The sequence below is a fragment of the Salvelinus fontinalis genome, chromosome 32 (assembly GCF_029448725.1).
Source record: "Salvelinus fontinalis isolate EN_2023a chromosome 32, ASM2944872v1, whole genome shotgun sequence".
NCBI classification, from domain to species: Eukaryota; Metazoa; Chordata; class Actinopteri; order Salmoniformes; family Salmonidae; genus Salvelinus; species Salvelinus fontinalis.
This window is the reverse complement of record NC_074696.1, coordinates 40,809,696-40,881,784: the sequence shown is the minus strand read 5'-3', so window position 1 is coordinate 40,881,784 and position 72,089 is coordinate 40,809,696. Positions and strand designations below refer to the sequence as shown.

The window sequence follows — 72,089 nt, the reverse complement described above, 5'->3', positions numbered from 1 at the left end:
CGCAAAAACCCATCAAGCGCCATGATGAAACTGGCTCTCATGAGGACCGCCACAGGAATGTAAGACCCAGAGTTACCTCTGATGCAGAGGATAAGTTCATTACTTACAGTACTAGCCTCAGAAATTGCATGATTCATTTAGAATTCAAGGCTCACTTAACCAGCATGGCTACCACAGCATTCTGCAGCAATACGCCATCCTTTCTGGTTTGCGCTTAGTGGGACTATCATTTGTTTTTCAACAGGGCAATGACCCAACACACCTCCAGGCTCTGTAAGGGCAATTTGACCAAGAAGGAGAGTGATGGTGCTGCATCAGATGACCTGTCCTCCACAATCACCCAACCTCAACCCAATTGAGATGGTTTGGGATGAGTTGAACCACAGAGTGAAGTTAAAGCAGCTAACTACTCAGCATATATGTGAGAATTCCTTCAAGACTGTTGCAAAAGCATTCCAGGTGAAGCTGGTTGAGAGAATGCCAAGAGCGTGCAAAGCTGTCATCAAGGAAAAGAGGTGGTTAATTTGAAGAATCTCAAACCGAAAATATATTTTGATTTGTTTAACACTTTGGGTTACTACATGATTCATGTGTTATTTCATAGTTGATGTTTTCACTATTATTCTACAATATAGAAAATTTGTATAAATAAAGAATGTAGAAATTATGAAACGTAGAAATGATAAAATAGTTTGATAACCCTGTTTGTAACCTTATAAATTATATCAATCTCAATATCAATCGTTTATCATATATCAATCGTTTATCTTTTCCAGTGATAAAGACATGGATGTCTCATGGGGTATGCAAAATAGGTCATCTTTGAGCATCTTGAATGTTTTGGCATTCAGGTCCAAAAAGTCACTTTCGGGGGAGCACTTCTACAATAGGCAAATATGTATGGAAGGTTTAGTTCAAATCAGAAGAGGTGCTGTCAAAAAGTAATTGAATTCAAATGGATTTACCCTCATAGATAGATGCCAGCTACTCTACTTCGGTCACGCCAGGTTGCTCTGTCCTAGTTCTTTGCCACAGGCTGTTTGTACAGGGCCTCAAGATTTATAGGTCAACTGTGCTGCTTGCATTGAGATGCATTTAGTCATCGCAGCTAACAGGGCCTTGGCATGCATGGCTTAGCTTTGTCACTACAGAATTGAGAAGTCAACTCAGCTGCTGCAAAGTTCAGGCATGAGTCAATATTGTTACCGTATAGGTAATTAGCGCATTAAGATTCATAGGTCAACTCTGTCCACATAGGTCATATACAACCTTGCAATACATGAGTTGGCTCCAACAACTCTTTGGCCTGAATGCCAAGCGTCACATCTGGAGGAAACCAGGCACTGCTCATCACTTGCTCAATACCATCCCTACAGTGAAGGATGGTGGGGGCAGTATCATGCTGTGGGGATGTTTTTCAGCGGCAGGGACTAGGAGATTAGTCAAGATCAAGGCAAAGATGAACAGAGGAAAGTAAAATAACCTTGATAAAAACCTGCTCCAGCGTTCAGGACCTCAGACTGGGGCGAAGGTTCACATTCCAAACAGGACAACGACCCTAACCACACAGCCAATAAAAATGCAGGAGTTGTTTCGGAACAAGTCTCCCCGAATTTTTCTTGAATGGCCCAGCCAGAGCCCGGACTTGAACCCGATCGAACATCTCTGGAGAGACCTGAAAATAGCTGTGCACTGAAGCCCCCCATCCAACCTGACAGCGCTTGAGAGGATCTGCAGTGAAGAATGAAACTCCCCAAATACAGGTGTCAAGCTCGTAGCGTCATACCGAAGACATGGCCGTAATCGCTGCCAAAGGTGCTTCAACAAAGTACTGAGAAAAGGGTCTGAATACTTATGTAAAATATGATCGTTTAATATATTTGCCCCAAAAAATCTAAAAACCTGTTTTTGCTTTGTCATTATGGGGTATTGTGTGTAGACTGAGGGGAAAAAACATTTAATCAATTTTACGATAAGGCTGTAACCTAACAAAATGTGGAAAAAGTCAAGGGGTCTGAATACTTTCTGAATGCACTGTATTAGAGTACTCACAAACAACCTTTGATGCTGTTAAGCATGTGCCTGACAGTACTGACAAGGTCTAGGATCTGATCTAGACAAAAATAGATGATAGGCTAAGGACAGTGTTTAATATTTCAGCAGAAGGCACAACACTCCCAATTCATCAACGGCAACAACAAAAAAAGTGCCAAAAACAATGACTGAAAAGTAAGCTTTGGGGTTTCTGTACTTTTTACAACTTGAGCAGGTATGAGAAGCCTAAATTAGGAGGTTGACCGATTAGGATTTTTACATTAAAATCAGTAGATTTTTATTTATTTCTATAAAATAGATATATAATAACGACAATTACAACAATACTGAATGAACACTTATTTTAACTTAATATAATACATAAATAAAATCAATTTAGTCTCAAATAAATAATGAAACATGTTCAATTTGGTTTAAATAATGAAAGAAAAAGTGTTAGAGAATAAAGTATAAGTGCAATATGTGCCATGTAAAAAAGCTAACGTTTAAGTTCCTTGCTCAGAACATGAGAACATATGAAAGCTGGTGGTTCCTTTTAACATGAGTCTTCAATATTCCCAGTTAAGAAGTTTTAGGATGTAGTTATTATAGGACTATTTCTCTCCATACCATTTGTATTTCATATACCTTTGACTATTGGATGTTCTTATAGGCACTATAGTATTGCCAGCCTAATCTCGGGAGTTGATAGGCTTGACGTCATAAACAGCGCTGTGCTTCAAGCATTGCTAAGAGCTGCTCGCAAATGCAGTAAAGTGCTGTTTGAATGAATGCTTACGAGCCTGCTGCTGCCTACCACCGCTCAGTCAGACTTCTATCAAATCATAGACTTAAATTATATAATAAAATAAACAGAAATACGAGCCCTAGGTCATTAATATGGTCAAATCCGGAAACTATAATTTTGAAAACAAAATGTTTATTCCTTCAGTGAAATACGGAACCATTCCGTATTTTATCTAACGGGTGACAAGTCTAAATATTGCTGTTACATTGCACAACCTTCAATGTTATGTCATAATTATGTAAAATTAACTACAGTCTTTGTCAGGAAGAAAACACAGTTCGCAACAAGCCAAGTGGCCCAAACTGCTGCATATACTCAGACTTTGCTTGCACTGGAACGCAAGAGAAGTGACAATTTCCCCTAGTTAAAATAAATTAATGTTAGCAGGCAATATTAACGAAATATGCAGGTTAAAAAATATATACTTGTGTATTGATTTTAAGAAAGGCAGTGACGTTTATGCTTAGGTACATTGGTGCAACGATAGTGTTTTTTTCGTGAATGCGCTTTTGTTAAAAATCACCCGTTTGGCGAAGTTGGCTGTGATTTGATGATAAATTAACTTCTTTGATATAGGGGGCAATAGTGAACTGCCTCCTACTCTGTCCCAGATGCTAATATATGCATATTATTATTACTATTGGATAGAAAACACTCTGACATTTCTAAAACTGTTTGATTGATGTCTGAGTATAACAGAACTCATATGGCAGGCAAAAACCTGAGAAAGAATCCAAACAGGAAGTGAGAATTCTGAGATTGACTTTAACATCGACCATCGCCTATTCAATTCCCTGTAATATATGGATCTGTTTGCACTTCCTACGCCTTCCACTAGATGTCAACAGTCTGTAGAACGCTGCATGAAGCCTCCAGTGTGATGTGGGGCCGGATGGCAGCTATTTGAGTCAGTGGTCTGGCAGAATGCTAGTTCTGGTTACGCGCATTACTCATGAAATCGCCTTGCGTTCCATACGCATCTACAGACATGAAGGAATGCTCCGGTTGGAACGTTATTGGATATATATGATAACATCCTGAAGATTGATTCTCTACTAAGTTTGACCAGTTTATTCGACTTGTAATATAACTTTTGAAGTTTTCGTCCGACGTTTGCCTGCATCTGCGCGAGCGTTTGAACACGTGTACTACACATGCTAGCAGAAGTAGCTAATTGGACATAAGTAATGGACATTATCGAACAAAACAATGATTTATTGTGGAACTAGGATTCCTGGCAGTGCATTCTGATGAACATAAAAAAGGTAAGGGAATATTTGTGTAATTTCGTATTTCTGTTAACATGTCCAACATGGCGGAGAAATGTTGTTAAATCTGAGCGCCGTCTCAGATTATTGCATGGTGTGCTTTTTACGTAAAGCTTTTTTTTTTATCTGACAGTGGTTGCATTAAGAACAAGTGTATCTTTAATTCTGTGTAAAAAATTTCTCTTTCAAAGTTTATGATGAGTATTTCTGTTATTTGACGTGGCTCTCTGCAATTACCCCGGATATTGGAGGCATTTCTGAACATGGCGCCAATGTAAACCGAGATTTGTGGATATAAATATGCACATTATCGAACAAAACATAAATGTATTGTGTAACATGATGTCCTATGAGTGTCATCTGATGAAGATCAAAGGTTAGTGATTAATTTTCTCTATTTCTGCTTTTTGTGACTACTATCTTTTGCTGGGAAAATGGCTGTGTTTTTCTGTGGCTATGGACTAACATAGCCACAGAGCTAACATAATTGTTTGGTGTGCTTTCCCCGTAAATCCTTTTTGAAATCAGACATGTTGGCTGGATTCACAACATGTGTAGCTTTAAATTTGGTGTCTCGTGTGATTTCATGAAAGATTGACTTTTATAGTAATATATTTGAATTTGGCGCGCTACTTTTTTCTGGATTTTGGCCAAGTGGGACACTACCGTCCCACCTATCCCAGAGAAGTTAACAGGCACCGCATTGATTATATTCAACACAGGACAAGTTAGTTAAACTAGCAATATTATCAACCATGTGTAGTTAACTAGTGATTATGTTAAGATTGATTGATTGTTTTTTATAAGATAAGTTTAATGCTAGCTAGCAACTTAACTTGGCTCCTTGCTGCACTCACGTAACAGGTGGTCAGCCTGCTCGTGGATTGCAATGTAAATCGTCAATAGTCGGCGTCCAAAAATGCTGATTGTTATGAAACCATGAAATCGGCCCTGCCGATTATATCGGTCTACCTCAAACCAGTTCCCCCTGTATATAGCCTCGTTATTGTTATTTTTTACTTTTATTTATTTGGTAAAAATATTTTCTTAACTCTTCTTGAACAGCACGGTTGGTTAAAAGGCTTGTAAGTAAGCATTTCACGGTAAGGTCTACACTTGTTGTATTTGGCGCATGTGACAGTTTGATTACATTTTTGGATTTTACAACATCACTAATCTCTTCAGCCATATTGCAGTCAATAAAATCAGTTAGGATGGATAAGATATCATGCCAGATTCATTATGGTTTAACAAAGATGGTCTTCATATTTCACAGAGCAGACTATATTTAGTCAGTCACTGATTAGAGAACCTCCTATTCCTCCCACTAAGCTTGTGTAACTCCCAATCACTGATGTGGATTCGATTTCAATTGGAAGGCATCCTTTTTTTTCCACTGACGCAGATTCACACACAGCGATACAAGGATGATGTAACGCTGTCTAATTTTAGACCTGATAAATATGCAATTGATGCAGGGCACTGAGAGCACGTAACTGCTATGGTGTCCCATGTGTACTGTAACATCAGCAAAACATTTTTTGTAGCCGTCTGTCACAATAATCAATTCACTCAGTGACCTCTAATGACCTCTAAGAGGGTGTGGTTTTTCCGAACTCTGGTGCATTTACCCCCTTAGTTCGTTTGGACTGGTGTGAATACTATCCACACCCGGGAGCTCACTCAAACAAAGCACCACGGTGGGCTCGGTTCAATTCGTACCGGGGAAGGTTCGCTGCAGGTGAAAACGCAGTCCCGACCAAACAGTCATGCATTATTATCGGTTGTTGGACTGCGAGCATTTGACATAATACAAAACGGTATCATAACTTGATCTCTGAAACTTTGTGAGTAGCAGCGCATCCGATGCAGATTAAGGGAGACGGGGGCTATAGGCTATTCACGTCACAGTCATAGTGGCTATTGCTCTCTTTTCTCCCACATGTTGTTGGAAGAACAAAGTGAAAGTAATATTTGGACACAAGTGACACTTCCTGATCATCACAAATGGATTTAACTTGAGCATGTTTTTCGAATAAAAAAAATGTAATGGGCACGTGGCTTTGTTAAAGACTTTGTCAACTCAACCAGACCAAATGGGGTGGGGGGGGGGGGGGGGGGGGGGGGAATACAATGTAACAAACAGTTTGAATATAGCGCAAAACTGTGTCAAAATACTAGGGGGTAAAGAAACGTATGTTACGCACGCCTCTAAGAAGAGGGAACGCAACACCCTGCTACAACTCAACTCCCCGTGAAGTGAAAAGAGGTATGGACTGTTGGTGCGAGTAAAGATGACAAAAGGCAGAGAATTGTACCGTTTACTAGGAATTTATTCCTTCACACGGTAATATGGGGAAAAGGGGCTGGACGGAACCAAAGCAAGGAAAGTAAATATCAAAGCCCCCTCTCCTACCTTACCTGCCTACCCACAACTTAACACCGCCTGGTGCGCTAACCAAAATACAGGGGGTGGTCCGCCCAGGTCTTAGCTAGTGTGGCTAGACAGTGATATACTACGGGTATATGTATGCCCGCGGGCCTCTTGCCTAAGCACTCCCTAGGTGCCTTCCCCTTCCCCCCTGAGAACAAATGAAACAGAATTATCCAAACAATTTCAATAATCAAAACACTGCGTCCTATTGACACACAAAAGACATAACCAATCAGCTCTCTCACTCAACCAATACAAGACACACTAATCATCTCCCTCTGAGAACAACCAACACAGTATATCACCCTCAGCCATCAGCCTCCTCTCTCAGCAAATCTCTTCTGAACAGAACACTGGCTTTTATATAGCTTCAGAAGGAGTCTAATCGGATACAGCTGCAACTTGACGAGGGGGCGGGGTCAGCTCCAATCATCAATGGGGCTGACCAATCAGCTGCTTGGGGAGAATTCAGGAAGCCATCTCCTGAAACACACTCAAATACAAACTACAACACAGAAACGTAACAACGTAAGAAAGTAGGACTTTCTTGGGTGCCATTTGCCAATTATAGATTTCTAAAGGTGGAAGACATAAGACCTATTTTTGTCATGAATATATGATTCCCATCTCATTTGAATAAAGAACATGTCCAAAATGGCACCCTATTCCCTTTATAGTGCACTAGTCTTGACCAGTCTCATGAGCCCTGGTCAAAGGTAGTGCACTATAATGAGATTAGGGTGTCATTTGGGACGAAGCCATCGAGTCAACCTACTGTGTACTTCTGCTTTGTCACAGCTCTGGATAACCATGTTCACTGAGCCCCATTCTGCGGAGTGATTGAAGCCGCGGAAGTGAGACTATTTCAAAGTCATTGATATAACTGTGGGCACAAATCGGGAACGGTCACAGGAAGTCAGACTTATTTGCAGAATTTTTGCATAAATATATATTTTTTGTGCCATGACATCTTTCGCGTGAGGTGAGGTACTTGAGGTACTGTCAGCAAAATGTATTGGTAAGGAATTAACTTTTATGCATGATGGAGCACCTGAGTTGGAATACAAACTATTCGTTTACTGGGTCACATACACAGCGTGTACAAAACATTAAGAAATCATTCTTTCCATGAGAGACTGACCAGGTGAATCGAGGGGAAAGCTATGATCCCTTATTGATTACACTTGTTAAATCCACTTCAAATCAGTGTAGATGAAGGGGAGGATACAGGTTTAAGAAGGATTTTGAAACCCTGAGACATGGATTATGTATGTGTCATTCAGAGGGTGAATTGGCAAGACCCCGTGCCTTTGAACGGGTTATGGTGGAAGGCAATGTTCCCTTGTCGGCACTGAGCAAATGTCAGGTGTGCTGAACGCAAACTTGAACGATTTGAAAAATGCGCTTTAACGTTGAACACTGATGCTGTACCTGCTTTAAGTGGCCAAATCGGCTACTGTGGCTGTTTGATCATAATGTGGGCCTGTCAGAGTGGCCAACCATCAAAAACAATGGTGAAAAATGCATCCCATAATATTTTAACATGGAAATAGAACAGCTATCATTCAGCCTACAGTAGCAGCAAATGTGTGTTGTTCAATGTAGGCCTACAATCCATGAGACTTTTGAAAAAACATGTCGGGCTTGACATTAACCCATTTATACACTTGTCCTTTGCAAAAAAAGAAACGTCACTTTTTAAGGAGCCTGTCTTTCAAAGATAATTAGTAAAAATCCAAATAACTTCACAGATCTTCATTGTAAAGGGTTTAAGGAGCCTTTTGGTCCTAGACTACGGTACCGCTTGCCGTGCGGTAGCAGAGAGGGAAAAAAAAAAAAAAAAAGTCTATGACTTGGGTGACTGGAGTCTGACAATTTTATGGGCTTTCCTCTGACACCGGTTATTATATAGGTCCTGGATGGCAGGAAGCTTGGCCCAGTGATGTACTGGGCCGTATGCAGTACCCTCTGTAATGCCTTACGGTCAGATGCCGAGCAGTTGCCATACCAGGCGGTGATGCAACCGGTCAGGATGCTCTCGCTGGTGCAGCTGTAGAACTTTGAGGATCTGGGGATCCATGCCAAATCTTTTCAGTCTCCCGAGGGGGAAAAGGTTTTGTCGTGCCCTCGTCACAACTGTCTTAGTGTGTTTGGACCATGATAGTGTTGGTGATGTGGACGCCAAGGAACTTGAGACTCTCGACCCGCTCCACTACTGCCTGTTGATGTTAAATGGGGGCCTTTTCCTGTAGTCCATGATCAGATCCTTCGTCTTGCTCACATTGAGGGAAGAGGTTGTTGTCCAGGTGGGAAAGGGCAGTGTGGAGTGCGATTGCATCATCTGTGGATCTGTTGGGGCGGTATGCGAATTGGAGTGGGTCTAGTGTATCCGGGAGGATGCTGTTGATGTGAGCCATGACCAGCCTTTCAAAGCACTTCATGGCTACCGACTTGAGTGCTACGGGGCGGTAATCATTCAGGCAGGTTACCTTCCCTTCCTTGGGCACAGGGACAATGGTGGTCTGTTTGAAACATGTAGGTATTACAGATTCGGTTAGGGAGCGGTTGAAAATGTCAGTGAATACATCCTGGTAATCCATCTGGCCCCGCGGCTTTGTGAATGTTGACCTGTTTAAAGGTCTTGCTCAGAACAGCTGGTGCTCTCGTGCAATGCGGATGTTGCCTGTAATCCATGGCTTCTGGTTGGGATATGTACGTACGGTCACGGACGACATCGTCAATGCACTAATTGATGAAGCAGATGACTGAGGTGGTATACTCCTCAATGCCATTGGATGAATCCCGCAACACATTCCAGTCTGTGCTAGCAAAACAGTCCTGTAGACTAGATTTGCCAAGTTGAGGGCAGGGGAGAGCTTTGTATGCGTCTCTGTGTGTGGAGTAAAGGTGGTCTAGATTTTTTTTCTCCTCTGGTTGCACATGTGACATGCTGGTAAAAATTTGGTAAAACTGATTTAAGTTCGCCTGCATTAAAGTCCCCGGCCACTAGGAGCGGCGCTTCTGGATGAGCATTTTCCTGTTTGCTTATGGTCTTATAGTGATGGTTGAGTGCGGTCTTAGTGCCAGCATCAGTCTGTGGTGGTAAATAGACAGCTACGACTGATATAGATGCGAACTCTTGGTAGATTGTGGGGTCTACAGCTTATCAAAAGGTAGCCAGGCGAGCAATACCTCGAGACTTATTTCATATTAGACATTGCGCACCAGCTATTATTGGCAAATAGACACCCCCAACCCTCGTCTTACCAGACGTAGCTTTTCTGTTCTGCCAGTGCATGGAAAATCCCACCAGCTCTATATTATCCGTGTCGTCGTTCAGCCACAACTCAGTTAAAGATTAGATATTACAGTTTTTAAAAATGTCCCGTTGGTAGGATAATCTTAATTTGTAGATCCATTGTATTTTCCAATGATTGCACGTTAGCCAGTAGAACAGATGGCAGTGTGAGTTTCCTCGCTCACCTACGGATTCTCAAAAGGCAGCCCAACCTGTGCCCCCTTTTCCTCAGTCTTTTCTTCACACAAATAACGGGGATTTGGGCCTGTCCCCGGGAAAGCAGTATATCCTTCTCGTCGGACTCGTTAAAGGAAAAAGTTTCCTCCAGTTCGAGGCGAGTAATCACTGTTCTGATGTCCAAAAGTTATTTTCGGTCATAAGAGACAGTTGCTGCAACAATATGTACAAAAGATAAACACAAAAAAAAATGAACGAAATAGCACAGTTGGTTAGGAGCATGTAAAACGTCAGCCTTTCTCTTCGGCGTCATCGTATCATGTACTACATATGGCTACTGAACGTCTACAAAACCAAATAAATTGTTTCTCAGCTACAAACTTTCATATTCTTTTGTAGCACTGACCACAGCTTTTTAGTTTAGGTTTTGTAAGATAACACTAACAGCACCTACGTGATTTCTCCCTATACTGTGGGTTTTTCCACTAAGTCCTTTGTAAACTAAGTGAAAGCGGCTAGTGTTGAAGCACATCAAATAGCCTGTTAGGTTTCTCGTTGAAGTGTAGCCAGCCTCTTTCCCTGGGCTGACAGGCCTCACTGTCGCCAGGGCTCCAGGCCGGTGGAACTGAGGGATTATATTTAGGGTTCTGAATGGCTGCACCAGGGTTCATACAGACAGTGGCAAGTCAAATTCAAGGACTTTCCAATATTTTTTCTAGCACTAATATTTATTTAAAGATCATCAAATGTAATAGTTCCTATTATGCAAGTGTTTCTAGACGCCACCGGATGGCAGTACATCGCCACAAGCTCGTGAAAATAACCAACAAATTTCTGTTCATCACTACCTTACAACTTCTACTCAATACGTGTTTCACTACTTATTTACTTAATACATGAGTCGTAAGTCAGTACTGATGATGTTGACTGATTTCCTTATATAACCTGTAACTCAGTAAAATCTTTTGCATGTTGCATTTATATTTTGTTCAGAGTACATGATAATATTAAATTGTGTTAATATGGTCTTTATATTTCACAAAATATTTGGTCCAACAGGCTGTCCCAACACATTACATGAAAGTGAATTCTGACAGTGTAAAAATGCCTTTAGAGGACTCTAAAATGTATTCCTTACCCATTTGAAGAGAAACAAGTTATTCATGTGTTTGACAAGGTTGAAGATTCTCTCAGGGGGACCTATTTACATTTTAGAGGACCCCACATTGGTCCCGGAACCCAAGTTTGGGAACCACTGTAATAGTCTCTCCGTGCTTGCGTCAACACTTCCTCTCTCTCCCCTTTGCATCCTTCATTGCAGCATGACTCACCACCGTCTGGCTCACTACTCTCTATAAAGAACATGTATTTTGTTATGAGAAATTATAGTAGGCCATCTTTTGATTATAGCTAGCTTAATTTCAGTCAACTGCTCCTGTTGAGGTCAGGCGCCGTCCAACGTTAGTGTCGAATGTCATCCATCTAGTTATCTAGCTAATAGCCAGACCCCTCGAGTTACCTAGCTAGCTAGACATTTGACTGAAATATCAGCAACAATATACCAGTTGTACACTCATTCTCCAAGAGTCAGGTTTTTTTTGGTTTGGGGGATGTCTGTTGACACGGCAGGAGTCGAGGGATGTTTAAAAATTCCCCCTGATACTTGCCACTGTAGATCTGGGCTGAGGTAGTTCGTTTCACCTCTCGGCCTATGGTCGTGTGCAGCGGTTCACCCATTCACAAACATCAATATCCTGTCAGGGAAGATTGAATCTACATTTGCCTAGTATTTTAGCGATCGGTGTGATGTTTGGCGGCGCATAATCAGTCAGTTCTGTACCTGCCTGGCTGAGTGGCAGTGTGGGTGGAATGAGCGAGTTCGCCTGGCAACCAGAGCACGAAACACATGAGGAAATAAGACTTGGTAGTCTGCCTGGAAATGAATTTGCAAGATCAAACGTTTCTAATATTTTTAATATTTGATCATTTTCTGTTCTCCTCTCCATTTAAATTCAAGTACCAACTTGAGAAACTGTCTGTTTTTCAAGGTATTCCAGTACTTGGATTTCAGGGTGCCAAATTCAAGTATTTTAAGCCTCTTGTGCGAACCCTGATGCACAGTGAGGAGGGTCGGTGTAGGGTGCATTAGAGAGGCTGAGCAGAGATAGAGGCCAGACTGAAGGGAATGGATTGGCTCGGCCAAAGTTTGAGAGCGTCGGTCAGATGGATAGGCCAGGGCATCCAATTGTAGGCTAAAGCAATGTTCTGTAACAGTTCACTGGAACCCTCAGCCACAAAGCTGTTCACAGTGTCCCAAGTATTATGCAACAGATGACATAAGCAGTCATAACAACTTATGTCAGTATGTGCAAGATAAGCATCCACTGTCATACAGTAGATCATGCAACGGGACATTATGCCATGACTGTGTACGTATCATGTCATGAAACGACACCAGTTATGATATCACAGACAACTTAACGAGAATTATGTCCTTTACATGTTTCTCAGTGCAATGATAAGTTGGGCTTCATCGCGTAGAGCCATCATCAAGCACAACAGTGGATCTCAGTGCAAATTTTTAATGGCACTGGTCTTTTATCAAGGATGTGTACGTGTGTGTTGATTGAGGGAGGTAGGGTGTCTGCCTGTAGGCTCTCTCACGAACAAGATGTAATTTGTCTTTCGAGTGTGTATGTGATTCATAACGGTCTCAGACGGTGATGATATACCTCATCTCCAAGCCAGTATATTCCTGCTTCACCACAGGATCGTCACTCACAGCAATAACATCACCTCACCATTCCTAGCATTTTAGACTGGGAGTCTGCTAGAATACATTTCATGCGACTAAATAACTAAGATCAAGGTGTCTCGACTGGAGATCAAGCAGTTGAAGTAATGCTGTGCTTTATCACTTGCGGGTTATGCACTACTGTGTGGAAAACACATCGCTATATTTTGTTTTGGATAAAATAGATGAATAAATTAAACAAAATATCAATTCATGACTTAACTTCTCTGCGATAGGTGGCAGTATTTTCACATCTGGATGAAAAGCGTGTCCAAAGTAAACTGCCTGCTACTCAGGCCCAGAAGGAAAAGACATGCATATTATTAGTAGATTTGGATAGGAAACATTGACTTTTCTAAAACTGTTTGAATCATGTCTGTGAGTATAACAGAACTTATTTGGCAGGCGAAACCCTGAGGACAAACCAGACTTTTTTTTCCTTTGAGGTCACTTTTCAATGGGGTTTCATTGGGAATCCATATTTAAGGTACCTTCTTGCAGTTCCTATCGCTTCCACTGGATGTCAACAGTCTTTTGAAATTGGTTGAGGAATGTTTGAGAAATGAAGAAGTAGCACTGTTCAGAATGAGGCTCGAGGGATGTGTACTCTTTGTTAGAGGCGCGTGACCTGAAAGCTAGCTCCACTTTGTTTTCCTCCGGTATTGAACACAGTTAATCCCATCTTATATTTGATCGATTATTTACGTTAAAATAATACCTAAAGTTGTATTACAAAAGTAGTTTGAAATGTTTGGACAAAGCTTACAGGTAACTTATGAGATATTTTGTAGTCACGTTGCGCAAGTTGAAACTGGTGTTTTTCTGGATCAAACAAATGGACATTTTGGATTATATATATATATATATATATATATATATAGACGGAATTAATCAAACAAAAGGACCATTTGTGATGTTTATTGGACATATTGGAGTGCCAACAGAAGAAGCTCGTCAAAGGTAAGGCATGATTTATATCTTAATTTCTGCGTTTTGTGTCGCGCCTGGAGGGTTGAAATAGGATTGTCTGTGTTTGTTTGCTGGGGTGCTGTCCTCAGATAACAGCATCGTTTGCTTTCGCAGTAAAGCCTTTTTGAAATCTGACATGTTGGCTGGATTCACAACAAGTGTAGCTTTAAATTTGATGTATTGCATGTGTGATTTAATGAAAGTTAAATTTTTATAGTAATTTATTTGAATTTGGCGCTCTGCATTGTCACTGGATGTTGGCCGGTGGGACGCTAGCCACATATCCCAGAGAGATTAAATATTTAAGTGATAAACCAAGGTCCTTCGAAAAACTGCATTTTCAAACAGCTAATAATTGTCTCACATGTTATACATGATTAATACGGTACCTGCCCATTCACCATCTAAGAGTTGGTAGCAGTTCGTACTGTAACATTGCAGAATCACCATTTTACTCAAAACTTATTCACATCAAACTTGACAATGAGTTTACATGACAGCACAAACATCTGGAACCAGGCTACATCACATTGGTACCAAGGTGTAACACCAACATAAGGATGCTACTGTTTTTTTAAAACCAGCCTAGTTTCATAGACACACACACATATCATAGTATATGTAAATCCAGGACACTCAATTTAGCATGATTTGTTACACCTGGTATTTTATTAGGATCCCCATTAGCTGTTGCAAAAGCAGCAGCTACTCTTCCTGGGGTCCACACAAAAAATAATACAGAACATCATTAGACAAGAACAGCTCAAGGCCAGAACTACATACATTTTTAAAAAGGCACATGTAGCCTACATATCAATGCATACACAAACTATCTAGGTCAAATAGGGGAGAGGCGTTATGCTGCGAGGTGTTGCTTTATCTGTATTTTGAAACCAGGTTTGCTGTTTATTTGAGCAATATGAGATGGAAGGAAGTTCCATGCAATAAGGCCTCTATATAATACTGTACATGTTTTGGAATTTGTTCTGGATTTGGGAACTATGAAAAGACCCCTGGTGGCATAAGTGTGTGTGTGTCAGAGGTGTGTAAGTGAACTATGCAAACAATTTGGGATTTTCCACACAATGTTTCTTATAAAAATAGTGATGCAGTCAGTCAACTCTTAGCCAAGAGAGACTGGCATGCATAGTATTTATATCAACCCTCTGATTACAATTGAGAGCAAAACATGCCGCTCTGTTCTGGTCCAGCTGCAGCTTAACTAGGTATTTCATTGCCGCAATGGACCACACAATAATCAAGATTAGACAAAACTAGAGCCTGCTGAACTTGCTTTTTGGAGTGTCCTCTCAAAAAATGCAGAGCATCTCTTTATTACGGACAGACCTCTCCCCATCTTTAAAACCATTGAATCTATACGTTTTGACCATGACAGTTTACAATCTAAGGTAACGCCAAGTAATTTAGTCTCCTCAACTTGTTCAACAGCCACACCATTCATTACCAGATTCAGCTGAGGTCTAGCACTTATGGAATGATTTGTACCAAATCCAATGCTCTTAGTTTTAGAAAATGTTCAGGACCAGTTTATTACTGGCCACCCATTCCAAAACAGACTGCAACTCTGTTAAGGGTTTCAGTGACTTCATTAGCTGTGGTTGCTGATGCATATATGGTTGAATCATCAGCATACATGGACACACATGCTTTGTTTAATGCCAGTGGCAGGTCATTGGTAAAAATAGAACAGAATAGAGGGCCTAGAAAGCTGCCCTGCGGTACACCACACTTTACATGTTTGACATTAGAGACACTTCCATTAAAGAAAACCGTTTGAGTTCAGTTAGATAGATTACCATATCATCGATTCAGAGCTGAGTTTGAAAAGCCACAACACATTTTTTTCAACAACAGGTTATGGTCAATAATATCAAAGGCTGCACTGATATCTAAAAGTACAGCTCCCACAATCTTCTTATTATCAATTTCTTTCAACCAATCATCAGTCATATGTGTCAGTGCAGTACATGTTGAGCGCCTTTCTCTATAAGCGTGCTGAAAGTCTGTTGTTAATTTGTTTACAGAGAAATAGCATTGTATTTGGTCAAACTATTTTTTCCAACAGTTTGCTAAGAGCTGGCAGCAAGCTTATAGGTCTGCTGTTAGAACCAGTAAAGGCCCCTTTACCGCTCTTGGGTAGCGGAATTACTTTGAATTCCCTCCAGGCCTGAGGACAAAGACTTTCCTCTAGGCTCAGAAAAAAAAATATGACAGATAGGAGTGGCTACAGAATCAGCTACCATCCTCAGTAGCTTTCCATCTAAGTTGTCAATGCCAGGAGGTTTGTCATTATTGATCGTTAACAATAATTTTTCCACCTAACTTTACAAAATTCAAACTTGCACTGCTTTTCTTATGCATGAATATAATAGCTCACCGTTTGTCGTGGGAATTTCCTGCCTAAGTATGCCAATTAAATAATCATTCAAATAAATTGGCAACATCAAATGTTGTGATGAATAAGCCATCTGATTCGATGAAAAATGGAGTTGAATTAAGTCTTTCTGTCCATAATTTCATTTAAAGTACTCCAATGTTTCCCCCCTCCCATTATATCATTGATCTTGGCTTCATAATAAAGTTGTTTCTTCTTTTTGTTGAGTTTAGTACCATAATTTCTCAATTTGCAGTAAGTAAGCCAGTCAAACGTACAGCCAGACTAATTAGCCACTCCTTTTCCCTCCCATCTCCAACCATACAGTTTTTCAATTCCTCATCAATCCATGGAGTTCTAACAGTCAGTTTCTTAACAGGTGCATGTTTACCAATAATTGGAAGAAGCAATTTCATAAATTCAGCAAGTGCAGCGTCTGGATGCTCCTCATTAATCACATCAGACCGACAAATATTTTTAACATCATCCACATAAGTCACAGCAAAATCTTTTATATGCTCTCTAATACACTATTTTATACCCAGCTGTTGGAACTTTGGCTTTCCTGGATATAGCCACTATATTGTGATCACTGCATCCAATGGGTACAGATACAGCTTTAGAACAAAGTTCTCCAGTATTAGCAAAAATGTGATCGATACATGTGGATGAACTTGTTCCTGTAGTGTTTGTAAACACCCTGGTAGGTTGATTAATAACCGGAACCAGATTGCAGGCACTGGTTACAGTGAGAAGCTTCCTCTTGAGCAGACAGCTCTGTACATAAAACAGAAGGTTACTTAAGGCTAAAAACGAAAGTAGTATGGTTGGTTGGGGTGGACGTATAACGCGAACGTCTAGCAACCTATTCGAAACTCATCACAGACAACTTACTAGTTTTTAGCTACGTTTTAGCTAACCCTTCCCCTTAACCCAACCCTTAACCCTAGCCTAGCTAACATTAGCCACAACAAATAGCAACTCGTAACCCATATCGTACGAATTGCAACTCGTAACATATCATACAAAACGAATGATGGACATCCACAAATTAATACATACCATATGAAATGTAAACATATCATACTAATTGGAGTGTCCCAGATTTACAATTAAGTCTACCCCAGAATCCAGGTTGTTTAAACTCATACTAACACAGTGAGGACTCATCACAGAACAGCCTACATGTAATTTCTATTCATTACAGGACATGTTTGCAGGTTAGAGAGTAGGACCAAGCTACATTTTGTCTCTATGTACGTAGGCCCTATATGGCATTGGTGATAATTACAATGTTTTCTAGATAGGGGCATCCTCACTAAAAGTGTGTAAAAGCTGAACATTCTGTGTAAGAAATATACAAAAGTAATCTCCAGTGCATTAAAAGGATGTTTGGGCAGCTTTAGCAGGATAAGACCTGACCTTGTGTGAAGATTAGAAATGCCTCCCATGTGCACTTCACATGTCTACACACAATATCTGCAAAGCAATTCATTATTGCAGTGTCAATCATTTCTGCAGACGAACGCATAATTTATCTGCAAATATAGCAAAACGTACCACAGTGAAGGTGGTCCGTGAGAGAATGTAAAATGGATTTACAAGATTTAAAAGCATAGGCATGTTGAATAGTCCTGAGTGTGCAGTCTGGTCATACCAGCCAAATAGGAGTTTGGACATCGTTCCTCACCTCTCCATAAAATATCCCAGGAGATGCGGAGGTGACCCAGGACAACACATGAATGATACACATGACACAGTCTGTGTGTAACGTTATCAGCTTAAATAGTAACAAACGTAGCATTTTAAAATTGTGATTAAATGGTCGGTGTTGATGACACTAAAACAAGTTACATTTTCACCGGAGAAGTGGAACAGGAGAGACTGGTTCGTATCGAAAATGATGGTAGCATTAGTGTATGGTAGAAATGGATGATCATGATGTCAGCAACCTGTCCACAATAATTCTCAACCCACCTGACACAGAGAACGGTTGCATTACCATACGATATGAGCCCACCAAACATACCTCTCATTGGATTCTGAATCCACAAGATGTCTCCAAGAACGTGAGGTGACTGGCCGAACATCGCAGTTGGAACTGCACACTACGACTTGGCTATAGCTTCGTGCCTTCTTCACCGAATATCACTGGTCTGAACAAAGCCGTTCACGGGTCTAGATGGCATAACACCTAGTAACTGCTAAACCAGCCTTCACTGTAAATATTCGGTAGAAATAACGCGCCATGTAGTTAATGCAAGTAAAAGGGTTTAAAATGTCAAAACAAAGTGATGTTTCGCTACGCATACAAAACACTCACCGCGGGCTTCAGTATCCTAGTGAACAGGTGCAGACCTCGAGCACAACAAGATAACAGCGCACGTCACACATTTAGACTAATTATGCCAATGGTTGCTCAAATTGTATCCACGCCTGCATAGCCTGTATATCATTATTGAAGACAGAAGACCTATTCTGTAGCATTTTCAGCACAGCTATTTCTAAGCAAAGCTGCATGGGGTTTCAAATACCGACTGACGCCTGCGCATTAATACTGCTCTATATAGCACGTGATGTGAATGGACTTTCCGTCTCCGCAAACACCATTGTGTTATCCATACCAATTGCACTGTAGGAATAGATGACCAGGCCAAAAATATGAGGAGCGCAGCAACTGCAATACACAGGCTTTCAGAGTTGACCGGTAACCGAATATTGTCTATTATATGGACAAGAAATTCGAGTGACTGCTCTAAAATTGGAAATACATGTCCTCAAAGATGGAAGGCAGGCGGGAGGAACCATTCTAGCTAATGAGAGGGCAGATACGTTTGTGAACAACATGCCATTGAGATAGAGGACTCATCTTGCTTCTGAAGCTACGCAGGGTTGGTCCTGGTCAGTCCCTGGATGGGAGACCAGATGCTGCTGGAAGTGGTGTTGGAGGGCCAGTAGGAAGCACTCTTTCCTCTGGTCTAAAGAATATCCCAATGCCCCAGGGCAGTGATTGGGGACACTGCCCTGTGTAGGGTGCCATCTTTCGGATGGGACGTTAAATGGGTGTCCTGACTCCCTGAGGTCATTAAAGATCTCATGGCACTTATTGTAAGAGTAGGGGTGTTAACCCTGGTGTCCTGGCTAAATTCCCCATCTGGCCCTCAAACCATCACGGTCACCTAATAATCCCAAGTTTACAATTGGCTCATTCATTTCTCACCTGTAACTATTCCCCAGGTCGTTGCTGTAAATGAGAATGTGTTCTCAGTCAACTTACCTGGTAAAATAACGGAAAAATAAAAAATCTTTGTCTCAGTGCCATTTTAGCGTCTGTGACAGCATGGGCAGCGCCATTGAGGCGATCTCCATTTTAAAGTAGTACATTTTCTCCTTCTTCATTGTCTGATTGCTCCCAACTCCTAGGAATCGCCACCCAGTTGACTACTTTAAAATGGCGATGAGTCATCTATCTATCTCTATGACAACAGGCACAACTCTGATTTCAAAGGGTTTTTGGGTAAGTTGCCGAAATGACACGTGCATCCACTTATATCAGTGCATTTGTATCAACCTAAACATTACAAAACATAAATTCGATCAAATAAGTCTCAAATACAAAATGAGCAATTATATCTTTTGTTGACCAAATTTAACACTCATTAAGCTCCAAACAAAAATGTCTTACTTCGTGGGGTTATGTTCGTGGAAAGATTTTGGGCGGAGTAAAATCTCTTGCTTCACCTCTTCCTCTCTGAAGTAACCTAAAGTAGCTATCAGGTAAGTAATAAACCCATTCTATTTATAAATCTTATTAAAATGTTATTTTAACCCTAACCACACTGCTTACCATATGCCTAACCCTAACCTTAAATAAAGATCAAAAAGCTCATTTTAGTTTTAATTAATTGTTACGATATAGACAATTTTTACTTTGTGGCTGTGGAAACCTATTTGGTTTTCAGTGGAAAATGAAGCTAGGTTGAATTAGCTGTATCCCTGAAAACCTGATGCATCCGGTTGTTGGCAACTCTACTAAGCCTACCTTTCAAAAAAGCAAGAAACACATCGCTGGGGGGGTTATATTAACCTGAGCCATGGTGCACCATCTATGGCCCATGACGTGAACAGGCAAAGACGGTGAGGGAGGAGCGACCTTCTCAAATCAAACAGTACTCTGTGCCACTCGGTCAATCTATTTTTAATTGAGATGGCATTTCAAGTTTTTTTTTTAAGCAATCCCTTTTGCATGTGAAAAGTAAACACAGAATCATACTCATTACTCCTCATGTGTCACGACTTCCACCGAAGGTGGCTCCTCTCCCTGTTCGGGTGGCGCTCGGCGGTCGTCGTCGCCGGTCTACTAGCTGCTACTGATCCTTTTTCCTTTGGTTATGTCTGTTTTGTGTTTCACCTGGTTACATTTTGGTTAATTAGGGGGGGGGGTATTTAATTCGACATTTCCTTTGGGGTTTTGTGCGGGATTGTTTTCGTTTGAAATGTCAGTGAGTTTGGGTTTCGTTTTTATTAGCTCATGTTTTACAGGTGTTTTTCCCCTAGACTGTGTCTGAGTGGGGTTTTCGTGGCTGTTGCTGTAGTCCAGTGTTCGTGTTGTTTTTTGAGCTAGTTAAATAAAACGCCCTTTTCTTTGGAACTTGTTTCTCCTGCGCCTGACTCCACACCTACATCTCCTTGGGGAGATCTGACATCATGCTTAATTTAGCCTACTTCACTTTTGTTTTGAGCTGACTTCGCAGTGGGCTTTGAAAGGGGCACCTGGCTCACGCCAGGGAGGCATCCAAGAAGGGTGCAATTTCGGCCCGTAATTTGGGGCGTTCCTGCGTGTGGACATTCCTGCATCTGCAGGAACCTCTCTTTATATTTATATTGGTACATTTTTTAAATTAGGACAAGCAGGAGGTGTGGGGCTCTAGTACAGTAGGTGGCTTTAATGCACAATAACTTTGGATGCCAGCCGCCAATAAACTCCACAGAAGAAAGGACGGGGGCGATAACGGTAGCTAGCTAGACAGTGTCCTTTGACCCGCCTGTCGGCAGGGTTGGGGAGTGACAGATTACAGGTAAGGGATTACAAAAAACGGTAACTGTAATCTGTTACCATCAAAAATATTGTAATCAGATTAGATACTTTTGAAAAAACATAATTACTTCGAGGATGACTTTTAAATTCAGAAAGGATGTTTGCGGATAAAAAATAATTGACATTTCTTTGTTTTCTCAATGACATTCAAATCAGCATTGAAAAAAGGCTCAAGTTTAAGTTTGTTCTACCTGAGCGAGTCTGACCACAAGTCAGAGACCACTATGATGACACATCAAATGTGTTTGATGGATCGTGGGAAAAGAGCAGGAATAGGCTTTTGTAGGCTACAGTCCAAGCTGTGTCTTCTGCTGTCGGCATCCAAAGATTATCCAACTTGAATAATCGCTTGGAGGTAAGGATGACAGCAGTGGTGTACAGTCGTGGCCAAAAGTTTTGAGAATGACACAAATATACATTTTCACAAAGTCTGCTACCTCAGTTTATATGATGGCAATTTGCATATACTCCAGAATGTTATGAAGATTGAACAGCTGCCACAAAAGGACCAGCTGACATCATGTCAGTGATTCTCTCGTTGACACAGGTGTGAGTGTTGACGAGGACAAGGCTGAAGGTCACTCTGTCATGCTAATTGAGTTCGAATAACAGACTGGAAGCTTCAAAAGGAGAGTGGTGCTTGGAATCATTGTTCTTCCTCTGTCAACTGTGGTTACCTGCAAGGAAACACGTGCCGTCATCATTGCTTTGCACAAAAAGGGCTTCACAGGCAAGGATATTGCTGCCAGTAAGATTGCACCTAAATCAACCATTTATCGGATCATCAAGAACTTCAAGGAGAGGGGTTCAATTGTTGTGAAGAAGGCTTCAGGCCGCCCAAGAAAGTCCAGCAAGCGCCTAAAGTTGATTCAGCTTTGGGATCGGGGCACCACCAGTTTAGAGCTTGCTCAGGAATGGCAGCTGGCAGGTGTGAGTGCATCTGCACGCACAGTGAGGCAAAGACTTTTGGAGGATGGCCTGGTGTCAAGAAGGGCAGCAAAGAAGCCACTTCTCTCCAGGAAAAACATCAGGGACAGACTGAATTTCTGCAAACGGTACAGGGATTGGACTGCTGAGGACTGGGGTAAAGTCATTTTCTCTGATGAATCCCCTTTCCGATTGTTTGGGGCATCCATAATAAAGATTGTCCGGAGAAGACAAGGTGAGCGCTACCATCAGTCCTGTGTCATGCCAACAGTAAAGCATCCTGAGACCATTCATGTGTGGGGTTGCTTCTCAGCCAAGGGAGTGGGTTCACTCACAATTTTGTCTAAGAACACAGCCATGAATAAAGAATGCTACCAACACATCCTCCGAGAGCAACTTCTCCCAAACATCCAGGAACAGTTTGGTGACGAACAATGCCTTTTCCAGCATGATTGGGCACCTTGCCATAAGGCAAAAGTGATAACTAAGTGGGTCGGGGAACAAAACATCGATATTTTGGGTCCATGGCCAGGAAACTCCCCAGACCTTAATCCCATTGAGAACTTGTGGTCACTCCTCAAGAGGCAGGTGGACAAACAAAAACCCACAAATTCTGACAAACTCCAAGCATTGTTTACGCAAGAATGGGCTGCCATCAGTCAGGATGTGGCCTAGAAGTTAATTGACAGCATGCCAGGGCAGATTGCAGAGGTCTTGAAAAAGAAGGGTCAACACTGCAAATATTGACTCTTTGCATTTGTCAATAAAAGCCTTTGATGCTTATGAAATGCTTGTAATTATACTTCAGTATTCCATAGTAACATCTGACAAAAATATCTAAAGACACTGAAGCAGCAAACTTTGTGGAAATTAATATTTGTCATTCTCAAAACTTTTGGCCATGACTGTAGTCTATGGCAATACGGATATCACTTATTATTAATATCTACATAGCGCATTGATGTGAATCAACACTGCTTCTCTCTCATTTAGCTATTTGCGCATTATTGATTGTGGTTGTTGTGGATGGCTGTTCACAAACCTAAATGTGTAGTTGACCCAATAATGGTTGAATTCAAGAAGTTTAAGCTGCCTATCAATCATTGTTTTTGAAACCATTGGACAGCCAGTGAAAAATACGCTCTTGCAAAAGCTGCATAATGCGGATCCCAGCCTATGGAATAAAAGTGGGGCTTTTATTGCTCAATCTAATTCATGCTGATAAAAAAATTCCATAGGCCTAATGGACACATGTTCAAACAACCAGGTTCAACAATCAATTTAAAGGAGCTAGATGCTACATCCATGTTTGGACTTACATTTGAAGTCGGAAGTTTACATTCACCTTAGCCAAATACTTTTAAAAACTCAGTTTTTCACAATTCCTGACATTTAATCCCAGTAAAAAATCCCTGTCTTAGGTCAGTTAGGATCACCACTTTATTTTAAGAATGTGAAATGTCAGAATAATAGTAGAGGGATTTATTTCAGCTTTTATTTCTTTCATCACATTCCCAGTGGGTCAGAAGTTTACATGCACTCAATTAGTATTTGGTAGCATTGCCTTTCAATTGATAAACTTGGGTCAAACAAGCTTCCCACAATAAGCTAGGTGGATTTTGGCCCATTCCTCCTGACAGAGCTGGTGTAACTTAGTCAGGTTTGTAGGCCTCCTTGCTCATACATGATTTTTCAGTTCTGTCCACAACTTTTCTGTAGGGTTGAGGTCAGGGTTTTGTGATGGCCACTTGAATACCTTGACTTTGTTGTCCTTAAGCCATTTTGCCACAACTTTGGAACTATGCTTGGGGTCATTGTCCATTTGGAAGACCCATTTGCGACCAAGCTTTAACTTCCTGACTGATGTCTTGAGATGTTGCTTCAATATCTCCACATAATTTTCCTTCCTCATGATGTCATATATTTTGTGAAGTGCACCAGTCCCTCCTGCAGCAAAGCACCTGCACAACATGATGCTGCCACCCCGTGCTTCACGGTTGGGATGGTTTTTGTCGGCTTGCAAGCCTCCCCCTTTTTCCTCCAAACATAACGATGGTCATTATGGCCAAACAGTTCTAGTTTTGTTTCATCAGACCAGAGGACATTTCTCTAAAAAATATGATTGTCATGTTCCTGACCTGTTTTCCTTTGTCATGTATTTGTTTTAGTTGGTCAGGGCGTGAGTTGGGTGGGTTGGTCTAGGTTTGATTTTCTATGTTGGGAGTTTGTGTTCGGCCTGGTATGATTCTCAATCAGAGACAGCTGTGAATCGTTGTCCCTGATTGAGAATCATACAAAGGCAGCCAGGGTTTCACTTGTGTTTTGTGGGTGTTTATTCCTGTGTCAGTGTTTGGGCCACACAGGACTGTTTCAGGTTAGTCACGGTTGTTGGTTGTTGTATTTTGTAGTGTTTGTTGTTTTCCCATTAAAACATGAATACTTACCAATCCGCATCTTGGTCCGATCCATGCTCCTCCTCGTCTGAGGAGGAGAACGACTACGACAGCCGTTACAACAATCTTTGTCCCCATGTGCAGTTGCAAACCGTAGTCTGGCTTTTTTGGCGGTTTTGGAGCAGTGGCTTCTTCCTTGCTGAGTGGCCTTTCAGGTTATGTCGATATAGGACTCGTTTTACTGTGGATATAGATACTTTTTTACCTGTTTTCTCCAGCATCTTCACAAGGTCCTTTGCTGTTGTTCTGGGATTGATTTGCACTTTTCGCACCAAAGTACGTTCATCTCTAGGAGACAGAACATGTCTTCTTCCTGAGCTGTATGATAGCTGTATGGTTCCATGGTGTTTATACTTGCAATACTATTGCTTGTACAGATGAATGTGCTACCTTCAGGCGTTTGGAAATTGCTCCCAAGGTTGAACCAGACTTGGGGGTCTTGGCTGATTTCCAGACTTGGAGGTCTTATCTGATTTCTTTTGATTTTCCCCACCGTATCAAGCAAAAAGGCACTGAGTTTAAAGGTAGGCCTTGAAATGCATCCACAGGTCCATCTCAAATTGACTCAAATGATGTCAATTAGCCTATCAGAAGCTTCTAAAGCCATGACATCATTTTCTGGAATTTTCCATGCTGTTTAAAGGCACAGTCAACTTAGTGTATGTAAACTAATGACCCACTGGAATTGTGATACAGTGAAATAATCTATCTGTAAACAATCGTTGTGAAAATTACTTGTGTCATGCACAAAGTAGATGTCCTAACCAACTTGCCAAAACTATAGTTTGTTAACAAGAAATGTGTGGAGTCGTTGAAAAACAAGTTTTAATGACTCCAACCTAAGTGTATGTAAACTTCCGACTTCAACTGTATGTGAAGCAATATTTTAAGGACTTTAGAACAAACTACTTCATTCCACTGCCTGTTTATTGATTAATTGGTGGCAAGAAAAATGCCCCTCCCATTTTCACTGCAAATCGACTATTAAGCTGGTTGGGTATCATTTGGTTGATGTACACATTTACAGGCGTGTTTAATTAGCTTAGTTAGCCAAGTTACTGCTTGACTAGGATTATTGTTATTCATGTTATTGCATTTCAGGTATAGAGGGAGTAGGAACACTAGAAAGCAGCATGCTGCCAGACCACCGAAGGACCCTCGATGTATTACAGTCAATGCTTATGAACTGGATATTGTATTTGAATTGCCCATTTATATAAATGACACTAACAAAATGGTTGGATTGTTCAGCAACGTGCGGTAAATGCTAAAATGGCTTTGGTGGTGTAGAGTACAGAATGTATTTATTGACATCGCCCTATCAGGCCACTGCATGCTGTGACAAGGGCCTGGACGGGGAAACACATCTGCTTCAAGCTGTCTTCCTGAATACTGGGACCTTTGATTACAGCAGAGTCTCCTTATCTCTGTCTCGTAGCCATTTAACATGTGATGTTTGTAACCACTCAAGCTCATAGAAACTGCTGTGAACACAAGAACTGACTTCTATTCACCTGTCCCCGGCTGCGTTTGGACAGGCAACCCAAATCAGATCATTTTCCCACTAATTGGTCTTTTGACCAATCACATCAGATCTTTTTCAGAGCTGATCTGATTGGTCAATTTGTGAAAAGAAAGATCATATTTGTGCTGCATATCTAAACGCAGCCTATTTGTCCTATTCTTCAGTCTTGTCTGGGATACATATTTTAGTTGGCACACCAGCGTGATGTCCTTTATACATTAGTAAACATTTATTCACCCTGGATATGAGACCTGCATTGATTTTAGACCTTTTTGAATCTTAAGCTCGATGTGTGGTCTTGATGGATAAAGTCTGCATGTTGTCAGACATTTAACATACTGTATTAGTTGGTAAAAATGAACAGGTTAAGAAACAGTTATTGTTTTGTAGCCTATTAAAAAATGAATGAGTAGTTTATTCAAAACTTTATTGCATTGGGTGGTCATCCCCCAAAATGTGATCATTTAAAGCCTTGATAGTTTCATCCTTCCCCAGGTAACTGTCGATGGCTGAAATGGTGGCAGTTTTAAAAAAAATGTTCTGCTCTCGTAACGATGTGCGAGGAGAGTCGGGAAGCAAGTTCAGGGAGTGAGTGTTAACGAAAACACACAACATAAACCAAACCAAGAAACACAAACAACGCACAGACACTGAAACCATGACGCCTGGGGGAGGGACATATATATAGGGCAGGTAATCAAGGAGGTGATTGAGTCCAGGTGAGTGTCATATTGTGCTAATGCACGCAACGAGCTCCATGGCCCAGCAGACTCACCTGGGAATCAAGTCTGACATTTTCAGTGGAAATAAACTTCAGAAGGCTTTTTAAACCTTGAAGACACTACAATTATGTATTTCTTGCAGGAAAATTCTCACCACACTGTGGTCCAACTCATCCCAAACCATCTCAATTGGGTTGAGGTCAGGTGATTGTGGAGGCCAGGTCATCTGATGCAGCACTCCATCACTCTCCTTCTTGGTCAAATAGCCCTTACACTGCCTGGAGGTGTGTTTTGTGTCATTGTTCTGTTGAAAAACAAATGATAGTCCCGAGTGGCGCAGCGGTCTAAGGCACTATCTCAGACCCTGGTTCGATTCCTGACTGTATCACAACCGGCCGTGATTGGGAGTCCCATAGGGAGGCGCACAATTGGCCCAACATCGTCCAGGTTAGGGTTTGGCCACGGTAGGCCATCATTGTAAATAAGAATTTGTAATTTACTGTCTTGCCTAGTTAGATAAAGGTTGGGAACCACACATGCGGAGATTATCCGTTCACCTACTCTACGTCTCACAAAGACATGGCGGATGAAACCAGAAATCTCATATTTGGTCTCATCAGACCAAAGGACAGATTTCCACCGGTCTAATGTCCATTGCTCGTGTTTCTTGGCCCAAGCAAGTCTATTCTTATTGATGTCTTTTAGTAGTGGTTTCTTTGCAGCAATTCAACCATGAAAGCCTGATTTCACGCATTCTCCTCTGAACAGTTGATGTTGAGATGTGTGTGTTACTTGAACTCTGAAGCATTTATTTGGGCTGCAATCCCAACTCTAATGAACTTATCCTCTGTAGCAGAGGTAACTCTGGGTCTTTCCTGTGGCGGTCCTCATAGCCAGTTTCAACATAGCGCTTCATGGTTTTTGCGACTGCACTTGAAGAAACTTGAAAAGTTCTTGAAATTTTCCGCATTGACTTCATGTCTTAAAGTAATGATGGACTGTCGTTTCTGTTTGCTTATTTGAGCTGTTTTTGCCATAATATGGACTTGTTCTTTTACCAAATAGGGCTATCTTCTGTATACCATCCCTACCTTGTCGCAACACAACTGATTGGCTCAAACGCATTAAGAAGGAAAGAAATTCCACAAATTAACTTTTAACAGGGCACAACTGTTAATTGAAATGCATTCCAGGTGACTACCTCATGAAGCTGATTGAGAGAATAGGCAAATATGTATGGAAGGATAGTTTAGTTCAAATCAAAAGCGGTGCTGTCAAAAAGTAATTGAATTCAAATGGATTTACCCTCATAGATAGATGCCAGGTACTCTACTTCGGTCACGCCAGGTTGCTCTGTCCTAGTTCTTTGCCACAGGCTGTTTGTACACGGCCTCAAGATTTATAGGTCAAATGTGCTCTGTTATTTCATAGTTTTGATGTCTTCACTATTAATCTACAATGTAGAAAATAGTAAAAATAAAGAAAAACCCTTGAATGAGTAGATGCGTCCAAACTTTTGACTGGTACTGTATGTAAATCAGATATGTCTATTTCATTTTCAATAAATATGCAAACATTTTTAAAAGCACTGCAAGATAAATACGTTTGAATGGGAAAGGACTGTTTTCTCTTTGTGCCCACAGATCCCCCAGAGCACGACTCCTATTCCACAGCAGTGGACAGTGGTACGTGCCACCTCTGGGTATATGGTGGTATATGCCACCTCTGGGTCGTATCACATCACTCAGAGTATGGGAGCTCCCCAACAGCTACATTACTGTGTAAGCTGGGAATACTGGGCACATTGAGTCCATATGAAATATTACTGTGTAGCCAATGCCATTATTTCTAATTATGACTTAGCAACCATGAATGGAGTACATGATATAGGCTGTGGCTTTGTATCAATAAAACACTGGACAGTTGAATTGACATGCAGTACCACATAAGTATAATTCCTGGTGAACGAATACAAAAACGACTGATTGCCTGACCAGTATACTCTTATTTGCATTCCTAAATGTAACATAACCTCTGTAATGGTGGGCCCAGTGTGACTCTTTACACTGTATTCAAGGGTTTCCTTTGTGTTGTTTTAGGAATGCTGCATTATCTCACCAACCCCCTCTTGTCACATCTCTGTGAAGCAAATGGTGCTGTTGTCTTTACATCCCTGTAGGTCTGATTGGAAGTTAACTCAACAGTAATGCCATTGGTCAACAAACAACTCCAAACAGTCAGATGTTATAAAAGGGCCTCAGATGAATTGTCTCTTTCTCTTTTTGTTCCTGTCCTGCTGTGTGACATGCTGGTAGAAATGAGGTAAAACAGATTTCAGTTTTCCTGCATTAAAATCACCGGACATTAGGAGCACTGCCTCTGGGTGAGCATTTTCTTGTTTGCTTATGGCCCCGTCCAGCTCCGTTGAGTGAAGTCTTAGTAACAGCATCGGTTTGTGGTGGTAAATAGACAACTACGAAAAATATAGATGAAAACTGTCTTGGTAAATAGTATGGTCTACAGCTTATTGTGAGGTATTCTAACTCAGGCGAGCAGAACCGTTGAGACTCCCTTAATATTAGAGATCGTGCACCAGCTGTTGTTAACAAAGAGACACCCCCCCCCCCCCCTTGAGTTTACCCGACACTGCCGTTATGTCCTGCCGATTTCTCGAAAAAACAGCTAGGTTTATATTTTCTGCGTCCTTGTTTAGCCACGACACGGAGACACATAGGATATCGCAGTTCTTCAGATCACGTTGATGGGGTAGTCCTATAAACGGAGCACGTCTAGTTTATTCTCCAGTGATGGCATGTTTGCCAATAGAACGGAGGATAGAGGTGGTTTATCCACTCGCCTCTGAGTCCAGGTTGCTCAAACAGAAACATGTTGGTGCTGTTACGGCCCACTCTGGAACTTCAGCTGGAACCTGGAACCGAGAGGAGCAATTGCTTTACAGTTGTTTATTATGGGAGGACATTGAACACATTGTTCAAGATGGCTCAATGTTTTAGGGACAGGCGTGTGATGGGGTAATATTTTATATATTATATATACCTCACATAACTCGTGATAAGACTATACAACTAATTAACAAAGTCTATGAACATGTTTATCTGACTGCATAAAGAGGATTTAGCAATATGTAAGGGCCATAGTTGTGTTAAAGGAATTAACTATCAAGCACTGGTAATGAGAAGTGAAAATCAAAGCAGGTATTATTTAATAACTTTGCTAAATGAATGAATTCGCATTATATAAGGCATAAAGCTTAAGTCACAAAGCAATACTAACGTTAATTAAACATTCATAATTTAGGCATGATCGGACATGGAGAGAGAAGTCCTAGCCTAAAAGGCCATGCCCCAAGAGTCCTTGGGGAGGAGAGAGAGAAACCATGTATCTCAAACAACTAGAGGCGAAAAAACTGGAGATCACTTTTACTCCACACACAGAGATGCATATAAAGCCTCCCTCGCCCTCCATTTGGCAAATCTGACCATAAATCTATCTTCCTTATTCCTGCTTACAAGCAAAAACTCAAAAGGCTAGAGCTGCCGAAGATCGAAACCTACTACACCGGCTCTAACGCTCGGTACTGGACTGCTAAGTCTGGGACCAAAAGGCTCCTGATTAGCTTCTACCCCCCAAGCCATAATACTCCTAAACAGTTAATCAAATGGCTACCCAGACTGTCTTGCACTGGCACCATGCACACTCACTGGACTCTACCCACACACTCACGTATATTACACTAACACTACAACACACACACACGTGCATATTGATGCCACACACTCACACAGACACACTTTCACACTCCACATATGCTGCTGCTAGTCCTACCTACATGTACATATTACATTAAGGAGAAAGTAATCTAAAAGTAACGGAATGTAATCAAATTTCGTTACTGAGTTTACTGAGTTTGGGTAATCCAAAACGTACGTTACTGATTACTTTTACAAAGTAACCTACCCAATCCTCCGAATACAACAGGTGTAGACATTACAGTGAAATGCTTACGACCCCTTTCAAATGCAGAGTTTAAAAAATAAGCTACATTTGCTAAATAAAAAAAGGAAATAGTAACACAATTAATAACAAGGCTATATACAAGGAGTTGGTACCGAGTCAATGTGCAGGGGTATAAATATACTAGCGTTCAAAAGTTTGGGGTCACTTAGAAATGTCCTTGTTTTCCATGAAAACATACATGAAATGAGTTGCAAAATGAATAGGAAATATTGACAAGGTTATAAATAATGATTTTTAATTGAAATAATAATTGTGTCCTTCAAACTTTGCTTTTGTCAAAGAATCTTCCATTCGCAGCAATTACAGCCCTGCAGACCTTTTGCATTCTAGTTGTCAATTTGTTGAGGTAATCTGAAGAGATTTCCCCCATGCTTTCTGTAGCACCTCCCACAAGTTGGATTGGCTTGATGGGCACTTCTTACGTACCATACGGTCAAGCTGCTCCCACAACAGCTCAGTAGGGTTGCGATCCGGTGACTGTGCTGGCCACTCCATTATATACAGTATACCAGCCTAAATAGTTCTTGCATAGTTTGGAGCTGTGCTTTGGGTCATTGTCCTGTTGTAGGAGGATATTGGCTCCAATTAAGCACTGTCCACAGAGTATGGCATGGCGTTGCAAAATGGAGTGATAGCCTTCCTTCTTCAAGATCCCTTTTGCCCTGTACAAATCTCCCACTTAACTACCACCACCAAAGCACCCTCAGACTATCACATTGACAATGTCTTCCATAGAATAGCCTTAATTTCTCAGAACAAGAATAGACTGAAGAGTTTCAGAAGAAAGTCTTTGTTTCTGGCCATTTTGAGCCTGTAATCGAACCCACAAATACTGATGCTCCAGATACCCAACTAGTCTAGAGAAGGCCAGTTTTATTGATTCTTTAATCAGAACATGTCACAATCGTCTTGACAAGAGAGAGAGGACCAAGGCGCAGCGTGTGCAAAATACATCTTCTTTTATTATAGAAGAGAGAAAAAACAAGAAACGAACAACTATACAAAAACTAACAAAATAACAAACTGACGACCGTGAAGCTGTACATATAAATAGTGCTGACACAAACACTACACATAGACAATTACCCACAACCAGCTAAAGCCTATGGCTGCCTTAAATATGGCTCCCAATCAGAGACAACAATAACCAGCTGTCTCTAATTGAGAACCAATTCAGGCAACCATAGACTTTCCTAGACACCTACACTGAACACTAAACCATCTACTCTACTTAACCCCCTAAACCAAACAACACCCTAGACCACATATGTCAGAGTCAAGGCCCGCGGGCCACATCCGGCCCGCGAGAAGGTTTTTTACGGCCCCTGGGATGATCTTGATTTATTATTAGAACCGGCCCGCAGACCGCAGCAAGCCGGCAGCCCGCAGATCTTTTACACGCACCAATACTACATTTCCCACAATGCAACGGTGACGCACCGAGCAGTAGGCTGCTTCATTTCAATATTTATTGGCACAGCAGTCGTCAGCATCACAGTAAAATTTACTTTCAGATACCCATCAAAAATGGCAAAACGGAAGGTGGACACTGAGAACCGGGGGTTTCAAACAAGGTGGGAGTCGGAGTATATGTTCACGGAGGTAGCTGGAAAACCTATGTGTCTTCTGTGTGGAGAAAGTGTGGCGGTACTGAAAGAGTATAATCTGAGACGACATTATGAAACGAAACACGCGGACAAAAACAAGAATATGGACATGGAACAAAGGCTACAAAAGGCAGAGGAATTAAAACGAGGCCTCAAATCTCAACAGGCTCTGTTCAAAAAAGCCAAATCACAAGGCCAGGCTGCTGTCAAGGCCAGTTTTATTTTGGCAGAAGAGATCGCTAAATCAGCCCGGCCATTTACGGAGGGGGATTTCATCAAAAACTGCATGATTAAAGTTTGTGACGAAGTTTGCCCAGAAAAAAGGCAACTCTTTTTAAATGTGAGTCTGAGCAGAAACACCATTGCCGAGAGAGTAGACCAGTTGTCCATCAATCTAAAAGAGCAGCTTGTGAAAAAGGGAAAAGATTTCATTGCATATTCCTTGGCTGTGGATGAGAGCACCGACATTTCTGACATTGCCCAGTTGTCAATTTTCATCCGCGGAGTGGACTCCAGCCTAAGCGTGACAGAGGAGTTTTTGGCTTTACGTCCTATGCATGGCACAACTACGGGGCATGATTTGTATGAAGAGGTGTCAAGATGTGTAAATGAGATGGAGCTGCCTTGGGAAAAACTCGTGGGTTTGACAACCGACGGAGCACCTGCGATGTGTGGACACAGGAGCGGACTGGTGGCGAAGATACGGGAAAAGATGCAAGAGGAAAACGCGACAGGTGAGCTGACAGCTTATCATTGTATCATACACCAGGAAGCGTTGTGCGGTAAAGCCTTGAAAATGGAGCATGTAATGAGCATCATCACGCGCACAGTTAACTTTATCAGAGCCAAAGGTTTGAATCACCGCCAGTTCAAGGCATTTCTGACGGAGTTAGAAACGGAGCATGGTGATTTGCCTTATCACACAGAGGTGCGATGGCTAAGCCAGGGAAAGGTGCTTCAAAGATGTTTCGAGCTTCGTGAGGAGATTTGTCTGTTCTTGGACAGCAAAGGGAAAGACACAACACAACTCCGAGACGAAATGTTTCTGTGTGAAATGGCTTTTCTGTGTGACATTACGAGTCATCTGAATGCAATGAACTTGCAGCTGCAGGGTCGGGATCATGTCATCTCTGATATGTACAGTACAGTGAAGGCATTTAAAACCAAACTGACTCTGTGGGAGACGCAGATGCGGAAAGAAAATTTGAGCCACTTTCCCAGCTGCCAGACCATGAAAGAGAAGCTCTCTACCAGTGCGTTCCCGAGCGCACAGTTGGCTGATAAAATAGGTATGCTTGCCGCTGACTTTCGACGCCGATTTGCTGACTTTGAAGCACAAAAAAGCAGGTTGGAACTGCTCGGTAACCCATTTGCTGTTGACGTGGAAAGCTCACCACCAAACCTCCAAATGGAGTTGATTGACCTCCAATGCAATGATGCACTGAGGGCAAAATATGCGGCAGTGGGTGCTGCGGAGTTCGCCCGTTTCCTCCCCGACACAATGCCCCAGCTGCGCATCCAGGCTGCTCAAACGTTGTCTATGTTTGGCAGCACATACCTGTGTGAACAACTGTTTTCTTTGATGAACCTGAACAAAACATCACACAGAAGTCGACTTACTGCTGAACACCTCCACTCAATTCTGAGGATTTCCTCAGCTCAGAGCCTTACCCCGAACATTGATGAACTTGTGGAAAAGATGGGACACCACCAAGTATCACCCTCAACCTCAAACAAGTGAACATTACTGTGCAATCACATATTTAGAGTTTTTACTCAGTTCAAGTTTAAAAGTTAAAGTTTAATATTTGTTTTCACTGCATGTTACTTCTCCTTAAACAAAGTGTTGTTTTTGATTAATAGATTTTTGCACTTTATTTTATTGTATTTCAATCCAATTATATTTTAAAAATATTTCAGTTGAGTGGATGATAGAAAATTGCTATTATTGTTTTTTTCTTTGAAGTAAATTTAGCCCACTTTTGCTAAAATAGAAAATATAGGCTACTGATGGTGCCTTGAATACCGGTTTCTTTCATTTAATGTTCATGTTAGGGGGATTTTTATATAAAGGAAATTTGTCTTTTGTGTCTGTTGAAAATTAAAGATTACTGACAGAGCCATAAGAAAATATTGCTTTATTTATCTGATCATATTGGAATATATTTGTTAGGTTTTCAGTAGGTTCAATTAGGTTCACTAGACTATATGCGTCATTTAAAAATTTTTCAATGAACATTCGAACAGTCCGGCCCTCGGCTTGTAGCTAAATTTTTTATTTGGCCCTCCGTCCATTTGACTTTGACACCCCTGCCCTAGACAATACAAAAACACATACTTCACCATGTCACACCCTGACCTAACTAAAATAATAATGAAAACAAAGATAACTAAGGCCAGGGTGTGACAGAACAACAGTTTTCAGATGTACTAACATGATTGCAAAAGGGTTTTCTAATGATCAATTAGCCTTTTAAAATGATAAACTTGGATTAGCTAACACAACGTGCCATTGGAACAAAGGAGTGATGGTTGCTGATAATGGGCCTCTGTACGCCTATGTAGATATTCCATAAAAAAATCTGCTGTTTCCAGCAACAATATTCATTAACAACATTAACAATGTCTTAACTGTATTTTAATGGACCAAAAATGAGCTTTTCTTTAAAAAACAAGGACATTTCTAAATGACTCCAAACTTTTGTGTATGTATATACAGTGGGCCAAAAAAGTATTTAGTCAGCCACCAATTGTGCAAGTTCTCCCACTTAAAAAGATGAGAGAGGCCTGTAATTTTCATCATAGGTACACTTCAACTATGACAGACAAAATGAGAAAACAAAATCCAGAAAATCACATTGTAGGATTTTTGGAAGACCCATCTGCGACCAAGCTTTAACTTCCTGACTGATGTCTTGAGATGTTGCTTCAATATATCCACATAATTTTCTCTCCTCATGATGCCATCTATTTTGTGAAGTTCACCAGTCCCTCCTGCAGCAAGCACCCCCACAAAATGATGCTGCCACCTCCGTGCTTCACGGTTGGGATGGTGTTCTTCGGCTTGCAAGCCTCCCCCTTTTTCCTCTAAACATAACAATGGTCATTTTGGGCAAACAGTTCTATTTTTGTCTCATCAGACCAGAAGACATTTCTCCAAAAAGTACGATCCTTGTTCCAATGTGCAGTTGTAAACCATAGTCTGGCTTTTTTATGCCGGTTTTGGAGCAGTAGCTTCTTCCTTGATGAGCGGCCTTTCAGGTTATGTCGATATAGGACTCGTTTAACAGTGGATATAGATACTTTTGTACCTGTTTCATCCAGCATCTTCACAAGGTCCTTTGCTGTTGTTCTTTGATTGATTTACACTTTTTGCACCAAAGTACGTTCATCTCTAGGAGACAGAATGCGTCTCCTGCCTGAGCGGTATGACGGCTGCGTGGTCCCATGGTGTTTATACTTGCGTACTATTGTTTGTACAGATGCACGTGGTACCTTCAGACGTTTGGACATTGCTCCGAAGGATGAACCAGACTTGTGGAGGTCTACAATTTATTTTCTGAGGTCTTGGCTGATTTCTGTTGTTTTTCCCATCATGTCAAGCAAAGAGTCACTGAATTTGAAGGTAGGCCTTGAAATACACCCACAGGTACACCTCCGATTGACTCAAATGAGGTCAATTAGCCTATCAGAAGCTTCTAAAGCCATGACATTATTTTCTGGAACTTTCCAAGCTGTTTGAAATAAATGTAGTGGAGTAAAAGTTGGCAAAATTAGAAAGTAAACTACAGATACACCCAAAAACTATTTCAGTAGTACATACTTAAAAGTATTTTTTACTTAAGTACACTTTACACCGACGCAAATGGCATTTATGCAAGCCTACTACACAATTCTAAAGGTCAAACTAATTCAGAACCGTTCAAATGGTATGACTGCAACTCGATTTGGATAAAGGTTTCTGCTGAATGGCATTTATTATTATTATTATTATTATACACTCACCGGACAGTTCATTAGGTACGCCTATCTAGTACTGGGTCGGAACCCCCTTAGCCTCCAGAACAGCCTGAATTCTTCGGGATATTCTACAAGGTGTCGGAAATGTTCCGCAGGGTTGTTGGGTCATGCTCCCGCGATGGCATCATGCAGTTACTGCAGATTGGACGGCGGTGCATTTATGCTGCGAACAGCCCTTTCCATCTCATCCCAAAGATGCTCTATAGGGTTGAGGTCTGGGGACTGCGCAGGCCGGTCAAGTAATCTGAACTCCTCAGTTGCCCTGTGTTGGTGATCACATGCCCACTGGAGCCACTTCTTCTTGTTTTTAGCTGAAAGGAGTGGAACCCGGTGTGGTCGTCCTCTGCAATAGCCCCATCCATGACAAGGGCCGATGAGTTGTGCATTCCGAGATGCCGTTCTGCACACCAGTGTTGTACTGAGCCGTTATTTGTCTGCTTGTGCCCGTCACAGGTCAGGTTTTCTCCTTTGAGTGTACTACCTGAGGTTGCCACTGGAGAGCACCCTTGGGTTACTTCTAGTATCCAGGTGACCCTGCTTGGGCTTGTTGGGATCACCTGCTGGATGACTATTTAGGTGATAGACACAATAACCTGTGTCTGACACAATAACCTGTGTCTATCACAATTCTACTTTCAATTTCAAAGCAAAAAGATAGGCAGATAAATAAATACAAGTCAACCAAAAACTGGATGGTGGTAGACTACCAGGAAAAAATAATAAATAATAATAATAATAAATTGTTTGCCACAAGATGCGTCAATTACGGTAAAATTAAGTTCCTGTCTGTAGATAGCCTTTTTTACATAATTTGCTCTGAACACAAAGGAGGAAAGTCAGATGGATTCTGCATTCATAAAGAACAAACCTCTACATTTAAATTATTACATTCCTTAATTATTTATTTGATTTGATTTATTTTACCATTTTAAACACTATATAACCACACATGTGGATACAGTACAATGACCTTAAAATAATCAAGGATGACACAAAAAAGTTAGTTATTTCTATTATGGTCCTCTTGAAAATACATGAAAACATAATACTTTACCGGTCAAATTTTTTAGAACACCTACTCATTCAAGGGTTTTTCTTTATTTCTACTATTTTCTATATTGTAGAATAATAGTGAAAACATCAAAACTATGAAATCATAGTAGTGTAGTAACCAAAAAAGTGTTAAACAAATCAAAATACATTTTAGATTTGAGATACTTCAAATAGTCACCCTTTGCTTTGATGACAGCTATGCACACTCTTGGCATTCTCTCAACCAGCTTCACCTGGAATGCTTTTCCAACAGTCTTGAAGGAGTTCCCACATATGCTGATCACTTGATGGCTGCTATTCCTTTACTCTGCGGGGCGACTCATCCCTAACCATCTCAATTTGCTTAATTTCGGGGGATTGTGGAGGCCAGGTCATCTGATGCAGCACTATCACTCTCCTTCTTGGTCAAATAGCCCTTCCACAGCCTGGAGGTGTGTTGGGTCATTGTCCTGTTGAAAAACAGGACAATGCCATAATATGGACTTAGCCCTATTTGGTAAAAGACCATCTTCTTATCCCCCCCCCCCCCCCCACCACCTTGTCACAACAAAACTGATTGGCTCAAACGCATTAAGACGGAAAGAAATTCCACAAATGAACTTTTAACAAGGCAAAGTTGTCATGAAGGCAAAGTATTTGTAGTATATTTTAATATTTTTTGGTTACTACATGATTCCATATGTGTTATTTCATAGTTTTGAGGTCTTCACTATTATTCTACAATGTAGAAAAAAGTACAAATGAAGAAAACCCTTGAATGAGTAAGCGTGTCCAAACTTTTGACCAGTAGTGCATACACAAGATTACAACATAAAAACTAAATACATCTCAAATAAATGCCATCAATAGGGAGAAACATACACAAACAGTACATAGCGTAACTAATGATACAGGTAGGCCATGCATTTTCTGTAAGCAGAACATTATTTAATGATGAAGATAGGATCATGTCTCCTCATCAGCTCAACAGATTTTAGATAATTTTATGAATTGTTCTTTCTCCCAAAAATACAAAAAGATGTCTCGATTAGGAAGAATGTTGTCCAACGTGATAAGGGCATTGGTGTGTTGTTAGTAAGCAGTTCACAGATTATGTCTTGTGTCATTTGCGAGGAAATTATGTAATGTTAGGTGAACTCTACTTGTTTTTTAGGTTTGGGCTACGGTTATTAAGAGTTTACTAATCAACAAAGTCCCAGGATTTAACTCCCTTCATAACAATTACATTCAAATTAATAGATTGACGAATAGAAAGTATGGTTATTCAAATAAAAGTGGACAATCCATATCAGAGACCGTAAACTGACACCAAGTTTTGTTGATTAATAAAGTATCAAGTGTATTTCAGACTTAGGGATCCGATTAGGTATCAGACCTGGAGGTCAAACATGTTCACAAGGGCTGCGTTCACACACACAATTCTGATATTTTTCCCACTAATTGGTCTTTTGACCAATCACATCAGATCTTTTCACATCAGATCTTTTTCAGAGCTGATCTGATTAGTGAAAATAACATCACAATTGGGCTGCCTGTCTAAACGCAGCCAATGTGCCCACGTCTGAGTTCAGCTCTGTCAGGCACATAATACATGGCATCAGAGGAGGCTGGTGGGAGGAGCTATAGGAGTACAGGCTAATTGTAATGGCTGGAATGGAATAAATGGAATGGAGTCCAACACGTAGTTTCCATGTGTTTGTTACCATTCCATTGATTCCATTCCAGCCATTACAATGACAAGTCCTCCTATAGCTCCTCCCACCAGCCTCCCCTACATGGTGTGCACTGTAGCCTTTGTATCTCAGATTTCATGTCTCCCAAATCTCATCAGAGTTGGCTTGTGCTGTGCATCATGAAACTCAATCCCTGTTTAAACTACACAATGTTCCTCAAGTCAAAGAAGCTATTAATTAGGCATATATTAATAGATGTTCTAACATGATTCATGAGTTCAGATATAATATAAAGACGCAGAAAACTGTACTTTAAAAGCTAGTAAAAAGCTTTAATCCAACACAAATCAATCAAGTTCAAGCATTACCTTTGGTGCCCACAGGAAATAAATACACTGCAGCTGTAGGCAACAAAATAACATACAATATTGAGTTAGATACTGATATCAAATCTTCAGTAAACCATAGCAGCAAATTGTTTAAGTTCCTATTGAGAAGAATATCCACATCTATCAGCGCATAATCATTCAATGTTAAAAATGACTTATGTCTCCTTAGTTCTGTATGGTTCCACCTCAGATGACGTCACACCAACAGGGTGATGATAACACCATCGTCCTGCCCTTGCCACAGCATCTCCCCCTTGAACGCCACCTTCCCATGCCTCCTGGCTCTCAGAAGAATCCCCACCACCTTGTCAGAGATGCGTACGTATCTATCAAACAGTTCTCTGAAAGTGACGCGGGTCTTCCCGTCGGGATCTGGATCGTTCATAGTCCTGATCACATAGCACATGTCGGCTATCTCACCGTGGATGTGTTGCTCGGCTCGCCTGGCCCGTTCGGCTGTTTTCGTGCCTTCTTTGGGACGTCCGTAACCCTCCTCGCCCTTGCGGAGGCGTAGGGACATGGAGTATTCATAGTCAAAGTCCTCACTGAAGGGGTTGAGCTTCTGGTTGACGGTGTGCGTCGAGGACCAGTTCTGCCAGCGGCTCTTCAGATCGCCCACGGCACTGTACTTCCTTGAGAGAGCGTTGATCCTGTTGGCGTCATCCAACTCCTTTCTGCCCCTGTGAAGGACAACCACAAAAATATTTACCAAAAAATGAAACAGTCATGAATCATGGCAGCATCTATTTCCACTGTAAAGCTCGGAACAGTTTTTGCGCTCTACCGTTTTATTTGCGCAGAAATGTGCTGTATAAAAATGATATAGGTGTATTAGCATGATCCTTGACATATTTGGGGGCAATGTTCAATGACGGGCCTTCATGCACCATCACTTGTACATGAAGAAAGAACATTGAACTCACACTGAGATGGAGGGTATTTTGACCCTCACCCATGACTCAATTTTCCCTTTCGGTGAGACACTGTCATTGTCCCTCTGCTTGGCCTCCCCGGATGACCCAGTGCTATCTGTCTTTACAGGTTTAGAGGTGTCTGTCTGTCCAGGTTTAGAGCTGTCTGTCTGTCCAGGTTCAGTGCTGTTTGTCTGTCCAGGTTCAGTGCGGTTTGTCTGTCCTGGTTTAGAGCTGTCTATCTGTCCAGGTTTACCTTGGCCGCTCTCCGCCTCAAGGGCCCTTTCCTCTGCCTCAGAGTACCGACTATCCTCTGTGTCCACGCTACAGGTGCGCCCATCTCCAAATTCTCCCTCTGTCGGTACATTCTGCTCCTTCTCCTTCCAGCTGCAGGTCAGCTCCAACACATCGGAGCACTTTCTGCGGAGTGTGGGCGACTCCCTCTTGCTCAGCATTCTGTCTATCTCCTCCCCTGGTGGTGGAGCCTCCTTACAAATCCGCTTGGTCAGAAATGTAATGCGCACACTCCTCTCCTGAATGCCGCTGGTCACAGTCTTCACCAGCTGCTTGGTCTTGATCCGGGACTCTCCTTGAAGCACTAACAGAGTCTTCCTTTTATCCACCGATTGGGAAGGAGGAGAACTGCCTTGGGACTCCTGCTGGTCAGCTGAAGGGTTGTTCTGATCAACAGGTAGGTTGTGAGATCCTGACTGAGACAAACCCTCTTCTCCCAAGTTGCTAATTTAGTGGTGCTTGGCGTCTTTGGTGGTTCGTCCCAAAGCGCTCTTAGGGCGTCAGGAGCCCAGCCGACAGGCTCCTTGGCCTACTTGTCCTTGACCTTGGACACCCAGTTCTGCCAGCTCCGGGTCAGGCTGGACACCATGCAGATGGTGCGCAGCTTCTTGATGTTCTTGTTGGTGGAAGGCTTCCTCTGGCCAGCCAGTGCAGTCAGTGTCAGGTTAGGCTTTTTTTTAAATGTTCTACTCTTGCCAGACTAGTTGCTCATGTTCATGAAGCTTCTCTCTCTTTCTCTGTGGGACTGTCTCTCTGACCCTAATTGCCTGCCCTGTTGCCTTCTACCCTAACTCTGACTTAAAAGGGGAGGTGTGAACTCTACGTGACGCTGTAAAGTATTTGAGACATCCCCGCCTCCCCGCTGATCGTCTTTCCCTGGCACTTGCCAACCTAGAGGGATTGGTGTGCTCACATTTCCTCACAGACCATGGGCCATATCTGGAGGTAAACAGGGCAACAGAGCAAAGGTGCACTAAGCTCTTAAAGGACCGGCGCAGACGTGTGGCTAACTGCCTAGACAAATGCAAAGACTAGCTGATCTATAAAGCTTGTTTGGATGTGACGCCTCAACGCGGTCCGTCTTTGTTTGGTGTGAGGAATACATGGGGATGCATCCTACTGCCTACTCTCACGACTTGCATTGTGTTCTCAGGGAAGCCGTGCTTGTGTACTGCCCCCAGACTGTAATCTACGCATTATTCATGATCATTTTCCAATTTGACATGACAACCACAAAGTCCATACAGTTAATGTATATGGAGGCCTAAGGGTATCCTTTTGTACATGATGTTGCAAAAATAACATACAATCAGTATATTACACAGCGAGAGCAAACATGTATGAGATGAATCCACATTTGCATGTTCAATGATGGTACTACTTGCCAATGTCACTACATGACACTGGTGGTGATTGCTGATCACAACTCCTAAGCCAAACTGCCTGTGCAGTATATCACATGTCAGACGACAATGCAGCAGCTGCTGTCTAGAAAAGAGCTATCAAAACACTGCCAGTAGTTCAGATGACCTTGTAGACGATAATGAGCAAATCCCATAGAAGCAATCCTGTTTAACGGTGTCAATCCAGTTGGGTGGCCTGTCTGGCCGCATGTGTCACCAGTATTTGTGTTGGCGAAAGGCGTGAAGTGTAATGTAAACTAGACGTTGAAATGACATCGGTGCCCAGTGGACAATCAATCAAGTCAAGTTCAGGCTCGAAACAGGTCAGTGACAGACAGAAAGACAGTGAGGGTTTGGTGCAATAGAGAAAGATACAATTGGATTCGACAGCATCTGTCAAAGAGATCACCTAGCAGAAACGCACAGGAGAACATTAGCCTACAGCACAGCTCAAATTCTGCTCTAGCTTGCACGTTTGCTGCCAGCGCCAGGTTCCATTTCCATAAACACAAACACTTACTGCATTGTCACCTGAACAGATCGATTGATGGTATATGTCCGCACCGTGCATGCCATGCAAATATACTGTATGGAGTGTGCTTAGGCAAGAAGCTGAGAGCAGCTACACCTGCACAGGCAGTTTTTGTGGGTCACGGGGACCAGAGGGTGGTATCAAAGACAGGACGAGACATTTGACCCAAAGGCCAAAGGCACACGGACTCTAACCAGGAAAGAACGTGATACCTGGAGAAGACGAGGAGCTCCTGCTTACGCATGTAGGGTTTAGTCTTGCAATGCAGCTGGTAGAGAGATCAACGTTTAGAAACAGGGAGGGCGGGGGAGCACTGACTCTGGCAATGCACCCAGTGCTTCAAGACTCTACATTTCATGTTAGAAAGTGGGCATGTGAGTTTTAGATGTATACATGTGTATGACAGCTCTCTAGACATAACCTAATGTGAAGGTGTACATGTGTGTGGATGTTTATGTTAATCTCTGTGTGTGTTAGTTTTGATATTTGTATGGGTCAATGAGAGGAAAGGGATATATTAATAGAATCTGTCCGAAGCATACACAAGCCAGCAAGTTGGTGAGAGGCAGCTGTTGGCAGTCAGTCACACGGTGTGGAAGTGTGTCAGTGAGCATGAACAGAGGACTCCTGTATACCTCTTCAGGTCATTCCTAATACCAGATAACCTCATAAGCAGGTTAGAGCGCCACCTTATGGACAAATATGTGGATTACCTCTCAATCACATTTATGGAGATGATAGGCCTACTCGGTCACATTGTTCATTTTTGAAGAGGATTTCTAAATATAATTCATATTCAAATCACATGAAATCATGATATAATGTTATTTTTATTATTTTAAAAATCTGTAAAATTATAAGAATTTAGCAGTGTGACATTTTTGGGAGGTTATTGATACTTTAGGCCTGGGCCTTATTTTAGGGAAATGCCTATAGAAAATATATCTGGGTACTCAGATTAAGTTGTATGTAGAAGTGTGTGAAAGTTTAACAAATGTCACTGTACAGTTTACACCTTAAAGAACCCATATCAAGACAGTTTAGAGTTTTTGAATTCAATTATATTTTTGGAAAAATGTATTGTCTAAAACGTACATCTCATTAAAGAAAATCATCCGACAGTATTTCTGCTGACATCTAGTGACAAAAGTAGGAACTTCACCTGGTCAAGGTATTGTTGCAAACACACATTCACCAACTATATTCATCACACCAGAACTCTAAAAAGCAGCAGTTGTTGAGAACTGTAAGCTCAGTAAAACACCAGCAGAGGTCAGTGTTGAGTCTGTAAAGCTCTGTAGTGCTAGAGAAAGATGCTGGGGAAAAATGTTCTGTCTCCAGTGGTCAAATAACCTGCAGGGGATTGAGTGGGTGAGTGAATCAGAGATGGACAAATTAGTTCTATGGTTTATGAGGAGTTAGAGAAACAGACAGAAAGACAGAGAAAGGCATGTTGAACTAGAGCTGTTGTTACCTAGCCTGATCCACCATCCTGATCTCGCAAGCTTACTTCAGGATGGTGGATCAGGCTAATGGTTACCATGTACTCAGACCGGACACAACCCTCCATGCTGCTTGTGCTGTATATCACAGACTAATAAATATCACCTCACCCACTGCTGCCCCAGCTTGCCATCCATCAGAGTGTGGTAGCCCATACCCAGAGTGGACCAGGCAAATCAGATGGTTTTCATTCTGGCTCCGTTCATAAACTGTATAATTACATTCGCTATTCAAAGAGATGGTTGCTTCATTTGGAATTCCAGGTGTAAATACTATACATTTCTTATTGAAAGTCCATTCCTGTCTGGTCTTTTAGGCCACCGGACTGGTGGTCCAGACACCGCATCCAGGCCAGAGGGAAGGGCCAGAAAACGATTGTCCTCTGTCTTATTTGCCTTTTATTCCTTAGAGTCGGCAGCTATTCGACGGGGTTGTTTTGGTTGGCCATCGAGATTCATTGTGCAGGATTAGGATCGAAGGTGGTGGAGAAGCGACCTCTCAGGCACTCTGTGACCCCTGCGGGTGATGCTGATTTGTGGGGTTCCCTTAGTGGGCTGCGTACGCAGAATAAAACGTTCTGTTGTTCTAATCTGCCTGTGGCTATCATGCCTTATTAACTCGGAGCACTGGTAAAAGATAGATGCTTTTAGCCATGTTATTCTGATTGAAATCTTGTATGCTGTCTTTAAGATTGGAACAAAGTGAGGGAGTCTTTTTTGGGGGACAAATACAGTATAACACTAAGGCGAGCACACAGGATCTGCCTAAGCCAAAATCAGAGGATATTAACAGTATTTTTGTCTCATGTCATTTCCAATGCAGACTGCAACACCAACAACGGTCAAAACATTTGCGTTGGACAAAGTGTCTTTGTAAGTAAACTTGACAAGTACAGGCATCCATTTCTCCTCTTTTCTCCGACAAAACCACTCAACATCTTCTCCTATCTCGACAGTGACTCCAAAGACAGAGCCAGTCAGCTCTACACATCTGCCTTAGCCCAGAGACGTGTCAGCCAGTCGCTTAAAAAAAAACACTGTAATCCACTAATTCTTCCCAAAGTCGAAAGCGAAGTGTGTTATTAATTTTGTTTGGCCGTCTCAAACAGCCCTCATACATAGACGGACGGGACGTTAAATTAGCTGTAGTGCAGGCCTGTGGTCAGCTTGTGCCATCCAGAAAGAGGAGGACATCACAACGTCTCCTGCTAAGGAGACTGACAGGATGAGTGACTGGGCTTGTGTAGCCATTTGATCTCATTAAGGGTCCGGAGCAGAGCTTCTTCATTTGAATTTATCGGACATGTTTTATAGAAGATGAATAAAGAAAAGGAGCAAGAAGAAATCAAGATTAAAGAAACATGAGGGTTCAGTGTTTTTGAGAGGCTAGATGATGTTAGGAGGGCCTTCCTTCTCAGTAAGTAGCTAGTGGCTATAAAAACATGATAGCATTTTGTAATAACTAGTCTTGTCTTAGTATCCTGTGCTATGCATTTTTATTTTATTTACCTTCATTTAGAAAGGTTTTTCTCATTGAGATAAAATCTACTTTTCAAGAGAGACCTGGTCCAGGCATCGGCTTCAGTTATTGCGAATTCTCTGATACACTTGATACTCTAGGGGCAGCAGGTAGCCTAGAGATTAAGAGCGTTGGGCCAGTAACCAAAAGGTTCCTGATTCAAATTCCTGAACCGGCAAGGTAGAAAAAAATCTGCCGTTCTGCCCATGAGCAAGGCAGTTAACCGACAACTGCTCCCGGGCGCTGATTAAGACAGCCCCCCGCACCTCTTTGATTCAGAGGGTTTGTGTTAAATGTGGAAGACACATTTTGGTTGAATGGATTCAGTTGTGCAACTGACTAGGTATCCCCTTTCCCTTGATATACAGTGCCTTCGGAAAGTATTCAGACTCCTTTACTTTTTCCACATTTTGTTAGGTTACAGCTTTATTCTAAAATGTAATAAATGTTTTTTTCCCCCTCATCAAACTACACACAATACCCCATAATGACAAAGCAAAAACAGGTTTAGACATTTTTGCTAATTTATTATATTGTTATTACTGTATATACAAAAAACTGAAATATCACATTTCAATAATTATTCAGACCCTTTCAGTACTTTGTTGATGCACCTTTGGCAGTGATAACAGCCTCGAGTCTTCTTGGGTATGAAGCTAAAAACATGGCACATCTGTATTTGGGGAGTTTCTCCCATTCTTCTCTGCAGATCCTCTCAAGTTCTGTCAGGTTGGATGGGGAGCATTGCTGCACGGCTATTTTCAGGTCTTTCCAGAGATGTTCGATCAGGTTCAAGTCCGGGCTCTGGTTGGGCCACTCAAGGACATTCAGAGACTTGTCCCGAAGCCACTCGTGCGTTGTCTTGGAAGTGTGCTTAGGGTCGTTGTCCTGTTGAAAGGTGAACCTTCGCCCCAGTCTGAGGTCCTGAGCACTCTGGAGCAGGTTTTCATCAAGGATCTCGCTGTACTTCGCTCCATTCATCTTTCCCTCGATCCTGACTAGTCTCCTAGTCCCTGCCGCTGAAAAACATCCCCACAGTATGATGCTGCCACCATCATGCTTCACCTTGGGGATGGTGCCAGGTTTCCTCCAGACGTTAAGGTTGGCATTCAGGCCAAAGAGTTCTATCATGGTTTTATCAGACCAGAGAATCTTGTTTCTTGTGGTCTGGGAGTCTTTAGGTGCCTTTTGGCAAACTCCAAGCAGGCTGTCATGTGCCTTTTACTGAGGAGTGGCTTACGAATAGCCACTTTACCATTAAAAGCCTGATTGGTGGAGTGCTGCAGAAATGGTTGTCCTTCTGGAAGGTTCTCCCATCTCCACAGAGGAACCATCAGGTTCTTGGTCACCTCCCTGACCACGACCCTTCTCCCCCGATTGCTCAGTTTGGCCGGGTGGCCAGCTCTAAGAAGATTCTTGGTGGTTCCAAACTTCTTCCATTTAAGAATGATGGAGGCCACTGAGTTCTTTGGGACGTTCAATGCTGCAGAAATTTTGGGGTTATTTTCCCCAGATTTGGGCATCGACACAGTCCTGTCTCGGAGCTCTGTGGACAATTCCTTCGACCTCCTGGCTTGATTTCTGCTGTGACATGCACTGTCAACTGTGAGACCTTATATAGACAGGTGTGTGCTGTTTCAAATCATGTCCAATCAATTGAACTTACCACAGGTAGACTCCAATCAAGTTGCAGAAACATCTCAAGGATGTTCAATGGAAACAGGATGCACCTGAGCTCAATATCGAGTCACATAGCAAAGGCTCTGAATACTTATGTAAATAAGGTATTTCTGTTTTTATTTGTAATAAATTTGAAAACATTTCTAAAAACCCATTTTCGCTTTGTCATTATGGGTGTTTTGTATTTATTTAATACATGTTTGAATAAGGCTGTAACGTAACAAAATGTGGAAAAGGTAAAGGCACTGCATCTGTAGATAGTAAATTGTTGTAACGGGTGACGCTCTCCTCATCCTCGGATGAGGTGAGGAGAGAAGGATCCTCAGACCAAAACGCAGGCTTTGGGAAATAAGCCATCTTTATTAAACAACGATGATGGCAAACACGAAACGAAACAAAACACTTTCAAACTACAAAATAACAAAAACGACGTTGACGAAACCTGAACATAAACTTACATAACTAAACATAAACTTACGTACAGGAAACAGACGACATCGAAACGAAAACGAAACAAACAAACGCTACAGTCCAGTGTGGTACGAACAAACATACTGACACAGGAGACAATCACCCACAAACAAACAGTGAGAATGCCCTACCTAAATATGACTCTTAATTAGAGGCAAACGCAAACCACCTGCCTCTAATCAAGAGCCATACCAGGCAAACCGAAACCAACATAGAAACAGATAACATAGAATGCCCACCCAACCTCACGTCCTGACCAACTAACACACAAAAACTAACATAAATAGGTCAGGAACGTGACAGTACCCCCCCCACAAGGTGCGAACTCCGGACGCACCAGCACAAAGTCTAGGGGAGGGTCTGGGTGGGCATCTAACCACGGTGGTGGCTCAGGCTCCGGGCGCGGTTCCCACCCCACCATAATCCATCCTAGCCCTCTCCCTTCAAGAATGTCCACCCTCTTACTTCCCCCACAAAATCCTCCTAATAACATATCTAATAATGACAATACCGGGACAGAGAGATAAACCAAGACAGAGGGATAGATAAGACTATAGAGGTAGATAAAGATAGAGAGGGAGATCAGGATAGAGGGGCAACTCCGGACTGAAAGGCAGCTCCGGACAGAGAGACAGCTCTGGACTGATGGGCAGTTCTGGGTATCTAGCCTTTTCAGGCTGAAGGGCAGCTCATGGCTGACTGACGACTCTCGATGCTCATGGCTGGCTGACGGCTCTCGACGCTCATGGCAGGCTGACGGCTCTCGACGCTCATGGCAGACGGGCGGCTTTGCAGGCTCATGGCAGACGGGCGGCTTTGCAGGCTCCTGGCAGACGGATGGCTCAGACGGCGCTGGGGAGACGGATGGCTCAGATGGCGCTGGGGAGACGGATGGCTCAGATGGCGCTGGGGAGACGGATGGCTCAGATGGCGCTGGGGAGACGGATGGCTCAGATGGCGCTGGGGAGACGGATGGCTCTGGCCGGATATGGCGCACTGTAGACCTGGTGCGTGGTGCCGGAACTGGAGGCACCGTGCTAATGACAAGCACCTTCCTACTAGTGCGGGGAGCAGGAACAGGGCACACTGTATTCTCAAAGCCTACTCTATCCCTGATGCGTGGTACCGGCACTGGTGACGCCGGGCTGAGGACAAGCACATCAGGATTAGTAGGGGGAGAATATACAGTGTGTACAGGGCTCTGGAGACGCACTGGTAGCTTAGTGCGTGGGGCCGGAACTGGAGGCACCGGGCTAGATACACGCACTACAGGGAGAGTGCGTGGAGGAGGAACAGGGCTCAGGATACGCACTGGTAGCCTAGTGCGTAGTGTATACACTGTAGGTACTAGGCTGGGGCGGGGAGGTGGTGCCGGAAATACCGGACCGTGGAGGCGTACTGGCACTCTTGAGCATTGAGCTTGCCCAACCTTACCTGGTTGAATACCCCCGGTTGCCCGACCAGTGCGGGGAGGTGGAATAACCCGCACCGGGCTATGTAGGCGAACCGGGGAAACCATGCGTAAGGCAGGTGCCATGTATGCCGGCCCGAGGAGACGCACTGGAGACCAGACGCGTTGAGCCGGCCTCATGACACCTGGCTCAATACCCAATCTAGCCCTCCCAGTGCGGGGAGGTGGAATAACCCGCACTGGGCTATGCACTCGTACAGGAGACACCGTGCGCTCTACTGCGTAACACGGCGCCTGCCCGTACTCCCGCTCTCCACGGTAAGCCTGGGAAGTGGGCGCAGGTCTCCTACCTGCCCTTGGCCCACTATCTCCTAGCCCCCCCCCAAGAAATTTTTGGGAATTACTCACGGGCTTTTTTGGCTTCCGTGCCAGACGCGTTCCCTCATAGCTCCGGTTCCTCTCTCCGGTAGCCTCCGCTCTCCTCAGTGCCTCCAGCTGTTCCCATGGGAGGCGATCTCTACCAGCTAGGATCTCCTCCCATGTGTAGACACCCTTTCCATCCAAAACATCGTCCCATGTCCATTGCTCCTTTCTCTCCTGTCCCCTACTCCGTTTCGTTTTCCCTTGCCGCTTGGTCTTAGCGTGGTGGTGGGTGATTCTGTAACGGGTGACGCTCTCCTCATCCTCGGATGAGGTGAGGAGAGAAGGATCCTCAGACCAAAACGCAGGCTTTGGGAAATAAGCCATCTTTATTAAACAACGATGATGGCAAACACGAAACGAAACAAAACACTTTCAAACTACAAAATAACAAAACGACGTTGACGAAACCTGAACATAAACTTACATAACTAAACATAAACTTACGTACAGGAAACAGACGACATCGAAACGAAAACGAAACAAACAAACGCTACAGTCCAGTGTGGTACGAACAAACATACTGACACAGGAGACAATCACCCACAAACAAACAGTGAGAATGCCCTACCTAAATATGACTCTTAATTAGAGGCAAACGCAAACCACCTGCCTCTAATCAAGAGCCATACCAGGCAAACCGAAACCAACATAGAAACAGATAACATAGAATGCCCACCCAACCTCACGTCCTGACCAACTAACACACAAAAACTAACATAAATAGGTCAGGAACGTGACAATTGTTCTGCATAACAGCGGCTTCTAAGTGACTAAAATATTAATTTGATAGTCAACAGGTTCCACAGTGTCTGGTTAAGTTGTGGTAAAAATATTACCCAAGAACTTGGGCTGTAATATCGGGGAATTACACCAATACAATGCAGGCTAGATCCTTCCCAAGTATCAGCAGGTCATATCTGAAGATTTAAAAACAATGTTCATATTCAACGCACACTAAACTCAGCAAAAAGATAAAGATCATTTGTAAAAATCCAAATAACTTCACAGATCTTCATTGTAAAGGGTTTAAACACTGTTTCCAATGTTTGTTCAATGAACCATAAACAATTAATGAACATACACCTGTGGAACGGTCGTTAAGACACTAACAGCTTACAGACTGTAGGCAATTAAGGTCACAGTTATGAAAACTTAGGACACTAAAGAGGCCTTTCTACTGACTCTGAAAACACCAAAAGAAAGATGCCCAGGGTCCCTGCTCATCTGTGTGAATGTGCCTTAGGCATGCTGCAAGGAGGCATGAGGACTGCAGATGTGGTCAGGGCAATAAATGGCAATGTCCGTACTGTGAGACGCCTAAGACAGTGCTACAGGGAGACAGGATGGACAGCTGATCGTCCTCGCAGTGGCAGACCACGTGCAACAACACCTGCACAGGACCAGTACATCCGAACATCACACCTGCAGGACAGGTACAGGACGGCAACAACAACTGCCCGAGTTACACCAGGAATGAACAATCCCTCCATTAGTGCTCAGACTGTCCGCAATAGGCTGAGAGAGGCTGGACTGAGGGCTTGTAGGCCTGTTGTAAGGCAGGTCCACACCAGACATCACCGGCAACAACGTCGCCTATGGGCACAAACCCACTGTCGCTAGACCAGACAGGACTGGCAAAAAGTGTTCTTCACTGAGTCACGGTTTTGTCTCACCAGGAGTGATGGTCGGATTCGCGTTTATCGTCGAAGGAATGAGCGTTACACGAAGGCTTGTACTGTGGAGCGGGATCGATTTGGAGGTGGAGGGTCCGTCATGGTCAGGGGCGGTGTGTCACAGCATCATGGGATTGAGCTTATTGTCATTGCAGGCAATCTCAACGCTGTGCGTTACAGGGAAGACATCCTCCTCCCTCATGTGGTACTCTTCCTGCAGACTCATCCTGACATGACCCTCCAGCATGACAATGCCACCAGCCATACTGCTCGTTCTGTGTGTGATTTCCTGCAAGACAGGAATGCCAGTGTTCTGCCATGGCCAGCGAAGAGCCCGGATCTCAATCCGAGCACGTCTGGGACCTGTTGGATTGGAGGGTGAGGGCTAGGGCCATTCCCCACAGAAATATCCGGGAACTTGCAGGTGCCTTGGTGGAAGAGTGGGGTAACATCTCACAGCAAGAACCGGCAAATCTGGTGCAGTCCATGAAGAGAAGATGCACTGCAGTACTTAATGCAGCTGGTGGCCACACCAGATACTGACTGTTACTTTTGATTTTGACCTCCCCCCCTTTATTCAGGGACACATTATTCAATTTCTGTTAGTCACATGTCTGTGTAACTTGTTCAGTTTATGTCTCAGTTGTTGAATCTTGTTATGTTCATACACATATTTACACATGATCAGTTTGCTGAAAATAAACGCAGTTGACAGTGAGAGGACGTTTCTTTTTTCGCTGAGTTTAGTTACATCATGGCTAGCCCTACTCTGCAGTAAGTAACTTAGCTAGCTATAATTTCTTACACCTTTACGATAGCAAACAGGATAACTGCAAATTGTGGTAATCTTTTGAGTAACGTTAACAGATTGATAATAACAATTGTTCGTTTTGAGTTCAAGTACGAAAATCTGAGTTAATGGATTTCAAATTGCTGAATGTTAACTTGCTGAACACTGACAGCTGTAGCCTACTAGTTACTCCACATTCGCTAAACATGTGTGTACTGTAACTTACGACTGCACTGAATACGTGTGTATTACTAGCACAGATGTAAACATAATGTCAGGCTAAATTGGGAACCGATCTCTCTTATCTGACTGACTGTCTGTTAATGGAGCCAACGGTCTAACGTTAACTTACACTTTTGTAAAAGTTGTCCAGGAAACCTAAACCCGATGCTAAACCTTAAAACTTACTTCAAATATGATGCTTTCGCCAATCGCGAAAAGAGCTTGTGGAGCTGTGGAAATATTCTCTCTTCTTCTTCTGGATGTTCTTCTTCTTCTTCTTCTTCTTCTGTGTCTCACAACCAACGTTAATATTCTCTCTTCCTCGTCCTCGATTTGAAAAAATGCGCCGCCGAACATCAAAATAAATGCTTCTTTCAACAAGAGGTGAAATGAGATGTCAATCAGCATCAAACTGCCCTCTGGCTCCGCCCCTGCCCACAAGTGTTTCTGTGTGTGTAGGGTGTGTATCTTACCTGAGGATGTAGAGGAGCGGATGTGGCTCAGTAGACTGACCAGCATGTACTTGGACCCACCCTGAAAACAACAACAGAAATATAGCTATACACACCCATACAGTACATGCACATACACAACACATTTACTCATTAAACACAATATTTTTGAAAAATTCAAACTCATTTCTCTGAAACTTGCACTATGACATTTTCCTGATGAGTCTTTCATTCTTCTATGGCTCTTGTCCTCCATCTTGATTGAGGTTTACCTAGTTGGTTTACCTAGTTGAACCTCTTCAAGTGGAGGACCAGGACCCTGCAAACAGAGAGACGGAGAGGGACAGAGCAGAGAAGGAGAAAGAGAAGGAGAGAGAAGCCACCCCAGCTGTGACTACAATGCCAGGACAACTGTAAAGTCAAGTGGAGCATTTTGGAGATGAACAACTTCATAGCTGAGTATTTTGACAATAAACACTATCAAATGGACTGTATTGTACATGCAGACAGATACTGTATCTCAAGATGACAGACAACAGTGCAGAGCTCACTCACTGTTACAGGGACTGGAAAGACCAGTGCTGACCAGAAGCGTTCCCCCCATAGTCACACCTAAACTACAACTCTTCATCTTACAGCAGAGGAGGTAGGTAGAGATGAAACACTAATCTATCTGACACATTTCACATTACACTGTAAATAACCAAATGGAAGCGCAATTCTTTCGAAAACAATGCCGTTAAGGGTTGGCCCAAACTATCAAAATAGACACGACCTGTATCCTACTATCTTAACACTAATTAATGTAATGGGGTGCCACTGATTTTTTTGGTAGAGCTGGAGGCTGGCTTTCACTGAGCCACCAGGCACCACTACCGTAGACAGCTGGGTGTCGTCTGCTTTCCACAGCCTGAATACAAAAAACAGGAGAAACACACACAGTTACAGACACATAGAGACCAAAACAAGAGATCTACAGTACGTATGCGTTAGTGTGTTTATGGGCATTTTTCCCCCTCTGTGTGTGTAGATTTTACCTGCGGCAGATCCTCGTGCTGAGCATTTGGAACCCATCCATCGCTGCCGTCGCCTTCTGCAGCACCAGGGCTAGAGATGCCATCTGACCCAGCAAGATGCTCATGAACTCGTGGGTGTCCTAAACATTTACATTTTGGTCATTTAGCAGCCACTCTCTCCAGAGCGACATACATTCAGCTAAGGTAGGGCTGGGCAATATTTTAACTAGGCAATTCAATATCATTGTATTAAAAAAAAAAACATTGACGGTATGATGGTATCTGATGTTTTTGAATAATAAAAATTCGAAATTTGCTTTATGAGTAGAGCGTGACCCTAGGGAGGCAACACATACATTCTAAGTGATTTCAATGGGTCTTTCTCCATTGTGATTGTTTTGTACTGTTCAATTAAACTTGAACCAAGAAGTATTTTCTGCATTCATCAATTTCTGCATTTCCTGCACTCATTTGAGATCATTTCCACACTGCTACATAGGGCTGCACGATATTGACAAAAAAATCGAGGCCTTGCTTTTCACCAAATGTTGCAATTGCAATTTCACTAGATCAAAACACTGTTTTGGAATCATGGAAACATAATGATTATTATAATAATTCTATGGTTAGAATATAATAGTGGGCAAATTGAATACAGTGTTGTTTGACATGACACTGAATGAAAATGCCAGGCAGGAGTTATTGTAACAGGGTAGGAACCAAAGTGTTGGTCAGTGTTTTTTAGGGAACCCTATAATCTTGGGCTACATTAAATGTTTTCGCTTAGCTACTTCATGTAGCAAACATATTCATGCATTCAAGATATTGTAGCACAAACAACATGCTGATTTAGGCCTACACCATCACTGGTATCAGGCTGTATAGCTAGCTACGTCTGCTTTGACTTAATACATTTATTAGCTAGCTAGCTAGTTAGCTAGCAATTAGCATTAGCGGCTAACATAATTTAGCCAAAACTTGCAAAGGAAACACAAACTAGCTCTTTTCAGATGTAAGAAACACAACCTAATAGCGTAATTATAGAACGCTTGTGGATTTATATTAAGACGCAAAGTGGAAACAGCATCGTTGTCATCAACATTGTTGCAGGTGTTGCATTGACTATGCTGACTGAACGCAAGTGTCTTGTGGTCGAGCAACAACAAATGCGCTCCTTGAGTGACAGGGGGCGGGGCTAGGTCTGTGTGGAAAGCGGCATGGAGAGAGCGACGAAAGAGATGACTCAAGTAGCAGAGTAAATGATAAAAATGGGTGTTACACACGGCATATCACATTTAATGAACCAAACATTCAAATACTGTTGTAGAAGGTAAAGTAAAAACCCAAACCGGTCCGTGCGTCAATACCGTTATATAGTTAAATATGGTATACGGCCCAGCCCTAAGCTAAGGTAGGTAAAACAACCATATATCATTGCAAGTAACACTTTCCTTAAAGTGTTACTTGGCAGATTTTCATGCGAATATAAAAAAATATGCATATTTTACCACCAGTGGCGTTTCCACTAAACTGACATGTTGCAGATAAAAATCAATGCGTGATGACGTTAGTGCACACAAGACACACTTTTTCGCTTAAGTTTTCATGCACCGATTACAAATCTAAAGTTCAATGTGTTTCCTTTGCGTTTCAACTCCACCGGTTGCGTTAAATAATGTGTAGGAGAGCGTGTGGCAATAAGCAGAATTGCCCAAGTCGCAAGAGGCAAGACTTCCAAGTGTGTGGTGTGTGAAGGCACCTGAAGAGAATGCAAGCTTGCAGAAGTCCTGGAAGAAGGCTTTCAAGGCCAACAGACACTGCAGGGTGGAGTTCATGTACAGTAGCAGCTGTTGCTGAGGTTTGGTCGCCTGGGATGGAGAGACGGAAAGGGGAGCGTGAGTGAGTGCTCATGTCTGGCACACACACACACACACACGCACAAAACACATTCTCCAGTTTACCCACAACTTCACACCTGCCGTCTTTACGTGTTTTCACTTTGCAGTTTCTCTGTGTCCTTGAGAGGTTTTTACTTACAGCGTGCGTGTGATGTCACGCTGTTTACCTCAGGCAGACGAGCTGCTGGCGGGTGAGGATGGGGCTGGAGCCGAGGTGAGTGTCTCTCTCCCTCAGTCTGCTCCACTTGCACCTGGACACTGGGGCAGTGTCACCCCATGATGACCTCTAGTCATTGCCCGGAGGAAACGGATACATTCGCAAACACAGGAAGGGGCCGTGGTCAATTACCTTAACAAAATATCCAAATGTTGGCAGAGTGGGGTGAGGTAAATGGTAGTTAAGGGTCAGAGGTTAAATTATGATGAGAGTTTATGGTTGTTAAGATTAGGGTAGAGTTGTTGTTATTGTTTAGGTAAGACACAACCCCACACTCACCTGTCCAGAGAACTGGAGGCCCTGGGGTTACTGGTGACAGCAGAGGCTGGAAGAGAACCAACAGAAGAGTGACTGACCACAAACAGACACTACTGTTCATTGCTTCATGAGCCTCAGAGAGGCTGGCATTTATACTGAAGCAGTATTTTAGACCAGGGGTTCCCAAACTTTTTGGCGCGTGGCCCCTTATACATTTGGGTCACAGCTCGCACTGCCCATTCCTCTCTTTTACTCCATGTGTAACTCTGTGTTGTTGTATGTGTCGAACTGCTTTGCTTTATCTTGGCCAGGTCGCAATTGTAAATGAGAACTTGTTCTCAACTTGCCTACCTGGTTAAATAAAGGTGAAATAAATCAAATAAAATAAACATTGAGTGTACAAAACATTAGAAACACCTTCCTAATATTGAGTTGCACCCCCTTTTGCCCTCAGAACAGCCTCAATTCATCGGATATGGCTACAAGGTGTCGAAAGCATTCCACAGGGTTGCTGGTCCATGTTGACTCCGAATGTTTACCACAGTTGTGTCAAGTTGGCTGGATGTCCTTTGGGTGGTTGACCATTCTTGATACACACAGGAAATTGTTGAGAGTGAAAAGCCAAGCAGCGTTGCAGTTCTTGGCACACAAACCGGGGCACCTGGCACCTACATTACTACCATACCCCATTCAAAGGCACTTAAATATTAAATATTTTGTCTTGCTCATTCTTCCTCTGAATGGCACACATACATGGCGGCAGGGTAGCCTAGTGGTTAGAGAGTTGGACAAGTAACTGAAAGGTTGCAAGCTCGAATCCCCGAGCTGACAAGGTAAAAATCTGTTGTTCTGCCCCTGACCAAGTCAGTTAAAATAACTATTTCTTATTTTCAATGAGAGCCTAGGAACAGGTGGTTAACCGCCTTGTTCAGGGGCAGAACAACAGATTTTTACCTTGTCAGCTCGGGGATTTGATCTTGCAACCTTTCAGTTTCAAATCTAACCACTAGGCTACCTTCCGCCAAAATAAATCTCAATGCTCCATGGTAAAGGGTGTCAATTTATCTCAAACACTGAGCGGAAGCATTCATATATAAAATATCCCCATAGTCTAGTAAAGACATAAATGTCCCTGATACTAGCCTCCTGGCTTCAAAAGAAAAACAGACCTTATTCCTAAAATAAAATCCCAACTTCAGCTTCAATTTTTTTGTAAGTTGTTGAATATGCAATTTAAAAGAGAGGCCATCATCAATTAAAATTCCAAGATATTTATATGAGGTTACAGTCTCAATCTCATTGCCCTGACAGGTAGTAATAGGTGAAAGATTCAGAGATCTATTTATTGCTTTAGAAAACACCATTAGTTTAGTCAGTATGGAGGATACGCTTCAATTGACAGGGTACTGTATGTTGAACAGTATAAAAAGCAAGTTCTGGAAAGCTTTTGTAAGAGACGAGGCACAACAATAAAGAACAGTATCATCATCTTAAAAGTGAAGTTGCGCATTTTGCACATTCTTGTCTAAATGATATAGCGAATAAGTGGGGACCAAGTACAAAGCCCTGGGGCACAAGTACAAAGCCCTGGGGCACACCACTACAGACAGATAATTTACCATACATGAGCCCATCAAATTGAGTGCACTGAGTTCTATCAGACAGATAGTTAGCAAACTCCGAAAGACCTACACTCAACAATCTCTGCCTTAGTATAGCATGATCAACTGTATCAAAAGCCTTAGAGAGATCAATAAAAAATGAGACACAGTGCTGTTTTTTGTCAAGAGCTTCAGTGATATCATTTAAAACCTTCATGGCTGCTGTAATTGTGCTATGCTTCTTCCTGAAACCCGATTGGTACATTGATAAAATAGAGTTAGTATATAAAAACTATTTTAGCTGTTCACTCACAAGGGTTTCAAGTATTTTCACCAAGGGAGACAGCTTTGATATTGGCCTATAATTATTTAAAAGAGTTGGATCTCCCCCTTTTAAAAGTGGTCGGACAAATGCTGATTTCCAGATCTTTGGAATTTCATTACATTACAGGGTTAGATTGAACAGATATGTAAGTGGTTCAGCTATGAAATCCGCTGCCAGATTTAAAAAGCAGGGATCAAGATCAGGACCTGCAGGCTTTCTCTGATCGGAGGATTTCAGGGCTTTATGTACATCCTGCACTGAGAATGGCAAAAAGCAAAAAGTTTGACCAGCTCTAGCTGGTTCATCTACACAGGGCTGTACAGAGACAGAGGAAACTGAATCAAACAGCCTACCAGATGATACAAAGTGCTCATTGAAACAATTCAGCACTTCAGTTTAGTCATATACAGCAACAAAGTCCTTCAATACATATGACGGTAATTCATTAACATTACTGTTACCAGACATAGACTTAATAGCCTTCCAAAACGTTCTAGGGTCATTCAGGTTATCAGTGGTAACAGACATAAAATATTCAGACTTGGCCTTCCTGAGAAGAAAAGAACACTTGTTTCATAACTGCCTAAAAAAGAAGCCAATCAGCATCAGAACAAGATTTCCTTGCTTTAGCCCAGGCTAGATTACGTTCGTGAATAATACAAGATAGCTCAGAAGAAAACCATGGATTATCCCGCCCTTTAACTCTGAACCTGTGGAATGGGGCATGTTTGTTTACTATTTGGAAAAAAACATCATGAAAGAATTCCCAGGCAGTTTCCACATCAGGAATAAGCTCAATCTTGCTACAGTCAAAATAAAACAAATCATGAAAGAAAGCCTGCCCATTAAAACTCTTAATAACCTTGCACGGCTTCTCTTTTTTAATAAGAGACCTACTGCAAGCGAATTCTACAAGTGAGTTTCCAGACAATACAAAACAGTCATTAAAAACCATTAGACTTTGGTGGAGACATGAGTTCGTACTGTTCACATCATGCCACAAATGCATCAGCACTTGGACGAGTGGACAGAGTGAAAAAGAGTGAGTTCCCACAGACAAAATGTCTAATGGACGGGAGAGCACATTGTCAGATGTACTCACGCAGTGACAATGTTCGTTTTCTCCAGAGTTCAGCAAAGGCAGTGCACAAAGCAATACCATGAAAATTGTCATTTTCTCTGAGAGATGTAAGAAATAGAGGCCAAGGAAAGGTAAGGGGAGAGAGGGACAGTGTGTATGTATGAGTATGTATGTGAGTGTGTGCGCGTGTGAGTAGATTGGGTGTGGGGGTCGATTGAGAAAACGGGTTGGGGATTGTTGAGCTGCCTCTGACAGCCAGGCGGAGAGTGAAGATTAACAGCTTGGAAGAGACACTCAGCGGAGGGAAAGCTGAAGAAAGAACTCAGGCCAGCCAGAGATAGGGTTACTTTGGTAAACTTCAAGTAAAGAAGTGCAAATAGCGATTTAAAAAAGAAAATGTATCCGAGTTGAGGGAGACCTGCAATCTTTACACCAGCAAAACAAAATAGTTTGCACTACACAAGGAAATTGTGGATTTACTCAACCATAAATGAATAGGTAGGTTAAAATCTAATAGTCACAGACAAACGACTTGACAATCTGCCATCTTGGATTTATTGCCATTCTTATTATAACCTTCTGCACAAAAACATATGTAAATAAGTCAAAGCAGACCATCTTAGCCAACAGGGCAGGACACTAGTCTGTCAGTCCATGCCAATATCCTACAGAGGTATTTCACATCCACTATTGAGACAGAGAATATACTAATCCTCCTCTGAAGAACTAGGCCAGGAGACTCTCCCATCCTAATGCCAACAGGGGAAAACGTCCAACAAAGGCCCAAGATAGACAGACCCCTGGGACTATCCCACTTCTGATATCAATGTAGCAAAGTAGGGGGGGCAGCAGTAGCGGGGCTTGAACCAGCAACCCTGTGACACTAGTAAACCACCAGCTGACTGTGCCAAAAGGAACTTTTTGTCCTGAATACAAAGCGTTATGTCTGGGGCAAATCCAACACAACACATCACTGAGTAACACTCTTCATATTTTCAAGCATGGTGTTGGCTGCACCATGTTATGGGTCTGCTAGTCATCAGTAAGGACTAGAGAGTTTTTAAGGATAAAAATAAACAGGATACAGCTATACACACAGGAAAAATCCTAAAGGAAAACCTGATTCAATCTACTTTCAGACACTGGGAAACAATTTTACCTTTCAGCAGGACAGTAACCTAAAAGGCCAAATCTACACTGGAGTTGCTTACCAAGTTGACATTGAATATTCCTGAGTGGCCTAGTTACTGTTTTGACTTAAATTGGTTTGAAAATCTATGACTTGAAAATGGCTGTCTAACAATGATCAACAATCAACTTGACAGAGCTTCAATAATAAAAAAAAAAAAAAAAAAAGAAGGAGCAAATATTGTAACAATTCAGGTGTGCAAAGCTCTTTCCTTGTTCCAAGATGGCGTAGCAGTCGGACGTCTGTTTGTTTAAATCACAAGTAAAATCACAATTGCAACATTTGGTTAAAAAATAAGGCTTAGATTGTTTGCCCATATTGTGCAGCCCTACGTGGCAAAGTGGAAATGACCTCAAATTAGTTTAGGAAATGCAAAAATTGATGAAAATGATGAAAATTGAACACTATAAAACTATCAGAATGGAGAAAGACCCATTGAAATCACTTAGAATGTATTGTATGTGTTGCCACCCTAGGATCAAGCACCACTCATAAAGCAAATTTAGAACTTTTGTTATTAAAAAAGTTTTAAAAAAAACGTAAAATACCGTCATACCGTCTAATAAAAAATAAAAATAACATGACATGATATTTTGGCCATATCACCCAGTCCTAAGTGAAATGCACAACAACACAGAGAGAAAAAAGAGAAATCGTAGAAAAGTTAAAAAAATAAATAGTAAAATAATAACACAAGGAATAAATACAAAATGTGTAATGATAACTTGGATATATACACAGGATGCCAGTACCGAGGCAATGTGCAGGGGCACAAAGTAATTGAGGTAAATATGTACATATAGGTATGGATAAAGTGACAGATAGATAATAAACAGTAACAGAAGCTTATGTGGGCTAGCACTAAATAAACTTCAGTTTGTGCTAAACATGGCTGCTAGAATCTTGACTAGAACCAAAACATATCCCGGAGGACCTGAGCCTTAGTATCATGCCTCAGGACTACCTGGCCTGATGACTCCTGGCTGTCCCCAGTCCACCTGGTCGTGCTGCTGCTCCAGTTTCAACTGTTCTGCCTGCGGTTATGGAACCCTGATCTGTTCACCGGACGTGCAACATTGTCCCGGACGTGCAACTTTGTCCCGGATCGACTCTCTCTCTACCGCACCTGCTGTCTCGACCTCTGAATGCTCGGCTATGAAAAGCCAACTGACATTTATTCCTGAGGTACTGATCTGTTGCACCCTCTACAACCACTGTGATTATTATTTGACCCTGCTGGTCATCTATGAATGTTTGAACATGCTGAAGAACAATCTGGCCTTAATGTCCATGTACTCTTATAATCTCCATCCAGCACAGCCAGAAGAGGACAGGCCACACCTCAGAGCCTGGTTCCTCTCTAGGTATTGAGTGTTTCCTAGCCACCATGCTTCTACATCTGCATTGCTTGCTGTTTGGGGTTTTAGGCTGGGTTTCTGTATAAGCACTATGTGACATCTGCTGATGTAATAAGGGCTTTAGAAATACATTTGATTGATTGATTGATGTGATGAGTCAAAATAATTAGTGCAAATAGGGTCAAAGCAGATATTCCAGGTAGCTATTGGCTAACTATTTATGTAACTATTTAGCAGGCTCATATCATGGGGATAGAACTGTTCAGGGTCCTGTTGGTCCCAGACTTGGTACATCGGTACTGCTTGCTGTGCGGTAGCAGAGAGAACAGTCTATGACTTGAGTCTTTGACGCTAATGGCGGTTAGCATGAAACGCCATGATGCAATAGCAAAAGTTCATAAAATGATCTATACTGCTTAAAGGGATAGTTCACCCAAATTACAAAATGACATATTGCTTTCCTTAGCATGTAAGGGTATGGAGGTCACGCTGCTTGCTTAGCTAGTAGTCCTACCGCTCCCTCAGGCCTGGTCCTGCCGCCCTAGGCGAGACAAAAAATTGCCTCCCTTCTCTTGTCTCCACAAAACTAATAGTGTACAGTGTACAGTGTCGGCATGTTGTGAATGCCCATCCATGTGGTAAGGCCTACCGTTTGAAAAACAGGTAGTTGGGCCTGATTCCTGACAAAGACTTAACCCAGTAAGCAACAAACTGGTTGCGTCCACATCGTTTCCACGTCATTTAAACTCATTTAATCAATGTGATGACGTTGAATCAACGTGGAAAGGGAAAGGCGGGTCCCTAATCAGAAAACTGATTGGAATTGCAAAAAGTCATCAACTTAAGGGTATTTCGTATTTTTAACCTAAATAAAAATGGTGAATTTTTTCGTTCAGTTCACGTTGATTTCACATTGAAAACTCAACCAAATGTGAGAAGTTAAGACTAATAATTTTGGCCATAGTTGTCTTGAGCCTATTTGCAATGAGAATCGATGTGTTTAGGCCTATATAGTGCAATATGCAGAAATGTTTTCAACTTTGCTGTGATCAGCTAGTCAAAAATGGACGAATAGCCTACAGTACAAACTTGAAATCAGTGTTGCCAACTATTTTTCAGCGCAAATCACTAATAGCTCCTTGATTTGTCACGAGATGACGGGTTTCCATGGTGACGCTACAGCATCAATTTCAGGGTTCATACACTTTTGGACAGATGGAATTTCGTCACTTCTCCATGATTTTAACCAAATTTACATGATCATGTGTGACCAACAATTGGCGCTTACTTTTTTATGTACATTACCAATCCAAAGTTTGGAGACACCTACTCATTCAAGGGTTTTTCTTCATTTTTTTTACTATTTTCTACAATGTACTACGAAACTACGTAGCTACGAAATACGTAACTACAAAATAACACATATGGAATCACGTAGTAACCAAAAAAGTGTTAAACAAATCAAAACGTATTTTAGATTTTAGATTCTTCAAAGTAGTCACCCTTTGCCTTGGTATGGGTATGTTTTTGAATTGGCTACCTAGTTATTAGTCTGTTCTCTATCATATTTAAAGCAATATAAATTGCATTTCACACTGCTCTCGCCCACCTGAACAAGAGGGGAAATAACTATGTGAGACTACTGTTCATAGACTACAGCTCAGCGTTCAGCACCATAGTCCCCTTCATGCTCGTCACCAAGCTAGGGACCCTGGGACTGAACCCCTCCCTCTGCAACTGGATCCTGGACTTCCTGACAGGCCGGCCCCAGGTGGGGGAGGTAGGCAACAACACCTCCGCCATGCTGTGTTTAGTCCCCTCCAGTACTCCTTGTTAACCCACGACTCTGTGGCCATGCACACTCCAACACCATCATCAAGTTTTCTGACGGCCAACGGTGATGAGTCAACCTACAGGGAAGAGGTCAGAGACTTAGCAGTGTGGTGCCTGGACAACAACCTCTCCCTCAATGTCAGTTTAACCAAAGGAGCTGTGATCGTGGACGATAGGAGAAAGAGGGGGAGCACATCCCCATCCAAATCGACGGGGCTGTTGTGGAGCGGGTCGAGAGCTTCAAGTTCCTTGGTCTTGACTGGTTGCGTTACCACTTGGTATGGCAAATGGACCGCTCTTGACCACAAAGCGCTACAGAGGGTGGTGCAGACAGCAAAGTACATCACTGGGGCCAAGCTCCATACCGTCCAGGACCTCTACATCAGGTGGGGTCAGAGGAAGACCCGAAAAATGGCCAAAGACTCCATCGACCCAAACCAGACTGTTCACTCTGCTACCATCTAGCAAACGGTACCAAAGCATCGGTTCTCGGACCAACAGGCTCCAATACCGATTCTACCCCCAAACCAAAGAGTCAGGTACCCAAACTATCTTCACTGACTCTATCTTGCACTGACCCCACACACACTCACTAGACTATATATACAAACCATATACACACTCACTCACACACACACTACATTGACACTCTGACACAAAACCCACCCACACACACACACACACACACACACACACACACACACACACACACACACACACACACACACACACACACATCCTGCCTACCTTATTATCTATCCTGATGCCTAGTCACTTTATCCTGCCTTCATGTACATATCTACCTCAAATACCTTTTTATTATCTATCCTGATGCCTAGTCACTTTACCCTGCTTTCATGTACATATCTACCTCAAATACCTTATTATTATCTATCCTGATGCCTAGTCACTTTACCCTGCTTTCATGTACATATCTACCTCAAATACCTTATTATTATCTATCCTGATGCCTGGTCACTTTACCCTGCCTTCATGTACATATCTACCTCAAATACCTTATTATTATCTATCCTGATGCCTGGTCACTTTACCCTGCCTTCATGTACATATCTACCTCAAATACCTTATTATTATCTATCCTGATGCCTAGTCACTTTACCCTGCCTTCATGTACATATCTACCTCAAATACCTTATTATTATCTATCCTGATGCCTGGTCACTTTACCCTGCCTTCATGTACATATCTACCTCAAATACCTTATTATTATCTATCCTGATGCCTAGTCACTTTACCCTGCCTTCATGTACATATCTACCTCAAATACCTTATTATTATCTATCCTGATGCCTAGTCACTTCACCCTGCCTTCATGTACATATCTACCTCAAATACCTTATTATTATCTATCCTGATGCCTAGTCACTTTATCCTGCCTTCATGTACATATCTACCTCAAATACCTTATTATTATCTATCCTGATGCCTAGTAACTTCACCCTGCCTTCATGTACATATCTACCTCAAATACCTTATTATTATCTATCCTGATGCCTAGTCACTATATCCTGCCTTCATGTACTGCTGTTCCAGTTTCTACTGTTCTGCCTGCGGCTATGGAACCCTGACCTGTCCACCGGACGTGCTACCTGTCCCAGACCTGCTGTTTTCAACTCTCTAGAGACCGCAGGAGCGGTAGAGATACTCTTAATGATCGGCTATGAAAAGCCAACTGACATTTACTCCTGATTATTATTTGACAATGCTGGTCATTTATGAACATTTGAACATCTTGGCCATGTTCTGTCATAATCTCCACCCGGCACAGCCAGAAGAGGACTGGCCACCCCTCATAGCCTGGTTCCTCTCTAGGTTTCTTCCTAGGTTTTGGCCTTTCTAGGGAGTTTTTCCTAGCCGCCGTGCTTCTACACCTGCATTGCTTGCTGTTTGCGGGTTTAGGCTGGGTTTCTGTACAGCACTTCGACATATTAGCAGATATACGAAGGGCAATATAAAATAAACTTGATTTGATTCGATGTAATATCTACCTCATACCTTATTATTATCTATCCTGATGCCTAGTCACTTTATCCTGCCTTCATGTACATATCTACCTCAAATACCTTATTATTATCTATCCTGATGCCTAGTCACTTTACCCTGCCTTCATTTACATATCTACCTCAAATACCTTATTATTATCTATCCTGATGCCTAGTCACTTTATCCTGCCTTCATGTAATATCTATCTCATACCTTATTGTTATCTATCCTGATGCCTAGTCACTTTACCCTGCCTTCATTTACATATCTACCTCAAATACCTTATTATTATCTATCCTGATGCCTAGTCACTTTACCCTGCCTTCATTTACATATCTACCTCAAATATCTTATTATTATCTATCCTGATGCCTAGTCAATTTACCCTGCCTTCATGTACATATCTACCTCAAATACCTTATTATTATCTATCCTGATGCCTAGTCACTTTATCCTGCCTTCATGTAATATCTATCTCATACCTTATTGTTATCTATCCTGATGCCTAGTCACTTTACCCTGCCTTCATGTACATATCCACCTCATACCTTATTATTATCTATCCTGATGCCTAGTCACTTTACCCTGCCTTCATGTACATATCCACCTCAAATACCTTATTATTATCTTTCCTGATGCCTAGTCACTTTACCCTGCTTTCATGTACATATCTACCTCAAATACCTTATTATTATCTATCCTGATGCCTAGTCACTACCCTGCCTTCATGGACATACAGTGCATTCGGAAAGTTTTCAGACCCCTTTACTTTTTCCACATTTGTTACGTTACAGCGTATTCTAAAATTGATTAAATAGTTTCCCCCCCAAATATCACATATCACAAGTATTCAGACCCTTTACTAAGTACTTTGTTGAAGCACCTTTGGCAGCGATTACAGCATTGAGTCTTCTTGGGTATGACGCTTGTTTGGCACACCTGTATTTGGGGATTTTCTCCCATTCTTCTCTGCAGATCTACTCAAGTTCTGTCAGGTTGGATGGAGAGTGTCACTGCACAGCTATTTTCAGGTCTCTCCAGAGATGTTAGATCAGGTTCACGTCTGGGCCACTCAAGGACATTGAGACTTGTCCCAAAGCCACTCCTGCGTTGTGTTGGCTGTGTGCTTAGAATCGTTGTCCTGTTGGAAGGTGAACCTTCACCCCAGTCTGAGATCCTGAGTGTTCTGGAGCAGGTTTTCATCAAGCATCTGTCTGTTCTTTGCTCTGTTCATCTTTCCCTCGATCCTGACTAGTCTCCCAGTCCCTGCCACTGAAAAACATCCCCACAGCATGATGCGGCCACCACCATGCTTCACAGTAGGGATGGTGTCAGGTTTCCTCCAGACGTGACACTTGGCATTCAGGCCAAGCGGATGTGAGGCCGGTTGGACATACTGCCAAATTCTCAAAATAGGGAAATGAACAACAGCTCTGGTGGACATTCCTGCAGTCAGCATGCCAATTGCACGCTCAATCAAAACTTGAGACATCTGTGGCATTGTGTTGTGTCAGAAAACTGCATATTTTAAAGTGGCCTTTTATTGTCCCCAGCACAAGGTGCATCTGTGTAATGATCATACTGTTTAATCAGCTTCTTGATTTGCCACACCTGTCAGGTGGATGGATTATCTTGGCAAATGAGAAATGTTCACTAACAGGGATGTAAATAAATGTGTGCAGAAAATTTGAGAGAAACAAGCATTTTGTGCGAATGCAACATTTCTGGGATTTTTTATTTCAGAAACTGAGACATGGAACCAACACGTTGCGTTTATATTTTTGTTCAGTGAACATAAAAGCATCAAACAGTGTTCCCACACCTCACAAGCTACAGACAACAGATAACACGTTATGTTCAATCTGATTGTCCTTTTTTGTGAGGGTGTGATAGGCGGTGCAGTCATGTGTGTCTGATTGCAGTGTGTTTCAGACATGGGAAGCTCTCACAGAGAAAGCAGTTTGACTAAAGGTGCTCTTCCTTAAGGGAACTATACAGTCACCTCTCATGGCAGACCTTGTGGATCTGCTGCAGAGGGTTTGGGTTTTCTGTATGACAAGAGTACTAAGTGGGGCGGGGCCATTTAGGATCTTGAATACAAGACATACGTCGGTGTATTGCACAAGATTTTCCTAACTCAGGAGCTCATGCTTTCTGAGAATGTAACAGTGATGATGGCTATTGGGCCTGTTTGTTGACCGACTGAATGGGTTTTAATGTTGTACAGCAAGCTTGGGCCCAACAAGTCAAGCAGTGTGTTAAGTGGGGGAGTATCATAGCATCGAAGCCCAGTTTATTCCTGTGGTGATGTTATTGTGTGCGCAACGGCCTAATCAGTTTTTAAGTGAAGCATGAGGTTGTCTTTGGATGAGGGGCTTTCTTCTTTGTAATACGGGGTCTTGTAAAGAGGTGTTGCTCTGGGCGTGTGTCTTCGTCAGCCATCACACCTCGTTATCTGCGGCCACGCCAGGGTCTCGGTCAGGTCCAGAGCGTTTCATAATCAGCCCGCACGCTTTTCATCCTTCGTGTCCACGCGCGCAGCACATATGTTATTTTTTATTGAGTTGGAGGGAGCCGTACAGTTCCACACACAATCCATTCTTTTTGTATCAACACGGATGTGTGATAGATTTTGAAATGTACAGTCACTTGAACGTTTCCACCGAACAACGTTGACAGTTTCATTGTTTCATGTTTCCTCTGAAAAAAACGGTTAACCCCCCCTCCCCCCTCCCCATACCAGTTAATTCATGCTTTGCAATGTAAAGGATTTCTTGGATATAATGAGTTAGAAATGTCATAATTAGATTAAACAAACAAAGGCCCTTCCCAGCTAAAATCCAGCGGAGCCTTAAAACAGGACTCAAGGTCATTATAGAGGGGCAGCCCAGGGTCGGATTTGGACTTCGCTAGCATTGGAAGGAGTAGCCACGCCTTGCCTCACCTCGCTCGCGCACCATTCTAAAACAGCTGTCATTTCCACGACCACAAACCATCCGTCATGATGAACATATATTAAGTTCTTTAAGATGGAGGGGGGAGGGGGGAGGGGGTCCCTAACCTCACCTCTGTTTACATGCGAGTTCCTTTCCATTTATTTTGCTTAAACCAAACAGGAGTTTTTTACCTCCTAGCTGATGCAACCCAGCATTACTCTAGCGCAACATTCTTGTGGGTTTTCTCCCCATAGCCAGACAAGGAATATATATTACTCTTAAAAACCAATAGGGTGTGCCAATAGCAACCACTTTCTTTGCAAAAGTAAAGAATGTCAGATTGAGGATCGTTGACCTTTTGGTGTTTTCAGACCAGTTCACAGGCAGTCATCGGTGTCGCAATATAGCATCTTGGATTTTTAAAAGAACATAGTTTATTTCATGAGAGGTGCAGATTTATTTTACAAATGGTACGGGTCCAACACAAGTGTAACAAATCTCTGAAGTACATAAAGTTGATATGGATCATGTCCTGCCCCCCCTAAAAAAAATGGCTTTGCACATTTGGAGGAAAACAATGATTCTTTCATTTTCGAAGAAAGAGCCATTAACCAAAAATGTATGACCTAACACCTAATCTTGACAATTCTACAGAGACCACCGGGAAGGCTTTGGATTTCAGAGTCTGCTGCAATGAACAAGGGAATGACTTGGAATTGTGTGCGTCGATGTCAATACTTGATGTAGCGATTTTCAGTAGACTTGCATGTTATGAATTGTATGAGCAGAGTTCGTTCCCAGGGCTCGATTAACCCTTGTCAAACCTGTAACTGATTCCTTTTGGGACATCTGTTTTGATAGTCCCATTGAAGAACCGTGGAGAAGGAGATAAAGGAATGTGGCCTGTCATGGAAAACTGTGCCCAAAAAGACTGAAGAGCAGTAGCAGTGGCGCTCTCTTGGTAAAAGTCCATCAAAAAGTAAGGACCAAGGCTCTCTTCATATAATTAATTAAAATGCCTTTATTTGTATGGCATGTTCAATGGAACAAAGATTTACCTTTGAATGTATATTATTGTTTACTGGGTGATGTCCAATGACTATTGACTATTAACTATTCTGTAACGACACCCTCTTCAATCAGGGTTGATGGGAAAAATGCTTTGTTCAAATGAAGACATTGTATTATCATATCTTTGTACTCCCTGATGAAGGCCCTGCAGCCGAAACGCGACAGAGTTGTAACATTTCTGTTCCATTGAATACACCATACAAAGAAAAGCATTGTAATTAATCATATGAAGAGTGCCTAGGTCCTTTCTTTTTGACGATTAAATATGTTTTTATTGTCGGTTGAACTGTATCAGCTGCATAGTCTGAATCCAACCACTATCCAAACAACTTACACTGTATGTGTACTAGAGGGGTATCAGAGGCCTCGTCATTGGCTCTGTCGTCTCTGTCTTGTACTGTAATGGGTTACTGTACCTCAGTGCAGCAACAGACGTCAAGTCAGTCATTCAGGAGTTAGAGTGCAGGATCAGCATCATATGTATCTCCAAGCGTTGGAAGGTCTTATGCCACAATCTGAAACAAATCTCGTAGTGCTATTTGTTAAACGTTTCCCTGTTTTAAGGACCCCTCGGGGTTGATCCTAGACATTGTTATGCAGTAGTTGTTATTGAATTTGAATTTTCTGGACACACGTTGGACGCACACGGCGCTGAACAAGCTGGTTTTCATTGTTTACAAATAATGTGGATTAATATTTGACAGATGACCGTTTCCCTCTGGGGTTTTTTCAGTGGTAAATCAGCTGCCATTGGTTAAGTAAATGTCATCTTCTGATGTAACCATATTAACCAACTTCGGTAAATCAGATAACACAGCAACAATGCAACTGCCTCTGTGTGTTAGCATGGAAATACAAGGCCCCCGTTCATTGTTGTCACGACTTTCTCCGAAGTCGGTCCCTCTCCTTATTCGGGTGACGTTCGGCGGTCGACGTCACCGTTCTTCTAGCCATCGCCGATACCTTCCATTTTTCCATTTGTTTTGTCTTGTCTTCCCACACACCTGGTTTCAATTCCATCAATTACATGTTGTGTATTTAACCCTCTGTTCCCCACATGTCCTCCACGTTATGTCTGTTTTTGTTTTGTCCCATTGTATATATGGGGTTTGTTCACTGTGATTTTTATCGTTAAACTGCGCCGTTGTAACACAATCTTTGCTCTCCTGCGCCTGACTTCTCTACCGCCAGTACGCACGCCTTACAATTGTTTACAGCTAAATTAGATTTCCCCCCAAGAACGTAAACAACTGTTATTCACACCCTTCATACATGAAGGCACCCAACTGTTGTATCCAACTGGCTAGCATGCCAGACCTGGCTCAAGTTCTCCAAGGTTATTCAGACTGATTCATCTTACCAGGGTGCTAGAGCTCCATACATCCTTTGTCTATCTTTGATTTTGTTTTTATGTATGCACAGAGCAACACCCAACATTTCCCCATTGGGATAATGAAGTCATCATCTAATCTTCATTTCACCAGATTGATTTATTCAACAGTAATGAATTTAACTGTTACACCAAAGGTATACTCTTAGAAAAAAGGGCTGACACTGTAGTAGAACCCTTTTTTGTTTCCAGGTAGAACCCTTTTTGGAACCCTTAAAGTACCAAAAAAGGGTTTGAACCTGGAACCGATAAGGGTTCTTCAGGGGAAACCGTAGAACGTAACTGGTGAACACATCATTTATGTAGGCCTAGGCTATTCGTAAGCAGGTAACAACAGCCAGTGGCTACATTTGTTTTAACAGTTATGACAGAAAAGTACTTTAAACTTCTGTAACTATCTCAAAATAAATGTGCTTTCCAAACCCCAGTGGCTCTTAGTATTCTGAACATCATAACTTTTCTGTTTTTTTTTTTACATTCAAGGAAATATGCATTCTAAAACTCTTCTAAATCTAAGTCGGAAGTTAGCAGGACTTTTTACTTCTAAAAAGTTAATGAGGGGGCCAAAGGACACATTCTGTTTTCATAAAGACACAAGCATTTCCGCTTTCCCCTTAGTTTTCATATTCTCTGTGTGAGTAGGTGGTCTCAGGGGGTTGAGATGGCTCTTTTGTGTTGACACTGCAGGTACTGTCTTTCCTCTTATCAGATTTGGCCTGCACCCAGCACCGTCTGCAGCCCAGGCCCCCCTTCAGCAAACAGGAAATGGTCTGTCTTCAGCACAGCCAACAGGCCATGGAGGCAGGAGGTGGGGAGAGCTGAGGAGGGGCCTAGAGTCAGACTTCACTTCAACTAACATCCTGAACATGTGAGCCCCTAGTTGGACTTCTGAAGACATCGACATCCTATTTTTGGAAAAGCAGAAAGAAGAAAAATATCCATGCCTC

General features: G+C 42.3%; 1 protein-coding gene and 1 pseudogene across 3 annotated transcripts in view; both read right to left on the bottom strand.

The window, feature by feature from the left end:
- The window catches only part of LOC129831345 (sterile alpha motif domain-containing protein 12-like), a 127,688-nt gene extending 108,951 nt beyond the window's left edge, over positions 1–18,737 (bottom strand). The window contains exons 1-2 of one of the 3 annotated variants that reach the window (XM_055894675.1): positions 18,501–18,736; positions 18,207–18,396 (exon numbers count right to left, since the gene is read on the bottom strand). In XM_055894675.1, coding sequence (XP_055750650.1) covers positions 18,207–18,267 — 61 coding nt within the window. In that variant the 5' untranslated portion in view covers positions 18,268–18,396; positions 18,501–18,736. Of the gene's footprint in view, positions 1–18,206 lie in introns of all 3 variants that reach the window. The other 2 variants (XM_055894677.1, XM_055894676.1) reach the window with 2 other exon arrangements.
- A 20,613-nt stretch (positions 18,738–39,350) lies between these two features.
- Positions 39,351–54,106, bottom strand: LOC129830606 (actin-binding Rho-activating protein-like; annotated as a pseudogene).
- Positions 54,107–72,089: the final 17,983 nt, after the last annotated feature.